The sequence below is a fragment of the Cupressus sempervirens genome, chromosome 11 (assembly GCF_028749045.1).
Source record: "Cupressus sempervirens isolate cs-2001-9-10 chromosome 11, ASM2874904v1, whole genome shotgun sequence".
NCBI classification, from domain to species: Eukaryota; Viridiplantae; Streptophyta; class Pinopsida; order Cupressales; family Cupressaceae; genus Cupressus; species Cupressus sempervirens.
The window spans coordinates 570,382,456-570,454,544 of NC_143128.1; the positions used below are offsets into that span (position 1 = coordinate 570,382,456).

The window sequence follows — 72,089 nt, forward strand, 5'->3', positions numbered from 1 at the left end:
GCTTCATCAAGTGACCTAAGAGAAGAGTCTACAATTGTATGTTAAGAAAGAATGTTTAAGGAGATGAATTCTTGAAGGGTGAACAATCTATTAGAACTACAAAGTATGAAAGCCAAGCATAATTGAGGACTAAATAGATATTTGTAATCTACAGTGAAGTTGGAAGTTGGATCAGATCAAAGCCTTATTGTTTTTCTCTAACAATTGTATCAATCTAGGGTAAATCCTTTGGATTAAGGTTGACCTAACAGTCATTTGTAGATCCTTTAACTAGGTGGCATTTCAAGTGAATGGCCTAAAGTCCTCTAACATGGATCACTCCTAACAAGGTGATTGAAATCCTTTAACAGGGTCACATTTAACATTGTGTATTGTAACCCTTAACAAAGTTGGCCTTTCATAGGGAATCACTTCAAAAGAGTACAAAGAGTAGCATGTTAGTGGTAGTTGTTCCCAAATTGGGTTTCCATGTAAATCATTGTGTCAAGTTTGTTGATGAATCTATAATGTTTCATGCTTTACATTTCTTCAAGTTGATTTGATAGTAACCTACAAGTTTGTAGTGATTGCCTAATCTTATGGATGCATGCATAAGTATGAATGTTTTATGGGTTCACTAAAGCTATGAAAAGTTTTATTTATACATCTAGACCTTGGATAACTGATTCACGCCACACAATCCCCCGCTTAGTTATTCTAAAGTATTCCAAAAATAACTACACTATTCCAACTTTTTAGCAAAGTGGATAAGATTAACAAATCTTGAACTTCGTCATCAAATGTAATTTTTATTGAAGCTACCTGAATAGTTATAGTATTAAAATTCTTTTAATATTTTACAGCAGATTTACCTTCAACCATTTTCATATTAGCCAACCACTTAATAAGAAAAACTTTATTCGATGTTGAAGGCTTTTCATCTAATTTATCGAATGTAGTTATCAATTCAATAGGTTTTTTCATTTTAGATATATTAAATTTCATAGATGGAGACAAGCGCAACTGAGTTTCTCCTAGTGCTTTTCTATCTAAAATGTCCCAATTTTCAATGGACATGGTTGTATGTTTCTTAGCCTTACCTTGTAATGGTCACCATAGATCCTTTTGGTATAAAGTATCCTCCATCTACATCTTCCACAATGCATAACTTTGCAAATTGAACCTTTCAACTTTTATTTCTTCAAGTACCATTGCTCCCACTCAGACTTGAATCTTGCCTGCTGAATAAGATCGAGCAAACCTGCTCTGATAACACTTGTTAAAATATGAAATGTGAAATTCAAAATAGAGATTAAAAAATAGCCACACAAATTCTATAATCCACTAGATTCAAATAGAGCAATAATAATTTTAATCCTTAATTGAGAGATATAACTTTCCATATGATTACAATGCAACAACAACATCCTTTTATAAGAAAAAAATAATCAAAATATGAACAACCAAGAGGTTTGGAGGGAAAAAATTGATTATCGATTTTATATCTTTACAATAATAATTGCATCAGATCTTGCATGTGCTAGATGAGATAGATGTGAAAGCATAGGCAACATAGTCCCTGGATATCTATTGTAGCTATCATTTTCACAATCATTGAGAAGATTCAAAGGTCATCATCATTGTCATTTCATAGAAACCTATATACACTTCTGTTTCAATATCAAAACAAGTTTACAAACATCTTCTCCCTCACAATATATTAACCCTAAACAATTTATTCTTCTAGAAATGAAGATATATCAAAAGAAAACTAAATAGTGATTTGGAAAATGGAAGAAATGAAAAGCCAAAATACATAAATGTAGAGTAGGAAAAACTTGCAAGGGTGCACATTTTCTTGTCTCTCATATTTTTATTCTAAACATTGACCTACATGCTCTATACAAAAACTATGAAGAGTAAAAGTTCAAACCCATGTAACCCTTTTGTAAAAGAAAAAAATAAAAAAAGTATAACTGTTCACCTTAAATGATATAAAACTAGTATTATTATTTTGAGGTTGAAAAAGAAGTAAAATAACTAAATGTGTAGAAATGGATGAAGTTTACTATTATAATTTTTAATAATTATTTGGAACAAGAATTGATATATTTTCTTAATTTTTATAGATAAATTTTTGGCTACTAAAAACTATTGAAAATTAGGGGTCTAGTTCCCCCCACAAAACTATATGGAAATAAATTTATTTCCCTTTGATCTGATTATATGTTATAGATAACATGTATATCTAGAACAATCAAAAATAAAAATTGGCTTTAGACCTATATTTTCTATTTTATAATGATTAAACTTTCAACTCACCTGAAATCGATAGTTTTCATCTTCCACCACATTTTTTGAAATAAATCTATTCTGACTAGAAGAAAAATTATACATTCTAGAAGAGGACCCTCTCCTCTAGAATGTCATATATTTTTATTTCTCAAAGTTGACATCTTTTTGAGTCTTAAAATATGTGCTTCTATAAAATTTTAATTACAATATGGTATATCTAATTAAAACACTATAAACTCTATATGAGAATATTCTTGAGTTTGAGCGCAATAAATTGATGTTTGTATTACTAGAAATATAAGAGGAGTAACTGAGAAGGTAGGGGTAAATTAGTTACTACTAAAATAAATCCTAGATCCCTTAGATGTCAAATAAAATTCAAACTGATAAAACTGATTACTATTGATACTCAGTAAGCATACAGAAATTGTTGTAACTTGGTAAATGTAGAGTCTATTTAACTTAGCAGATCTTAAGATACTATCAGTAATTTACTTGCAAGCATGAAAGAAATAGCATGAACACATATGACACCAGGATTTAATGTGGAAACCCAATTTGGGAAAAACTACCAATTATAACTAGTTACTATTTTTCACTCTTCTAAAGTGAGCCATGTTAGGAGCCAACCCTATTGAAGGTTACAAAACACACTGTTAGGTGTCACCCTTTTAAAGGATTTAATCACCCTATTAGGAGTGGCCTTGTAAGAGGTCTTGAAACAATTCAATGGAATCTCCACCTTATTAGAGAATCTACAAATGGATGTTAAACCAACTCTGTTAAGAGATTTTAGATCACTATTATAATAGTTAGAGAGTAATAATGAAATGACTTGATTGTAATATAATTGAATTACTAATTATAGATCTTTGTTCTGGCTTATACTTGATCCTCCCTAATCGAATAACACTTTTTTGCTCCACAATGATACCTGCTTATCCTTCAAGTTCACTTCCTCTCTTCTTATTTCTTTCAATACATTCAACTTGCATACTTTGAAATCATGAATTGACCTTTTACTTATACCTTCCAAATTGTCATGTTGGCACAAATATGAATTAGAATAACCAATATTCACTACCATAGTTGACTAGAATCAATAGGTAAAATAATTAAAATTTACATGCCAAAATAAGAAAATCCTTTGGTAGCCCACCCAGCTTGGTAGAAACTAATTCTGAAGCAATTTCCTATGTTAACAACAGGAGCTCATTTAACACTGTGAACTTACAAAATCCCTTTGGTAACCGAGTGAACTCGGTTAATACTAGCTCTATTCAATTTTCCTTTGGTAATTGAGTGAGCTTGATTAACACTATTTTTTGCATAAATTCCTTCAACACCTAAGTGTGCTCAGTAGATGTTGCCTTCTGTACAAAGTAGAATCAGGAACGCTTCGTAGATAAGGAAAACTATCACTAGTACATTTGGGTTCATTTTTCAAGCTTTATTGTTCGAATTTTTGACCCAGTTTTCAAACAAATTTTGACCAAATTTGACCAACCCATTGTTCAATATTTTTTTGGTCAAAATTTTGACCAACCTATTGGTCAAAAACCTTCGAAAGCCATTGCATAAGTTCAATTAGGAATTGGTCAAAATTTTGAGCAATGAAGGTCAAATTATTGACCAAGAAAGGTAGAAAAAAAATTGGTCATTGGTGGAAATTTCAACCAACAAAGGTAGAAAAAAATTTAGCCATTGGTGGAAATTTTGACCAATGAAGGTGGAAATTCTGACCAACAAAGTTAGAAAAAAAATTGGGCATTGGTGGAAATTTCAACCAACAAAGGTAGAAAAAATTTAGGCGTTGGTGGAAATTTCAACCAATGAAGGTGGAAATTTCAACCAACAAAGGTAGAAAAAAATTTAGGTGTTGGTGGAAATTTTTACCAATGAAGGTGGAAATTTCCACCAACAGCTAGGTGTAAAATTTTTTCAGGCATTCTATAAAACAGTTCACATGCCTTGCCTATGATATGACATTTTGCATGCATCCTACACTCTCTCATCCGGTTGATGATGGATTATGTAGAGTGATCTAAAACCATGATTCTAAAAAACACACACAATCAAATCCAAAATTAACTTGCATGACAAATGGATTGTGGAAATATGATATTGTTAATTTTTCATGCATGTCTACCAAGACAAATATATGTTTAAGTTGTGATTGTCTTGGTAGACATGCATGCAATTTTACCAATATCAGATTTCCACAATCCATTTGTAGTGTAAGTTCATTTTGGATTTGATTGTGTCTTTTTTAGCATCATGGCTTCATATCACTCTGTGTAATCCATCATTAGTGAGATGAGAGAGAGTGTAGGATGCATGCAAAATATCATATCATATACAAGGCATGTGAACTATTTTATAGAATGCCTAAAAAACATTGAGAGTAACTAATATGAAGAATATATAGTTAGTTATATGATTGGGACAAATCATGTACATTGTATGAAGGCAGCCCATGGCTGACAGGGCCCACCAAAAGATAAAACATATGATAAATAGAATTATTTTCATGTTTTGAACATATGGGGTACACATAACATGACTTGTTATTGCACAATTCAACTAAGTTCAATTAATGTCCATAGGGATTGTCCCCATTTAATGGTGAATATTTTGTCACATTTCAAGCCTTTTGATTATATAAAGAAATGGATAACATGAAAAGTTGAAGTAATGTCAAGCCATTTATTTACTTGATATATAATGTGAATAGAACTATTATGTTGCTCAACAACAACCACCAAATAAAATTATCATCATGTACCCAAAAAGGGATGGATGGAATGTTGGAACCGACCTCCAGCTAACTACTATCACCATCCCTCTATATTATAAGTTATAGTGGTGCTCTAGATTTTCTCTATTCCATCATACACTTACATATCATAAACTTTACCATAGTCCATATCAACAAGGTTAGAGAGATCAGTTTCACTTGACTGGTATGTGGAAGACCTTAATGTTGAGAAGTTGTGTGATTCATGTGGAGTGGAAGGTGTTTTGGCCCCTTGGAAGGAAGCTTCATCTCTTTTACCGACTTCTTTATTTTTACTTGGAGAAGCATATTGCTTTGAATTGTCCCCATGGCTCCTTGCAGATGATGCCAATAGTGTCCTTTCTATTTTTCATCTGCCATAACATAATGTTGACAAAGTGTTAGAATTATCTCTAGATGAAAAGAAACTGTAGAGGCTTAATTGACATGTGATCTTAGTTAATGTAGAAGATAGATTATGAAATATCATCTGAAATGTTGATACAATAGTCTTCCTAAAACAAAAATGTAAACCATATCAATCCTAAAAATGATTCATATCATTAATCAATGTAAAAGAGAGTAGAAAGAAATCATAACTGATACCAAAAATGTGAACATTGTAGGCATTTGATCCTTTGAAATGAACATGTTCTCCTGATGAAGGCTTAAACTAGTCTAGATCCTTGCAAAAACAAATCACATGTAATTGAATGGATAAAAATTTATGGTACAAGCACTCAAAACACTTATACTGGATATTACAACTCAAGTGCCAAGGTCTTGAAAAATGTTGAACACATTTACTTATTGGTGAAGTTTATATGAAACATCAAACAAAAGTTAGTTATATGGTGCAACACATTCACTCAAAGCTAGTAATTAGGACAACAATCATCTTATAGAAGGATACCAATAACATTAAAATTGCATAAGATTAATGTTAAAGTTGACCATCTTCCAGCTAAAATCATCTGTTTAGCAAGAAAAACTCTTTACTATTTTTCCCATTGTTATTTGCACCATCAAGTTTTATTTTAACTATTCTATGTGGAAAAAAGGTAATGTGGAGAATAGTTTCTGTTCTACCAATAGGTTCCATATAAATAAATGTCAAGGATTTTATATTATTCCAATCTAAACTGATCAGAAATTTTACCTCAAATTTTTGCAAATCTATCTCCGACCAGGTCTCTTCTTCACTAATAATGACATCTATCTCTGACCAAATCTATCTCTGACCAGATCTCTTCTTCACTAATAATGACATCTACTTTTATAAAAGCACACATAATTTTTTTCCACTTGAAACTTGTCAAAAGACACAGACCAAGTGAGTTCTAGTACCAAGAATTAATTGAAAATGGGAACAACAAACACTACAAGATGCTTTTTAGGTAGTGAGACAATATCTTTGGACTCGCATCAAACAAGCAAGAAAATCCAAATCCAGAAAAATATACAAGTTTTTCATGTTATCTAGAAAACATCAAAATGAAGTTTTCAATAATATGAGGCATATATATAGACTCTAGTAGAACACTACCTCACTATGTTACCCCATGTTTCTAGGAGGGGAGGACAGGAAATGGGGTTTGTGGGACATATTTTTTTCATGGCGCAGGGGATGGCAATGGGAATAGCTATATAAAAATAGGAAAAAATAAATATATACAGGGAAATTTATATAGTCATATGAAAACATGGATAAAGCATGCTTATAAACATTATAGAACCTTAACATATAACTATTGTGTTAAATAATTCAAATTGAGAGTTCACATGAGAGTGGAAGTCAAACCCTTATCAAAACTAAAATCATTTTCAAATGGGATAGCCAAGGGGTGAGTTTTTGAGATTTCGGAATGTCCCCATTTTTGAGGTAGGTCAAATAATGCCAAAAACATGTCTGTGGGTAACACTAAGTGCCTCATCATTTGGTATTGTTTACAAGATGAAAACTCATTAACTTGCTCCAGGTGATTCATCTTCCTAGACAACTGCTTGAATTTCCAAGGAGAAAAAACTCATTTTTGTGTCAAGTGTTGTCTTCCTTCACTCAAACCGTGGATAATTACATAGAATTCTTGGTCAATGATAGTATTTATGGCTAGTCTCATTCTATTTTGTCAGATTTCCACAAATGCAGGCTTCTCAAAAGAGTGATGCATACCTTTGCCACATTAAGGCATTCTTATATTTAGTGATTGTTATATAAGGAGATTGAATTTGATGAGCTAGAATTGCTACAAGTAATAGGAAAGAAGATTATTGCATTTGAGTTTGAGATAGAGCTTGTAGGAATTTGCAAATACTATTTTTGTTTGGAACACCATGATAATATCCATTCCAATTTCATGCATTACCATTAGACAACCAGTGATTGTGCTTATTAATGGTGGTGCTCACCATAACTTCATTAGTGAAGGCTTTTCAATTTATCATTTGCAAAATGGCTCTATCTAGGCCTTTATGTGATATAATCAGGTCTCAAATCAAGTAGTGAATCACTCTTCTTAAATTTAATTCGTGAATGGGTGTTAAGAGTTAAATTTGGATAAAATCCTATTGCAAAAGAACAACATAAAACAACCGACCGTATTCAAAACAAACAACAATAAAAAAATAAAATTGACTGCTCTGGTTGTTATAACCTAGATGTGTAGTAGTGCCAAATTGATTTGGATCAATCCATATTGTTTATCATGAAAAAAACTCCATAGAGCTATACTTCTATTGACTAAAACTATGGTTCCATCCAGGGATTTGAACTTGTGTGCATGTTCTAAGAGTAAATCAAAAGTTACTATTTTCTTCAAAATGTTAATGCAACATTGCATTCTCATAGCTATTACATATTTTTGAAGAGTGGTAGCTATTACAAGTTTAATTTAGCATAAGCTGAAAAGTCTGGTATTGGGTATGAATAGTTGAAATAGTAGAAATTCATTTTTATAGTGCTGAAAGGTATGTTTTTCTTATCAAATGCCACTAAACAGTAAACTAATTTGGGTGCATATATGTACACTACAGCTATGTTTGTCCATCTTATGCAAGATTTCTAAGGAATACAGAACAGGAAGAGGATGTATCTAAAATGTAAGGGAAAGTGGAGGTTCCTCTATCTCACAAATTTCTATCAGCTGCAACTGCTTGAAGAACATGAACAAACTGATGTGACAACTTCAGATATTTATCTGATGCCAAGTGCAAAAGATACATTGGCTTCATCACCTACCTTCAGCTCAAAGGCATATGTTCCATGGGATTATATTTTGTTGTAGTATCTTAAGAGTTCTTAAAAATAGAGTCAACTTTTTTGAAAATGATAAATATCTCCTAGCAACAATTGAGAAAGGTTAAAAGCACGTGCCTCCTCATACAACTTTAATAGCATTTATGGATGAGATGTTATCACACTAGAAAAACACTTAGCTGTTGCCCTTCGAACCTTCCAGCTGATATCCTCATCATGCTATATTCATTAGCATTCTCTCTACATCAACAGAATAGTATTCACATGTTGGTAATAAAATTCATAATTACATGAAAATAAAAGACACCATTGTGCAAAAATTAAATTTTCTCAAGAAAATAATTCTCTTAAGTAATTTTAACATACTCATCCTCCTCCATTACTCTCTTTTGTATCTTCTTCCATATTATCAATGTAGTTTGGATCATAGCTTATTTAGTCCAGAGCAAGTTCCAAAATCATATCACAATAAACAGCCACATCTTTGGCACAACATAGGACAAAACACTCCAATGCTTGCAAATTGCATCTTTAAGGTGATTATTCACATATTTTTGAATAATTAGGGTTTTCTATTTGAAGAATGAAATCTAAAGATGCATTTCACAAAACAGATATATACTTTCAATATAGATGATATGAACTTTTAAAATGGAACCACTAATGTTAACAAATAGTGTGAGATGAAAATACATAATTTCTCTACAACCAAACTCTTTTAACACCTGCAAGCTATATTCTCTTAGCTCCTAATCAGCTTCAGATGCACTTTTACAATAGTTAATAAGCAGGGGAACAATTTCATTTAGATGCGGTGCAAACCTGTACCCAACAACTCGACTACAAGGGGAAAGGAAATATATTAGAATAAGACTATAGCTTATATGGCTAAATGCCATTGATGATACATTGATGAACACGTAGACTACAAGATTAAAAAATGGAAACAAAATATAGAATTGCATTTTTAAGTAATATAAAATTTCACAAATATTATATTATTTTTATATTTTCTATATCAGTTACAATATTCAATTTTTTTCAAAAGGCCTTTACTTTTTTAGCTTCTAAAACCATTTTTCCTATAAGAACCAACCATCAACTACCCAACACAACAATATATTATTAGTAAGTAGGAGATATTTTCCATAGCAAGTCAAATTATGATATTGCTATTCGGATTCAACTTTGTAGATTTTAATTCAAACTCATTGACCCATGTTTCATGAGTAATAGTTCACAAGGACTCATTTCTCATGAGAATGAATGTATTGTGTGTAATCTTGCACTCAAAAAAAAAAGTCTTTAGCCACCTAACAAGATTATAAGAGATACAGAATTATGTTCTACTAAGCACTTAACATTAAATGTAACCTTGTTAAATAGCCATGATACCCACATTCCAAGATGATATGCTCTTAGTATCCCTATGGTTATTGAAAATTGTAGAGGATTCAAGAAACAATGAATCTCATATTTAATTTGCATAAAATAGGAAAGACAAGAAAAATTTCAATAATTTTCTTCAAATCTTAAATTACACCAAACAAATTTGCATAAAATGCCAAGCAACCCACTGCTTTAATATCAACATTTTCTTAGCAAAAACCTAGAAAAGCTTACCTTTGCATTCCTTATTCATGATTCTAATGATGCAAAGTAGTCTTGTTGTTGGTAGATATAAACTAAAGTCTAAAGGATACAATGTTAGAGCAGGTTCAAAAAGATCATCCGCAGGACATGATATGCTTAGGATGAAGGAGCTTTGAGGTTCATTACTATAGTCTGGAATGGGCTTATATTCAATCTTCTGAAGATTGAAGATGAGCCCATTCCTAAGTGTAGTAATGAATATATAACCTTGACACCCATCTCTTTGCAGACTTGCACATACACTTCAGAATAATGATGACACAATTCATTTGTCCATACTATTGGAGCAAAAATACTACTGTAGAATGCAAAAAAGTTAGGCCAAATAGGTAGATTATGGAATCATGAAATTGTGAACCATTACACACACACAAGAAGAATAGTACCTTGAAGCACTACTAATCAAATGTTCATTAATAGGTGGGCAACTAAAAAAATCAAGCATGTCAAATCTGAAAGGTCCTGATTTGTTTACCCCAAACTCAAATTAGATAATTGTCATCATAAAAATTGAAATATATGTATCTTTCAAATGAAATTGAAGAAATCCAAACACAGAATACTAATGAAAATTGTACCTAGAGATAGGTTGCAATTCTCTTAATGTTCTCAATGTATTCAGGAAGTGGTACATGAGGACCTAACCCTGAGGGGTGAGAATCCAAAGAATCATTTCCACCAAAATATACAATGATTAAAGAGGCCTACTAAACTGTATCCTAGGTGAGCCAAAGCAATAAATATATTAGATTGAGAATATCCAACATTTGCATATAGAGCAGATGCAACACCAATCTCATAAAACCTATAAAGCAAGCATGAATCTCATAATCATAGGTAGTGTTACTATTTACAGCTATTGAATAAATATGTTGACAACATACAATATTTATAAATATATCAAACTCCATGAAATACTATGCAGTAAAAAAAAAAAAAAAAATTGTGCTAGAGGTACATAGTTACATGATAGATCCATTTTTACTTATGAACAAAAAGAAACAAATAATAAACAACCCAACATATGTAGTTTTTCTACAGCATGGTGTTAGTCCTTTCCCATTATCTTTTTTCCAATAGTTCCAAAAAATGCGTGCAGTTGTGATTAATCCAGGAAAGACCTACCATAAATTGCCTAATGAAGATCACACAAATTTGATATATAATTTGATAGTTGTAACATATGATCCATGAGACAAATTTAGCTTAAAAGATGCACTTTCTAAGACTTCTATAAACTCAAGTTTGAGGATCCATGTAGTATCGATAGAAATATGTTTGTAAAACTACTGTATTGCAACTGGAACAAATTCATAGTAAAAAATTTAGAAAGGAACTTGAAGAACATACTAACTACTCATCTTCGTCATGTTGTCTAGATGAACAACTTTAGTAGCCATATGTTGAGATAAATGACTTCAATTGGCTAAATAACTGAAGATTTGCACCTCAACAAGTACCCCACATTTTCCCTACACTACAAGTTTGCTATGAAACACAGACCTACTTCCTGTGGGGTTTATATGTGAAGCACAATAGTCTTTCATGTATTATGTACAATTTATTATTGTTTCCCTCCAATTTAATAGCTAAAGTAAAAAGCTAGACTAAATATAATAACACTAACACATCAAAGATATGTAAATTGATTACAAAATCACCTTATTTGGATGCACATACACGCAACTTAAAAATTGGAAATGTGAACTTACTTCAAGTATTGTCGACCATAAAAGCTACCAAGAGCATACAAAGCTCCACCCAAAACTACTCCTGCTAAAGAAAATCACTACCAAAGTAGAGATCCAGACAAACAAAACACAAAACATTTATATTAGCAATAAGTACAAATAGATTTAGTAAACAAGATAAAACTATAGTCAACGAAAAAAAAAATTGAAGTAATGAAATAACTCCTTGAGAGATTAGTAGGCCAAGAAAGGAGAGGGATACACACTCAACTATGCCAAAGAGGGACTTTGAGTAGAGCCATGCAAGCTTGCCTGGGAGAATTAGATCGATCATTCATTCCAACATGGAGTTTGAGTAAGCTAGTTCACATTAACAATGAAACATTTGTTAATTGATCATGATTTGTTTACATTGGTAGTCCAACATGGAGTTTTTGTATGTTTTAATTCACACCAACAATGAAACATTTATTAATTGATCACGATTTCTTTATCTCATACAAAAGTTTAAATTATAGATTGGAGATTATATAATATTTTTGAACCATCTAACATTGATTTATTACATAAAGTATTTATTTTTGCTGAAAAATAAGTTTGTAAGATCTTTATTTGTCAAATCAGATGCAATGTCCTTATTGAAAACTATGTCTCTAAGAACTTTATTTGTAAAATCAAAAGCAATGTCCTTATTTCTTTATAATGCCTATACCACCTTGATTGAGAATTTGAAAAAATAAACAAGATGAATTTGTGGATTTAACCGAGTATACATTAATAGACTTGAATTAAAATTTGACTACTCTACAACTTTTAGAGCAGGTGGAAAGGTGAAAATGTTCATGAGGCTGACATTACACATATTGGAAGGTCCATTTAAGTGCTTATGTCATGTACTTTGTCATTAAAACAAGTACCTTCGACCATTTGTATAACATTTTTATCCACAATATAAAAATGGTCATTTTTTATCATACAATAAAGTTGTGGATTTAACAGACATGACCTTATATTTGGCTCCTATACTTCTTTTAGTGCATGATGAAAAGGTGAAAATGTTCATGGAGCTCACATTGAACATGTTGGAAGGTCCTTGTTAGACATGGGTGTAGTCCTCATAATAGGATTTCTTTCAAAGAAGTTTGTTGGCTTCAGTTCAAAAGTAGAAGAGACTATTGGCATGATTGGGTAGTCCTCTTGGCAAGGAAGATGATGGAAGCCCATTGTGTACCAGAGTACAATGTCCTTTTTCTCAATTGGGTGATCCCTAAAACACAAAATCATAAAGAGCTTCATATAAAGATTGGGTCCCTTTTATAAATTGAGTCTGATAAGTTTGGTTATTAAAACTTAATAGAAATTTGGGGAAAGTGATTCTGTCATTTGAGATTTGAGTAAGTTCAACTTATAGAAACTAATTCAATGCAACTCAATCTATAGCAATACATTAATCTATTTGTGTCCATGAAAAACTTGCTGTAAATGTATGAATTCCATGGTATTCAAAATTACCTATTAGACCACGCAGCCAGAGTATCATCACCTTGGCTTTGATAAGAATATAGCCCACCAGCCCAATCCTCACTACAGTTGTATGGAGTTATCCATATCTAATACATGAAAAAGTGTTTAGTGCCATCAAGCGAGGTAGATTCAAACTTAATGTTTAGTTTTGATTCTAAATAAAATTCAACAAAAAAAATGGACAAAAATAGGCATGGCCAACTACAGTGCACAATTTGGTTTTGGCCACATATACCAACATTAATTTTGAAAACAAATATAAGAGATGAAATTCAAAGTCTGATTGGGTTCATCCCATAGTGTTTTGGTTTTATGATGCTGATATTGTTGTGACCATAAAGGTTCAAACTCTTGTTGGCTCATTGTGATCATAGTTTTGTACCTTTAACAATCTAATGTGCTAGTAGGTTTGAGCATCAATATTGATAATTGGGAATGAGGTTCATTGTTTGTGACCTCACTGATTTATAGATCTAGGTCAAAAGCATTTCATGTTTCATGTATTGGAAGAGTGTTATGCCAACATCACTGGTCACCTTCAATGCTCTAATGTACTCATAGGTTTGAGCATCGGTATTGATAATTGGGGATGGGGTCCCTTATTTGTGACCTCATTGATTATAGCTTAGGTCAAAAATCTTTCATGCCAGGAAAGGGTGCCATGCTAGCATCACTAATTACTGAAAAAGTTCACCAACATTTAAAAGAAAAATGAAATTCAAATTCTAGTAGAGACCTGGTTGTTAGTGAAGGAACCTCAGAGTTGAGGAGGATCATTTTGATCAAGCAAGCTTGTGGCTATGCCCCCATAGACAATTTTCTATCCTATTGGATTTCCTATCTTTGTCTTCCTCAATGGATTAATCATATGAAACTTGGATGGATGATAGAGGTTCAGCTTAATTTGAGCATCCTTCTCTGTTTTGGCAATGTATATCTTTATTATCCAAAAACTTTTCCTTGGAATTGATCCATCCTTCACCCTATGCTTCACCATCTTCACCTGAAGAAAGGAGTTGTCTCTACCATCAATATCCATGTCCAAGTAGAATGTCAAGAAATTCTCATGGATAACACCAATTATGTAAAGAATCTACAAATACCAAGAGAAAGAGAAAACCATAGGAATTTCTTGCAAATAGTTTATAGACAACATATATATCTAGAATAGCAATCAACTCATTCATATGTGAAGGTAAAAATAATTAAACAACACAAAGAGAGTGAGGAGATGAGAACAAGGAAATTTCATTGATTCTGAGGCATTGAACTAGTTTCACTAGATCAAAAATAGAAACAAGAATCAAAGGAATTTCTCCTTTGTATTTAGCTTTCAAAATCAGAAGGAACCTCTTGAAAATGAGGAATATCGAGCTTTTATTCCCCTTGATACTAGTGAGGAGGCTTAAAATTGACAACATACTCTAGAAGAATGTGTGTATTCATGTGAGTGCTCCAAATAATGTAATGCTTTGGAATGGGGATATCGTTAATGCCAGAATCAATCTTTTCACAACTCAGATGAAATTGAAGAGAACCAAGAGGAACTTCCTCAACATTCCCCAAAATAACTCGGCACAACACAACATATTGTTCCTCATTAATGTCCAAGTCTGAAAATGGAACACTATAAAGAATAAGCAATAATAGTAAGTCAAACATTCCTTCTTAAATAAAGAATATGTGTATGAAAGGAAAGAATATTTTGGAATTCAAACATTTAAAAAAAACCCCACCAAGACATCATCTTTGAACATAATCTTTCATACCTCAGGTAGGAGCAATCTTCAGGAGCAAGATAAACACCAACACCATATGCCAGACCACCATTCTTTAATCTATTATTGCTAAAACCATGTATTATAATTGATGATATACTTGTGAACATACAACTTCAAGTATCAACAGATAAGTCTCAAACTGGAAAATTTAGAACCATGCACTTCTTAATTACCATAACAGAATAAGTAGACTCTAGAAAAAATACTAAGAGCATTTTACTCTTGGGATATGAGATGAAATAAGTACCTCAGTAACATCCAAAAAACTTCTCAAATATAAACATTAAAATGGATCACAAATCTCAAGACTCATAAACCCAAGGATGCAGACTGCTCTGCCAGTCAGACACACCCTCTGGAAACCATAGTGCAATTTATTTCTTTACACTTTCCACTACATCACTACCATGTATGAAATTCCTGCAAGCATTGCATATTATTAGAACAATAGGATACAATTTTTTTAAACAATCCAAAAAAGAGTTTCCCAAATTGTTATAAAAATTGAATTTGAATTATTTCCTACATTAGCTAGACATCTACGATTACACTTACAAGATCCATCAAAAAAACTAGTTTAATAGAGCCTTCCTCCCCATATTTACTCAAACATGCTTGATGTGTGTTCCCTTAACATTTTGTCATTTATGAATGTATATTCAACTTGCAAACTAAAATTTGGCAAAGAAAAAACTAAAAATAGAAACAAATTTTGAAAATGACAATCCTCATTATTAGGCTTCCATATTCCATATCAATAGCCTTCTATTTTCTAGGTTCAGTTGTATAGTAATCTTAGTATCATAGTTTGGGATCATCTTAATTAGTTGTTGTCCACCACAAATTTACAAAGCTGTGATGTTGATATTTAGTTGTGAAAATTGGGGTTATGGCTCATCTTCATAGTAAGTGCTTTATTGAAACTTTAGTGACAGAAAATCTAACCATTAACTCTTCTTAAATTGGCAGTAGAAGAAACATAAATAGGAGATAAAAGTTTACATTCAAATGTGTAAATTTGTGATTTCTTGACTTTATTAGCATTGATCTAGCTTCAAACTTAAGCTGTGGTTGCAAATGATGCAAGGTGTAAACTAAAAACTTAAAGACCTAGGTAAACTTCACATCATAGATGCATCCCTTCTGACAATCCCCTACCCAAGGGAAAACACACAATCACTTCCAAAAGAGTGGATTCAGATCTTCAAAGTGTGTGTAGATGACTGTAACAAATAAATCCTTGGGAAAATCTAACCACACATTCATACCCCTCATAGCACAATCATTTACCAAAATGAATGGCAAGCACTAACAAAAAAATGATGTAAAAAAAAACCCTCAATATGGGTGAAGATGATGGTAGGGTAAAAGTCCTCATAAATTCCACAAAATAGATATTCCTCTTTTAACATAACTACTTAGCCAAAGAGCAACATATACCTAAGTCAAGAGGATTAAGAGTTGGCCTTTTACAAAGGTTATAAAAATAGAAACAACAGCATTGTATGAAAACTTGATGCATTGTCAAAACTTTGAAGACATGGTTTGGGTGTTTTAATTTAATCAATGGCATACAAATGACACATCATAATCTGGATAAGACCATAAGAGCTATACACACAACAAGAAAAGTGCATTAAGAATTGATGAAGCTAAAAAAAAGAAAAAATTCTATGTTGCAATTTTAATTAAAGTAACATGAGCAATAAATTTATGTTCTCTTATATTCAGGGTTACATTTTTAACCTTCCTATCTCAATTGCATAATGGCCTCTAATTGTTCTAGGGGAAGAAGCCAGGGGATTTTTTTCTCCTATGATTGTTCGGCTAGTTGCAACCACATTTTTACCCTCCCAGACCATAGCATCCACTAGGCTAGATATAATGTACTCTACCAAACCACCAAAGAATGGTTTTGTAGATAGGTCCTTGTAGTGTTTCTCGGCAAATGATCTTTCCACAGAGACCATTTTCAGACCTAACAATAAGTTCAATTCATATTAGAATTGTTACATGATAACAATAACTTAGTTTTCCTAAGCGATCCATCAAAATAATTTATATTATGTTGTTGTTAAGTTCGATTACACAAAAGGGTTTGATTCTTACCTTTCAGATAATATCCCTTTTTCTCAAACCTTGAAATGATTTCACCCACGTATATACTTAAGGAAAGAATCATTATCCACCCAAAAATATTCCTTCAAACTCTTGCACAACACATAGTACAAAATTACAAATGAAGACATATAGAACTAAGGAAATAATCATTATCCACCCAAGAATATTCCTTCAAACTCTTGCACAATATATAGTACAACATTACAAATGAAAAAATATAGAGGAAGAAACCAATAGTTCATCTCATTTAGTAAAGTTCATGCAAACAAACCAAAAAAGTGATACTATCAAACACATTCTACAATGTGAGCCTACTAGCATAAGTAAAATTTCATGAACTTTTATGAATTAAAATCAAACACTTCCACTGGAAGTCAACATTAACAATAACAGAAAAATAGATCACAAATTGCACTATCAGTAACACATAGACATCAAAAAACATGTCGAACATCTCTCAATTTTAAATATATTACTAATTTAATCACAACTAATTTCACTCATTGCAAATAACACAAACTACATCATTAAAATTCATTACAGGTTTGAACACTTACAAACATCAGCAATTTAGAACAACCCATTGCTATAAGGTATAACATAAACAAAACAAAGGGGTCATTCTAGTGGTATGATAGTCTAGCCAAAAGGGTATGGGACAGTGATACTTTGATAGTCTAAATTATAACTTTAATTCATTGACTATGGATAGCAACATCAATTGGTATTCCCCATGAACAGTCATACAACAACTTGAAGATTTAGTGCTTCTACATATTGGTGGTGATGACCTTGACAAATAAAATAAAATCTAGGTAGGCCAACAAATTATGCAACATCTAATTACCTAATTGAACCCACAAATCCATCTAGTTATATAATCTGGGCAGGTTGTAGCTGTATATCTATAAGGGAGAGTTACATATATCTTGAGCCCTCCTCTTGTACCCTTATCCATCATCACCTCCCAAAAGAGGTTTATGATGTTAAGAAAAATGAATTTGTGAAAACAATCATTGGCCTACATTTCACAGAGGAGAGACACGAAAGGAGGAAGAGATTGTGGATGAAGCAAAATGCCAAAAGAACAAAAAATGGAAAGTTGATGTGCAAAAAAAATCCCAATGACAATGATAGAATAAAGAAGTCCATAAAGGAAAATTCAGAAGTCTTGTATGGTAAAAAAAAAATGGGCACAAAAAAGACAATTATATCAAAGAATTCAAACCCTCGAAGATCACAAATAGAAAGCATATATTAAGGAGAAAATACCAAATGGAGAGATAAAGTTCCCATAATGTAGCTTAGGACAAGTTCTCATCATTTGAGTGAAATAGGTAGGTACCTGGGGAAGAATGAAAAAAGACAATATTTTGCAACATAGGAGTGGTAGAGACAGAGTGGCATTTATCATGGAGTGCCCAACATACAATGACATCCACTCCATGTTTTGGGAGATTTTAGAAGGTACAATTCAGGTACTTTTGAAAAAATAGTGAGACATGATAGAAAACTTAGTGATCAAAATTAAATGTCCATGAACACACTTAAAGAAGCAATTACAAAGGGTCTAATGTTCCAGCTAACCTACTTTAGAGCATTTTCATTACTTAGGAGGTCCCATAGGCTACTTTGGCCATGTTGACAACCTTTGAGTCATTCATTCAATCATATTGTTAAAGGGCTAATTAATTGAATGCACCACCTTGTTCTACTATTCTAGACAATAGTTTCTTTAAACACCCTATACATAAACATGATATTATACTAAACATCACCAAACCATTTCTCATTAGACCAAAAAATGCATTCCAAATAAAAACTTCGAAGTAGAAAGTTTACAGACATCCCTTGTCCAAAAATAGCACTCATGACATACAACCATTGTAGAATGAAGCCCCTTCAAATGAAAACCAAAAGGCTAATTTTCATGTCATGTAGTCCCATATTGACGTGCATAGGGCACCCACAACATTTTCTTTACCACAATAATTTCTCTTTATCTCAGCCTATTTCTTGAAAATCTACAGTCGAGCCTGTCCCAACCTACCTGTATGTGAATTTTGATAAATACTAGTAACATTGGTTGCAAGTCCAATTTTATTTAGGCTAGTAAGGAAACAATTTTTCACAGCTACAAAATCTGTATTGCAATCCATTAATTTGATCAATCTGTCCCCCAGATGTTCAAATTCATGAGTCACAAAACTAGAACATTGCTGGGATTTAGAAAGAAAATTGTTATTAATCACACCATCCTTAACCTCATCATGCAATACCTGGCCATTCTCCAACTGAGTTTCTTCTGTGCCTATTTGAACATTAGTTGATGGTTTATCAAACAACTGCTTTGTTTGAAAAATCTTCATTGGTAACTCAGTGACAAGTTCTGGCTTTGGATCTCTATATAATTCATTTTCACTAGTGGGGATCTCAGTTGAATATTTCTTGATCAACTCATCTAATTTAGCAACATTCATTGAAGAAGCATTAGCTATAGTCTTCAAATTTGGCATTCTTGCTCATTTTCAAAAGGTATTTTTTGTGGTCAGCTGCTTTGGTTGAGGCTAGTTCCTTCATTAGGTGCTTCGTTGTCTTTTTTCATTCTTTGTCAAAAATTCCATTAGGAGGAGCACATTTCAATCTTATTATTAGACCCATCATTATCTAAAAGCATAAATATTGGACATAATTATTACATTGGTTGGCTTCATTCTTTTATCTGATGAAGAGTCTAGTAGTGTGACCCGAACCTTCAAATTATGAAGTCTTGTTTCATGATTGAATGGACTAATGATCAATATTTTTATAACGTCAACAAGACCAAAAAACTTATAGGACCATGATAGCCAACAAATAGATAAACTTGAAAAGCCCTAAATAGAAAGTCCTAATTTCAAAATTGTCTCCATCTTATTGTGATTTATGAATTATGTTTTAAAACAATAGCAAACTAGAACCCTTTATAGGACATGAAGGCCAAGAGTTCCTCAGACTGTTATAATAATAAGCGAAGTGAATTATCCTATAGGTAAAAGTAAACAAGCAATATTATTCAACACATAAAGGATATGCTTCTACAAATAGGAATACATTCTTCTAAAGTCGACACTTATCATTCATAGGAGATAAGAAAAGGAAAAAATGCTAGTAATTAAAGCAAACTAGAACATTGTGTGAAATATTCGGCACATATCCTAAGCTCAAAATTGAGTAAAAAATCTAGGTAAAAGATTAGCATGCACATCTCAATCCTATTAAGGATGTGTTTAATCCTTATAAGCCTTTATCATCAAGTTGACTAAGTACCCTCCACCTGCATGCATTGTGTGTTTCTTAACTTACAACAATTCATTGAGTGCAGTACACTTGCAAACTTCATATCATTAAAACCACCGGCTTATATAATTGGTGTGTGGCAGCGAAGATTCTTTTCAAAATTGTCTATGCACCACTTTAGGCACTTTTAAAGTTTAAAACTGGTGTTTCATGGATTTCAATGACATTGCAACTATTATACACGTTATTCTTCTGGGAATGTTGTTATCAAGCAACATGTAAATGTTATTGTCATAAAATTTGTTCAATGCAAGGCGAACATTTTAAGCATTTGTCCTCATGCTCACTTGAGCTCATGTAGCTTGTTAAATATGCATTGCATTATATCCTACAAAAGTCACAAGACAAAAAAAAAATACAACCACCACCTTGTTCTTATAATAGAAGAAAAATATATAATCATATTCACGAAAACCTTGCTATCAAAAGTGTTTACCTGTGGAAACCTCAAAATCCTCGTTACAAATAGGACAATTGTATAAAGTATAATGAGATGGATGTATCGTAAATAAAAAAGATAAACCAGGTAATGAAAAATTAGATGAAACAAACTGATCAAAAAGCCAAAAGAGATATTATTTGATGCTTTTATCTGTGCAAGCAAGAATGAATGGAGGCAATATTTCAACTAAAAATTAGGGCAATTGGAAAATCCAATTCAAAACTCACTTATGTCAGAGTGGTTGGGTTTTGTAGAGCACCATACAAGATGCCCAAGTGTTCTAGCAACAAGTTGATCCTATTGGACATCATACGTAAGTGATTGAGGTTCATAAGATGATAGTTAGAGATCACAAGTCATATTTCTCTTTCCTCATTGAGATAGGTATTTGTTCCTATGTCAATAAGAAGACTACAAAGACAATTAAAATTGATATGACACTATTGATCATGAATTTGATTGGGGCTATTACAATCAAGTTTAACCTCATCAAGAAAATTAGTTGGCATAGGGCATACAACAAACATAATCTAGCTTTAGAGATGACTCAAAAAAATTGCATATGTATTACTACAATTAATAAGGGGCTATGATTTTGGTAATATTTCCAAATAAATTAAGGAAATTTACTAGTGATTTCATATGATGACACTAAAATAAACAATTATAGTTACACCACTCATTATAGAAAATCATGACAAAACACCCAAACAAAAATTAGATAATCTCACTATACCCTATCCCAAAAATCAACTTTGCAAGTTTTTTAAAAAATTATATCCATTGCATGAAATGTACACCGAGTTTTTCATGATTCAGAAAAAAAAATTATACCCATTGTACTTTACTTGATCCAAATTGATTCTAAATCTAACCAATCCTATTTATAGCATAAATGATAGCATGGCATTCATCCAAACCTATAAAGCATACAACCCTATGCCAAAAACAATCACCATAAACCCTACCACAAAACCAACCTCCCAAAACCCCTAAACAACAACACTAAAACCCTAACTTGGACCAAAAGCACCAAAATTTATAAATAATTATTGGAAAAACAAAAAAATAAAAAGTCCACTCTTTAACTTATCCAATACAAAACCTTACACACAAAGTCAAATCCACACAAATCACAATACAAAACAACATAGTCAATCAAAAGCACAAAATTTCAAAGCTAAAAAGCTAGAAACCTACCTATGAATGAACTTCATCCGCCTCATCCTCCTCAGGCACAACCTCATCTCTAACTTGGAATCCTTTAGCAGCTTGGTAGGCTGCACTTTAGAAAGATTACACTCCTTCTCCTCATCAGGATACCTTATAACTACATTAGGACAGACGGAGTGGTGAACACAGTAGTCGCTGATGCTACCAAGCATGCCCTTTGAGTTCCTCCTGGAAGCCCCAAATCCTTGACTCCCCATTATAACTACACTGAGGCCAAACCTCTTGACCTTCAAACAGATATACTCCTTCATATCATGATCCTTGATGATGTGGATCTTAAAAGGAATATGGGCATCCACAAGGGATTGTCCTAGATTAGTGGCCTTAGTAGATGTGAAATTGTCAAAGTCATCTTTGAGCTTCCGCTGCGACTCCTCATCTGTTTGTTTTTCCTCAACAAAGAGATCAATGGAACCCCAATCAACATTGTAAAGGACACTTGCAGGGTACACATGAACTAGAATCACGTTGTCCCTAGGCCATAGATAATAGAAGGAGGGAGTCTATGTGCTGATATGGTGCCCGAGCTGACGCCAATGTCTACTACCTTCACACTGTAAAGACCTTTTACTTTTCCCATTCAACAAGTGCGCATTTATCTTCACATGAAATAGAACTTTTTTTATTTTAATTGACCAACATAGGCATGGATTTTTAAAAAAGATGTATTTCCTTGCATATTCTGATGAATTTGACCCCATTTTAATAGATGGTCAAAAATTTTGGTCTCAAAATGGGGTCAAATGTACTAGAGTGTCTTCACTGACCAAGTGAGCTCGACATGCACTAACTGTCAACTATTATGACATTTGTGTAACATCAAAGACAACAAAAAATTAATCAATTGTATTGAACACATATGTTATTAAAATGATATCATAAAAAATAGTAAGAGTTATTGATACACTAATTTTTTGAAATAATATTATTTCTTTAGTAATTGGATACAAACTAGTATAAAACCTAAATTTAATGGACATTTCCAATTGAAAAAGTGTGAGACCATATATAACTTAGCTAGAGTGAATTTTTTTAGATCATATATTTGAACAAAATTGATTTTTAGATTGAAATACTTAAATTCAATTGTGGTGATAATTTGGCCTAAAAGGTGACATAGCTTTGTACTTTTACCCTTGATAATTCTTTGGGTGTGGGGTTTGGAACTTGTATTGTCATTTTGACAAGGCTTTGTACCGGTAAAGATTGTTTTACGTAGGGTAAATTTAGGATATTATCGCTCCATATTGTTATCTACCTTGGCATATCGACCATGCTGACCACTTTGACAAGATGACCCCCTTTAATGGACTAGAACAAAGGGTTCATTTGAGGAATGAAAACTACTTTTAACTACTAAATCTCATTTCAATGATTTAGATACGAGTCTGACAACCACAAAACAAACTTTAATTTTTAGAAAGTCTTAAAAATAGTCTTTTTTATGTGATAGGAAAATTAAAAATGTAAGAAGTATCAAAACATTTATGTCAAAAAACCCATTTCCAAGGAGCAAAGTTGGCACAATAAGCCTATGCACTAATAAGATCAACATGGAAGCTTTGAAATAGGCTTACATGTCTAAGCATAAAAGAAGGTTGGTAATGATTGTGAATAAAATCTTGATATTGTGATTCAATAAGTAAACAACCAAATTAAGAAATTATGCTTAAAATGCACTACATTCTACAATAAAAATTTTCATAAAATTTATAATCTTTAATCTATTCAATCTAAATTTTTATCTTTAATCTATTTAATCTACATCCTTATTTATTTAATTTTATTTATATAATTGAAAATTATAAAACATATATATTTTATTTTCAAACAACTAATAAGAACAAGGTAGAAACATTATAATAGAACTTTAATATCCAAGCTTAAAGGAAGGTTCATTATGATGGTGAATAAAATTATTGAGGTTAGACTTAAATGTCACACTTCCAACATGTAAGCAACCAAATTAAGAAATTATGCTTAAATAGCATAGTGGTCAACAACCAACTATCAAAACTTACCTTCGAGTAATGATCTAAATGCAATGTAAAAATAGCAGTTGTCTACAAAGTAACCATGGATTACAAAATTGATCATTAGAAAGTCTTGCTGGCCAAAGAAAGTCTTCTTCCATAGTTATCAAGAAGAATCAAGTTTGTAAGTGAGAGAAAGACATAAATTTAAGCCTCCTGACATCAAGAGCAGCAACAAGACATTGTTGGCACAAGTGAACTCCCATGGTTTTGAAAAATAAGAATTTACAAATTCACATAGTTTCTTGTATTGTCTTCTTGTATATTCATGTAATCCTATTCTAACCATTAACTCACAAATGGCTTCAATTAAATCAACCCATTTCCCATAGCATGCTTTCCTATGATTCTGAGTTGAATGCTACAAGTCTAGTAGTTCACCATTGGTGTAGGAGCAATGATCTTTGCCAACTATGGAGTGGTAGACAAGTTTAATAACATGTTTCTTACAATTAATTTTGTAAGATATTTTATCTTTCCACATAAAATTTTCATGTCTTTAGTGCACTTGAAATTAGCATATTCATTATGTTTTCCACCTTTTTTTACATAGCTCCAGTGGAACCCATCTCAAATTCAAGATTATATAGATAGATTAAAAATAAAATAGAAAAAATAACCTATTTTTGTCTAATAAAAAATCTTTAAAATATTATATATTTTGTGTTGAGATCTGATTGAAAAGATCATTGTTGAAAAAGATTGAAAGAGGAAGATTGTTGAAGAAGAGTGTGTGTTTCAATCATTGTTTTGTCGTTGATGTCAAACTTGTTATTTTCTAGTAAGACAACTACTTATAAGATTCAAGTACTATCACTTAGTTGATTGATATAGAGGATTTGATCAAAAGATGTAACAATAGCACCTAGAGGACATGTTGAGTTATGGTTATGTAATGAAGCACAAGGATCACTTCAGATAGTGATGACACGATGTATTGATAATCTACTTAAGGTTACAAAGGCTAGTTATACATAGAAAGTTTAGAAGAACAAGTTACACAAAGTTTGTGTACCAAGCTTAACCAAGTGGATAGTAGGTGCCAAGAAAAGTCAATACAAGCCAAGCAAAAAATTAGTTGAAGCCAAGTAAAAGTTCATTCCAGTGCAAGCTGAGTAAAACAGTTGATGTCAAGTAAAGTGTAGTTGATAGTGAGCACCATTAAACTTTAGTAGGTGCCAAGTAATTTTATAGTGGATGTCAAGCAACATAGTATGTGCCAAACATCAAAAGGTTGATAATATCAAGCTGCTGCATTATTTAAAAGATCAAAGATTCAATGATTGTAAGCTAACAAGTTTGTTTTCTTGAAATTTGTGAACTAGGTGAAAGATAAGGTTCATGAGTTGGTGGCATAGAATTTGAGGTAAACCATTTTTAGGTGAATTCAAAGTGGACTCTAGGAGAAGTTTCTAGAAGAGATATGAGATATGGGGTAGATACGTTGTACCCTGTCTAATCCATCTGAACCCTAAAATTGGATGATAGAAAATGAGCAAAAAAAATCTTAATTTCCTATTTAGAGGAATGTCTTGTCATGAAGAAAAGTTTTTGTGTGCAAGAACCTAAGGGAGACAAGGAGTCTAGGGTTTTGCATCATCAAGTGAACTAAGAGAAGAGTCTATAAGAGCATGTTAAGTGAAAAAGCTAAGGAGATGAATGTTTGAAGGGTGAACAAGTTATCAGTGCTGCAAAATATGAAGGCCAAGAAAAATTTAGGACTGAACAAAGATCTGTAATTTGCAAGAGAAGTTGAAATTTGTATCTAATCAAACCCTTACTGTTACTCTCTAACAATTGTATTATTCTAGGGTAAATCCTTTGGATTAAGGTTGAACTAATAGTCATTTGTAAATCTTTTAACTAGGTGGCATTCCAAGTGAATGGCCTAAAGTCCCCTAACAAGGCTCACTTCTAATAGGGTCATTGAAATCCTTTAATAGGGTCACATTTAGTATTGTGTATTGTAACCTTTAACAAGGTTGGCATTTCAAAGGGCATCACTTTAGAAGAGTGAAAAAGAGTAGCATACTACTATTATTTTTTCCCAAATTGGATTTCCATGAAAATCATTGTGTCAAGTGTGTTGATGAATCCATTATATTTCACGCTTTACATTTTTGCAAGTTGATTTGATAGAAACCTACAGTTTTTAGTTATTGCATAATCTTACGGATGCATGCATAAGTATAAATGATATATGTGTTCACTAAGCTATGAAAAGTTTTATTTATACATCTAGACCTTGGATAACTGATTCAGCCCCCCCTCTCAATTATTCTAAAGTATTCCAACAATTGATATTAGAGCCATCTACTTGAGAGAACTAGTTTGAAAGTACTAGAAGCACAAAGATCGAGATGTCTAAAATAGAAGTACCCATGCTGAATAGAGATAACTTTCTGTCATGTAAAAGTTTGATGAAGCTACACCTTGGAGGACTCGGAGATCATGCACAATCTACCATTTTGGTGGAACATGTTGATTCTGCTAGTGCATCAACTGCTAAAGATATAAGGACAAGGAAGGAACACAACTAGGCAAGGTTGGAGATTGCCTTTTCCCTAATTTATGCCAAATTTGATGATATCAAAGGTCTTGACAGTGCAAAGGAAATGTGGGATTCCCTAGCTACCATCTATGGAGGAGACACCAATGTTCTTAGAGCCAAAGATGAAATCCTCAGAGGTAAGTTTGATGAAATGAGAATAGAACAAGGTGAGAATATTACTTGATATGTTGAAAGAATAAAAGAAGTGGTTAATGCAATAAGAGGAGAAAATGGTAAACTAGATGATGATATTGTTTTAAGAAAAGTTTTCAGAACACTGCTACCTATATATGCTATTAGAGTTTCTACAATTCAAGGACTACAATGTATTCCAAGAAATATGCTATCACTTGAAGGTCTACTAGGTAGACTCACTAATTTTGAGCTATCTAACTTTGATAATTACAAACCTAAAAAGATTGAATCTACTTTCAAAGTTAAAGTGTCATTAAATGAACCTGATGAGAAGAAGAAGAAAAAAAAGAAGAAGAAGTGTGTATTCAGTGATAGTGATACAGATGAGGAGAATATTGAACATCTTGAAGCACTACTAGAAAGAAGATTACACAAAGGAAAAGACAAGTTCAAAGGTAAGTTACCCATCATTTGTTTCAATATGAATGAGGTTGGTCATATTGTTGCTAGATGTCCAGAAAAGAAGAACTACAAAGGTGGTGAGAAATACAAGATTAGAAGAGATGAATACAACAAAGATTACAAAGACAAAGGAAAGAAATCTTGCTACATTGCTAAAGAAAATAATTCTAATGAACATGATGATGAGGTAGTATATGTTGCAATGAAGGAAGAATCTAATGAAGACAATGCAATTGCACTTGTGACTTGTGTGAACAAGAATGATAGATGGACCATTGACAGTGGATGTTCACATCACACCTGACTAGAGACAAAAGTAAGTTCATTACCCTAAATTGTTGTGATGCAAATAGTGTAATATTTGGTAATGGTGCACCATCTTTGATAAAAGGAAAAGGTTCTATCAAAATCACAAATAAGATTTTATGTGACAGTGCTTACTATGTTGAAGGACTTAATTATATTTTTTTGAGTGTGTCACAACAAAAAAATTTGGGATGTAAGGTTGAATTTGAAAACAAGATTGCCAAGATATATGACACAAATGGGAACCTAATTGGAAAGGGTGATCAAACTAGAAGTAATTTATTCTATATTGATATAGATGATGCTACTTGTCTTGTTGTAAAATTTGATTATGTATGGCTATGGCATAAGAGGTCATATCATGTTAATTTTGATAACTTGGTTAATATTAGTAACATGAAAAAAGTTAGAGGTTTGCCTAAGTTGAAAAAGCCTGATAATGTAATGTGCAAACAATGTCAGTTAGGCAAAATAACAAAGTCAAGTTTCAAGAGCAAAACTTATACTTTTAAAGGAATACTAGAGATTGTTCATACTAACTTGTGTGGAACAATTAATATACAAAGCTACAAGAGAAACAAGTACATAATTCTATTTGTTGATGACTATTCTATGATGATGATAGTTATGGTTCTAAAACAAAAAAATATGACACTTTTCAAATGTTTAAGTGGTACTTAACAAGAGTTGAAAAAGAAATAGGTAAAAGTCTAAAATATTTGAGATCTAACAGAGGAGGATAATTCACATCAAATGAATTTGAGATGTTTTATAATGACAGAGGAATAAAAAAATAGACACCTATCCCTAAAACCCCTCCACAAAATGGAATAGATGAAAGAAGGAATAGATCTATAATGGACCGTGCTAGAACACTCATGATAGAAAAGAATGTTGCTTTGAAATACTAGAGAGAAGTTGTAAGTACAATTGTATATACCTTGAACCATGTGCAAATAAAGAAATGTACTCATTCAACACCTTTTGAATTATGGTATGGATACTCACCCAATGTAAAATACTTTAAGGTATTTGGAAGTAAGTGTTACATTCTTAAGCATCTTAGGAACGACAAGCTTGAAGAAAAAAGTGAAGAAGGTATATTCCTAGGTTACTCCACAAGAAGTAAAGCTTATAAGTGTTTGAATACTAACACTAACAAAATTGTGGATAGTGCAAATGTGAACTTTGATGAATATACAAAAGTGTATAAGGCTGAACCTATGAAAGGACCAAAAGAACAAAAATCATTTGTATACTTTTATGAAGCAATTCCTACTAAAGAATATGTTGCAAATCAAGTTAAAAATCAATAGCAAGTTACAATGACTATCGAGTCACACCATATGAATGCCAAGTTGCATTCAGGAACTATGCTACATTCAGATATCGAGTTACATAATGAAGTGGGAGTAAATTCTAATTCTAAGATTAGTACACATGAAAGAGAAGCTGAGATACCTAAAAAGGGTGAATACAATGATTCTGAAGTTGAAAGAAAAATTGAAGAAACAAGAGCTGAACCAAAATTGTCTAAGTATGTCAAAAGACATCATCCTGCTGCTCAAATCATTGGAGATAAAGATGCTTGAACAATGACAAGAAACTGACTAAGAAGTGAAACATGTTTACTAAGCATGAGGGAACCCAACTTAGTAAGAGATGCATTAGAAGATGTTGATTGGTATAAAGCCATGGAAGAAGAGATTGAACAAATAGAGAAGAATAAAATGTGGAGTTTAGTTCCTAGAGCAAAAGACAAAAATGTGATTGGTACTATGTGGGTATTTAGAAACAAGCTAGATGAATATGGAGAAGTCACAAGGAACAAAGAAATATTAGTTTGCAAGGGATATGCACAAGAAGATAGAATTGACTATGTAGGGACATTTGCCCCTATTGCTAGATTGGAAGGAGTAAGAACTCTACTTGCTTATTCTATATACAAAGGTTTCAAAGTTTATCAGATGGATGTTAAATCTGCATTTCTAAATGGTATATTAGAGGAAGAAGTTTACATAGACTAGCTAGTAGGTTTTGTTGATGTTAACAATAAGAAGATTGTATGCAAACTACACAAAGCTCTATATGGTTTAAAGCAAGCACCAAGAGCATAGTATGAGAGACTTCATAATTATCTTGTGAAGATTGGATTTGAGAGGACTGATGATAACATCAATCTATTCATGAAGATAGAAAAGGGAAAAGGTGTTTTCTTATTTAAAATATTTGTTGATGATATCATATTTGGAGGTCAAGATTCTTTATGAAAGGATTTTGCAAATTAGTTAAAGCAAGAATTTGAAATGTCTATGTTTGGAGAGATCAATTTTTTTGTGGGTTTGAAAGTATATCAGATGAAATATGGTATATACATCACTTAGTCAAAGTATATCAAGGAAATATTGAAAACATTTTGATTAGAGGATTCCAAACCAGTAAGTACATCTATGGTGATAGGACACAAGTTATCAAATAATGATGATTCAACTGATTTGAATCAAATATTGTATAGGTCTATGATTGGAAAATTGCAATATGTAGTACATAGTAGACTTGATAGTGCATTATATGTAGGGATAGTTGTAAGATTCTTTGCTAATCCCAAAGAGAATCATTTAATGACTGTGAAGAGAATAATGAGGTATCTGAAAGGAACATAAGAGTTTGGTCTATACTACAAGAAGAATGAAAAATTTGAACTAAGAGCCTACACTAATGTTGATTGGGTTGGACACATTGATGACAGAATGAGCACCAGTGGAGGAGCATTTTTTTAGGCAAGATATTAGTTACATGGACTAGTAAGAAACAAAATTCTACTTCACAATCTACTACTAAAACTAAATACATTGTTGCTACTATAAATTGTACAAACATTGTATGGAACAAATAACTACTAAAAGGAATGAAGGAAGAAATCTAAGAACTAGTGATACATTATTGTGATAATACAAGTGCTATCAATATATCAAAGAATCTAGTGATGCACACGAAGACAAAGCACATTGCAATCAAGTGTCATAATGTGAGAGAGTTAGTTCAAGATAAAGAAATGAAGATGAAATATGTTAACACAAATGAGAAAATTATTGATATCTTCACAAAAGAATTATTTACGGATGCTTATGAGTATCTAAGAGGTAAACTAGGGGTGACACCCCTATAAAAGGCTATGTATGTAAATAGAGGAGTGCTCTGCATCAAACAAGCTAGTTATACAGAAAGTTATAAGAAAGAGTAAATTTTGTAACCTAATTAGAAGATGGAAGTTTTTGATAGAGGGAGAGATATAAATACAAGTTTTCTTTTTGGTATTATCTTACTATTTTAACCTAGTCAGTTTGGTTGAACAAAGTTGTTTACCATTTTGTTGATTTGGTTGATTAGTTTGGTTTGTCTTCAATGCCAAAGAGGGAGATTGTTAAGATCTGATTAAAAAGATCATTGTTGAAAAAGATTGAAAGAGTGAGATTGTCAAAGAGGACTATGTGTTTCAATCATTGTTTTGTCACTTATGTCAAACTTGCCATTTGCTAGTAAGACAACTAATTATGAGATTCAAGTACTATCACTTAGATGATTAATGAAGAGGATTTGATCAAAAAATGTAACAATAGCACCTAGAGGAAAGGTTGAGTTATAATTATGTAATGAAGCACAAGGATCAATTAAGACAATGATGACATGATGTGTTGATAATCTACTTAAGGTTACAAAGGTTGGTTACACTTACAAATTTTGGAAGAATAGGTTACACAAAGTTTTTCTGCCAAGCTTGACCGAGTGGATAGTAGGTGCTGAGAAAAGTTAGGACAAGCTGAGTAGAAAATTAGTCTCAGCCAAGTAAAAGTTCATTCTAGTGCAAGCTGAGAAAAATAGTTAATGTCGAGTAAAGTTTAGTTTATGCTGAGCATGAGTAAACTTTAGTAGGTGCCAAGTAATTTTACAGTGGATGCCAAGAAACATAGTATGTGCTAAACATCAAAAGGTTGATAATGTCAAGCTGCTGCATTATTTAAAAGATCAAAGATTCGATGAATCTAAGCTAATAAGTTTGTTTTCTTGAATTTTGTGAAGCAAGTGGAAGATAAGGTTGATGAGTTGGTGGCACAAAATTTGAGGTAAATCATTTTTATGCAAATTCAAAGCGGATTCTAGGAGAAGTTTCTAGAAGAGATATGAGATATGGGGTAGATACATTGTATCCTACCTAATCCATCCAAACCCTAAAATTGGACAATGGAAAATGAGTAGAAAAATATCTTAATTTCCTATTTATAGGAATGTCTGGTCATGAAGCAAATTTTTCATGTGTGAGAACCTAAGGGAGAAAAGGAGTCAAGGGTTTTACTTCATCAAGTGACCTAAGAGAAGAGTCTGCAATGGCATGTTAAGCAAGAAGGCTTAAGAAGATGTATGCTTGAAGGGTGAACATGTTGTTAGTGCTACAAAGTATGAAAGCCAAGAAGAATTGAGGAATGAATAGAGATCTGTAATTTGCAAGAGAAGTTGTAAGTTGTATCAGATCAAAGCCTTACTATTACTCTCTAACAATTGTATCAGTCTAGGGTAACTCCTTTGGATTAAGGTTGACCTAACAGTCATTTGTAAATCCTTTAACTTGGTGGTGTTCCAAGTGAATGCCTTAAAGTCCTCTAACAAGGCTCACTTCCAATAGGGAAATTGAAATCCTTTAACAGGGTCACATTTAATAGTGTGTATTGTAAGCTAAAATAACATGGTTGGCCTTTCACAAGGCATCACTTTAGAAGAGTGAAAAAGAGTAGCATGTTACTGGTGGTTTTTCTCAAATAGGATTTCCACATAAATCATTGTGTCAAGTGTGTTGATGAATCTATTATGTTTCATGCTTTACATTTCTTCAAGTTGATTTGATAATAACCTACAAGTTTTAGTGATTGGATAATCTTATGGATGCATGCATAAGTATAAATGTTTTATGGGTTCACTAAGCTGTGAAAAATTTTATTTATACATATGGACCTTGGATAAATAATTCACCCCCCCTCAATTATTCTAAAGTATTCCAACATTTTGTATTTACCTTGTGGGTTATGTGTTTTCATTTTGTTTAAAATAATTTCCTTATGTGGGCACTTTTGGGAACCTGTTTCCTATCGATGAGTTGCTATTGTTCATTAGTATAATTAAAATAATTTTGTATTTCATTATTTAAAGAAAATGTACGAAGGAAGAAACCCTATTGTATATAGAACCAACATTGTTTCAAAAATATCATCACTAAATGATCAATGGAGTGGTGTGGCTACTCCAAGAATTTCTATGTTTTATCTTACCAAAGTAATGAGACAATTTCATAGATTGTTACACTAGGCCACATAATGATATTGATCTTTTAATTAGAAAATATGTCTATCATATCTTTTAGGGAGATCGACTATACATGGGAATTTTAGAAAGGAGAGGTTTGTGCTAGAACACTTGGGAAAGAAAACACCTACCTACTCTAACCTAATTGGAAATCAAAACTTAAGGTAATGTTAACTAGGTCTAAAAAAATATCTTGCCCTCTCTCCTAACCTTTTGTGCTTGGTATTGCCTTAAATTACACTTTGGGATGGGCTTGTGACAAATAGGAGTCTATTTGATTTTTATTTTTATTTTTATTTTTATAGAAAAATATTAAAAAATGAACATGGTCGGATGTCTCCTAGAGTCTGAGAATAAAAAAATGTTCATTATGATACTAGAACCTTATGTCTTGATGTGGACATAATTGAGTTGATTTGATGATCCTTTTACTTTATTTTATTCCTTATTGGGTATCCTTGTGTCGGTAATATACATTGTCAAATATGACTCTATGTTGGGGCCTCATTTACTATATTGTTACATCTTGAGGTATCTTGTTCTAGTTCTTTCTGAGGGCGGGCTTGGAAAAAATAATGAGCATAAAATCATGAGCTCATCCTAAAACTAGACACTACTACCCCACCATTCATCTCCCAAAAGTCCCAAAGACACCCTACTAGCAATTTCCATGTTTCTCCAAACAACGGGTGATATTTTTAGTGCCTAATTGATGCAACAAATAACAAAAATGTGCTCTTTCTCAAAGTTCACTTTGTTTAAAAGGAGTGGAGTGCCTTCATAAGAAAAAAAAGTTATTTTGGTAAGGGGGTAGCATAAATCATGCAAAGCTAGGTCTATAGATTATTTCTTCGAAAGAAGGGGATGCACTATCCCAACACTAGCCAACTTGTCTCTATTGGTAGATACACAACTTGGATGTTGTCATAGCCTAGGCTGATCTCCATAGTTTCTTTTGGATATATCACAAGATCCCACACACATTGTCACCATGAGATCGGTAGTCTCTATAGGGAAGATAGGACTTCATGACCCATGGTGAAGCTTGACATCTCCAATTGAATTGTTTCATAATAGAATGATGCAAATCCTCTTGGTTTATGTGATTGAAAAGAGGACCACATTCTTATGCATAATATATCATTATGCCATAACATAGGGTACTTTATAGAGATTTATTTAAAAGATGATATGTGAAAGAGACCACTAACTATTATTTAATATTAAATTTGGGTTCCATTGGGCATGCTTGAAAAATTTATCAATCCCAAAGACAATTATTTCCAAATAGGAAAAATTATGAAGCTCTACATATGGAATACCTAGTGTTCTATAAAGAGTGACCTCTAAGATTGTAGAAGTTTACTTTTCATTATTAGACTTAGAAAAGGGTTAAAAAAATAAAAAATAAAAGAATCTATGCTACAAGGTAATGTACCAAGTATTTTTAATAATATTGCTCGCTCATAGAAAACTTAAGAAAATATTTAGTTCCTTCAGGTCCAAGATGCCTTCCCTGAAAGGTAGACATGGTATGAGTGAAAGGGTTTTAATGAGGGGAAGGGGATACCTACATGCATGTAGCTTGTTGCCAATGTGTTAAACTTGGTCTCAAAATTCTTCAAGACTTCGACGTAGTCTTGAACCTTGATCTTGAACTTTTCAAAGGTTCAATACTCAAAGTGCTTTATGAATTTAGTTACTTCGATCATTTTTACCTTGGGACAAAAGTCCTAGCATTTAGAAATTTTGTGAGAGCGCCAATATTTTAATAGAATGTTATAATTTAATGTTTGTTAAAGATATTTTTTTAACAACACAGAAAATTATTTAAATCATTAGATATATCAAATTTATGCATTTATATATTGGCATGTTAGAATTGAAATTAAATTATAGATAGATGAAAAATAAAATAGACTAATTTTTATTTTAATTCTATATAGTAATAAATATTTATTGAAACTAGATATCTTTTCTAATGATCCATCAAGTAGTTTCACTCTATATAATATTTTCTTTACATTTGATACAATTCATAGACAATATACTCAAATCTTTATGATCATAGCATATGTATTTTTAGATGTAAAGTTTGTTCAAAAATATTGTAAGTTTTTTAGAGATATTTCTTCTCATAATAGAAGACGAAAAAATAGTGACTATTATTTTTTTTGTTAGCTTTACAAGAAAATTGTAATTTGTTACCATTGTTAAGTAGCTAATCTACTTTGCAATAACATAATCATATAATACCAAGTTTAGTACTCAGTGCCCTCATTCAAGAAACAAACAAGTGATTATCTCTTGCTACTAAGACTAAAGGGAACCCATTGTTTATACATACGAAATTAATCGTTAAGTCTTTCAAGAAAATTCTTGTAATTTAATTTTAGCACCAAAATAATAATTTTTTTTGGTTAACTACATGTGCAAAAATTAAAGGAGGCTATGGTGACCACTAGTCCATAATGGGACATGTAATAGATTTGGGTTTTAATAAAATATAATACATGATAGTGACTAACAGATATCACAATATGCCACACTTTGAACATTTAAACAAAGAAATTAAACTTAGAAACCACACTGGTCAAAACAAACCATGTAGTGCCTACCCCTGGTTCACATTTTGTTATCGTTGTTGAACTGTTTTAGAACTAGTTTTATGTTATTGATTAGCAACATTCTTTTGAGATTATCAGATATTGTGCTATGGATTCAGTTTATTATGTGATGAGATTACTTAGACTCTACATTTCATGTATGTATGATGATTATTTTTAGTGTTCACAATTATTGATGGTGATTATTACATTGCTTTCAATTATTAATGATGATTAGTAAGATGATTTATTATCATATGTGCTTTCTTATGGATACTTACCCCATACTTCCATGTGTATGGTGTGCGTGTTTGCTTTTGTATGGTGTGTCTGATGTGGTTAAGGAAGGGAGTCGTAGTCACCTGCTAGTCAGGATCTACACGATGCACCACTTTCTACCATTGTCTGTTTAGTTTAGTATATATTGTGTTTTTACATGCATGGTTTTTATGCAGGTTACAGGTACCAGGTATTGACTTCCCTGAATTGCCAGGATGAGCATACCCTATCACACTATCTCAATGATAAGAGAGGGGAGATAAATTCTTGAGTCCAAATCCCAACCTTTTAAGCCATTTGTCCTAATTGGAAAATTAGGACAAGTATCTGAGTTGAGTACCCTCCGAGTGCGTCAGATGACGTAATTCATAATTTAAACCCTTGGTTTGATTTTGTATGTATTTTGGCTATGATGAGTTTTCATATTTTTACCTTGTGAGTCTTTGGTGTATCTTCTATTAATTAAGCCTAATTAAAAGATTTAATTAACAGTTTAATTAAATGAAAAAATTAATATGGTATTTTAATATTTATTTTATTTAATTAATTGAGAAATTAATTAAATAAAATAATTAAAGTTGGAAGATAAAAGCTAAAAGTTTAAATTTGGAATGTGACAACATTTATTTTAATAATAATATATTTGGAGTTCATTTTTAAATAAATGACTAAATAATATTATTATTAAAGCTAATAAATATTTTAGCAATTAAGTTTTGGAAAATGAAATTTAAAAGTGGAAAATATATTTTAAATTATTAAAAGATTCTAAATCTCATATGATTAAAATATAAATATATTAAGATTGAAAAGTGGAGATATTAAAGTTAGTGCATGAGACTTAATAAATAAATAAATTAAATTGGAAAGAGTAAAGTAAATTGGAGTTATAAACTTGCATGAGAATTAACATGTGTCAAGAACACGAGGGTTAGTGCATCAATTAAGCACAAGGTGTCTACAACTCTACTACTCATCAAAAAGAATTAGAAAAGACCCACGCTTAGTTGTTGACACCTTTCAGCGATTTCAAGAAGCATTCCAAAGGTTTCTTAAGAGCTCTTGATATTCAGGCATTCATAGAAGCTTAAATGAAAAGCTTAATAGAAGCTACAAGTGGAATGGAAACCACAAGCTACAAAAAAAAAAAAAAAGAAGAAGCTTCAAGCTTACATGCATGGGAGAATATTCATATGCTCATATATTTTCTACTTGCTTCTATGCCCCTTCTAGCACTTCTAATCACTTGGAGGATTCGATAAGCTTGGATTCTTGGAAGAATTGCGAATGATGGAGAAGGAAAAAATTTTCTATGGACTTTTGAGGCATGGAAAATTAGCATCAGTGTCCAGGTGCACTCATGATATTCTCATATTCCCTTTACACTCTTTCTCTTCCTGTCTTCATCATATCTGTTTTATGTGTTTGAATAATCTCTATATTTGAAATTGGAATCTAGATATTTTATTTGGATGAAAAAAAAACAATAGAAAAACCCTAGTTCCAAATGAGAAAGAAATTAGATTTTAATCGGGTTTGGATTCGAATTTATATGAAATTAGAAAGACAAGATTTGGAATTAAAATAGAAATTTTATGGTGAAAGTTCGAATGATTAGATGTAATCTTTCTATCAATTATATTTTTAGATGCATATGAACAAACCCTTTTATGGTTAAATTTAGAGAACAATTATTTTAACAGAAAATTCTTAATTCATCACAAATTTGTCCTGTCCCTGCCCCTTGGATAGACCTGAACTCATTCATTCATAACTTTTTATTGGGATCAAATTTATTCGATCGCTCCAATCAAAATTGGCGCAACTTGGCCCTCTCCAAAATATTTAAATTTCAGCCTAATCCAACAGTTCATTTAGGTGTTATGGTCGTTGTACTGGGACTGTTTTATTCAAGAACAGATATTTCTCCATTTTCCATAACCAAGAGTTCTTTATGCTTTAACTTCATAAAAATAATATATCAAAGCATGAAATGAATTAAAGATATTATTGTAATCTTTCCTTATTAGAATCTTATTAATATGCATTAGTTTTATATGGTTTATTATCTAATCTAATTAAATCAAATTTAATTAAGATTAGTTAATAGTAGAAGAAGTGTAATTAATTATTAGTCAATTTAAGTAAATAGATTTTTAAGTGAAGAAAAATTAAAAGAAAAGAGATAATAATGATTTAGTTGTTATTCATTGATTGGTTCGAATATCAATCATTATAATTGAATATTGAAATTATTAGTGAGTTATTATTTATTAATAATTGTTAAGTTTAACAAATTATTAATGAAAGATAGTATAGATAAGTTTATATAATTATTAATTGATTCAATTAAGTTCAATCTAATTGAGATTAATTAATAATTGAAGTATAGTATTAAGAATTTAGTTGAGATCAAATTAAGGGGGGAAAAATAAAATGGAAATGAATTCATGTTATCATGAATGAAATTGTGATTAATGAAGTTGGTGATAATTATACTTAGAATCATCAAAGATTATTTTGGACAAATGATTTATTATTGGTAAATATTATCCAGGGAACGATTCTTAAGGAAGTTATATTTAATTTACTAGTGACATCATTGTTAGCAAAAATAATAAAGAATCTGTTATCGTAGATTTATTTTAACTTATTATTAGTTATTAAACTATTACTAATCCTAATGTTAATGAAATGGAATATAGTTGATTGATAATTAGTTGAATCAAATGAGGTTTAACTAAATGATTATCAATAATATGGGTTTGTCAAAGAAAAGTTAGTTTTCATTGATAGAATGGCGAAGGAGGTCATTATAGATTTATTAATAAGATTTCCAACATAGCCTGTTATTAACAAGTTATTGAACTATTAATATGAATATTTGGATTGTAGATGACTTTTTACGTACAAACTATTGTTAGTTATTATTCAACTAGATTTTTAATTATTAATTGAATTAATTGGAGTTAATTAGATTTAATTAATAATTAAGTTATGTAACAAATTTTTGATCGATATGATATATCGATTCTTTTAGTAAAGTTGTGTAGTATCTACATTGAAGTTGATGAGTCTTATTTTAATGACTTGAATACTGAGTTAGATATTTTAACGGTTATTAGTGACAATTTAATAATGATTATAATTAAGAGGCTTAAGTTTTAGAGATACTTAATTGAGTTTTAACCATTAAAATGTTAATGGATCATGGAATTGTGCACCTAAGTTAATTGGTGGATTAAATTGATCATTTTAATTAAGTTATCTTCTTCTTATTCGAAGATTGATAATTGGTTCTTTTATAAATGAATAATGGTCCTTGATTCATGTTGAAAGTTAACATTAAAGGAGAGTTGATCAATTAGTACTATGGATCTTAGCAAATAAAGCAAATGATATAATAAGTAAATATTTATCCTTAGGTTATTCTTATAATGTAATTCTTAATAATGGAAGGATAATGCTATTGGGGAACAAATGGGTTGACTTGTAGGTCAAATAATGAAACTTAGACACTTGAGGTATACTTGCAAACAGAAAATTGGAAACCCCTACACATTATTCAACTATGTGAATTTAGTAAACTAAAACATGTGTTTGCATCATGTATTCTATATGCTTCTTGTTTTGGATTTTGTGTTGACTAGTGTTGACCAGTCCTAGGCTGTTACCAGTGGCTCGGGGGTTATGAGATGTGTTGGCATGTTGATCTTATTTGGTCTCGATCTTTATAAGCCCAACCATGGTAATGTGATCGTATGCTCTATGAAATATTTGTATTTACTGATTTTTATTGTTCATCAGTCTTCATGTGTGAAGCTGAGATGTATGTGTATGAGACACTTGAGCTAATCATTTTTGAGTCATTGATCAGTTATCCTTGGATTATTTTCTAATCGCCATGATGGGAGTGAAATATGGATTTATTTCTTGATGATATCTTGTTGTGACATGTTTGACTCAACCATTTTGGAGTCTTCGATCAGTATGATTTTGAGATATTCTTGGTTGCTTGTTGAGAACCATTTATCTTGAGATATATTTTGGTTATTGAGAACCAATGGATACTTATTATTATCAGTGATGCCTCCAGTTTCCAATAGAGAACTATTGTGGTCATGATTTTCTATGGATGCTTTTTGGATGCTCATGGAGATTTGATGATTCTTATCTTGGAGATTTGATGATTCTTATTGTGGTTATTTGATGCTTTTATCATGGATATTTGATGATTCTTTTTATGGATTATCTTTTGGATTTCCTTTACAGTCCCTTGTACAGGACTGTGGTGATTTATGATTCCATGAGCTTAGGGTAGGTAATCTACTAGTAGTGTCAGGAAGTGGCTTGCAATGGGGGCCGAGGCCCTAAGTGGCTGCAAGGGTAACTCATTGTAAGTTTTGTTAATAAGTGATAACATTTGCACACTAAATGGGGATTAAATGAACCTAAAAAGATAATTGTTTTGATTTTTTTACCCATGCCTTGAGTGCTTGTACAGGCTAGGATGGGAGTAGTGAGAATGCATGGTTGCGACCATGCATTCTATAGTATGCCTCGTCAGTATGAGACGATACTAGTGGCCGCATGAGATCAGTATGGACTCGTGGAGTTTAGCTAACTGCTAGGGTAACTTGTACATGATAATTGCGATGACACTTTCCTGCTTGCAGAGTAGGTTTCCTACATGTCATTGTGTGCCTCTGGGAATTAGATGTCAATTTTGTGTGTGATGAAACTTTTGAGTTAGTATACTTTTAGGATTCTTGGACTTATAGAGATTTGTGCTTTGTGAATTGATATTCTGTTTGGGACTTGAGATTATCTCCTCAGCATGGTGGGAGTGGACCACTTAGGTTCCACGCGGTCGGGTGGTAGTTTATTTTCACTCTTATCATTTGAGATCCGCCCGAGACACTGTGGCTAGAGTATCCTTGGTTGGTATTTATTCTTCATTATGTTCTTGAAGCATTATGATAGATAATATACCTTATGATGGATGTATTTATTGGTATGTTTCTTATATTGATGATTTGTTTTTACTTTGCATATATTAGTTGATGATTTATTATGCTTTACTTTGCATGTTAGTAGGATGTTTTAGGAGTGACATTCCTACTATGTTAATACCGATGATCTCTTTGGTGCTTTGGAATGTTACGCACGAAGGGATGGCTAGGATCCACGATGGTCCAATGATGCTATTTACGGTTGGGAGGAACCGTGCACTTAGTTATTTATGTTTGTGATGTATGGTTATCTCTTATAATGGATATTTATATCTTTATGATAATGATGTATCATGTATGATATGTGGTTTCATTTACTTTAATTGCATCATGGATTAATATTAGATAATGATGATGTACTTTATTTACTTGGATGTTTATTCTTTTAAGCTTTTCATACCCTGTGATATGTACAGTGGATGATTGAGCTAAACTAAAATATAATTACAAAAGGACACCTGTATATTGTTAAAGTACATTGGATGTATCATTGTTATTTCATAAGGATGTGATATTAGATGAATAAGTTATGATTAGATGTGATTCAATGTTAAGGGATCTTTAAAGAATGTAATCTGTTATGTTATGTTATGTGTACTTTTATTCGAATTGTTTCTATTGCTTTTGCAAGTGTTGTGAATGGTTTATCTTTCATGTTAGAAAAAAAACAAAAAAACAAAAATTGTTTGGCAAACTTAGTAAAATTCTTTGGATCCCTTGGCGGGGTATTACAAACCATCCAAACTTAGTCCATTGAACTAAATGCAACCTAAAAGCACTGGCCAATCCCAAAGTAAACAAGGATGATAAAATCAATCATTGGAAATTCTCTTTGTTTTGATCGATAGCACTCACTAGTTTATTGATGGGCTAGATTAAAGATCACACACTAAGCGTTTGACTGCTTAGGTGGATCTTATGGGGTCCATTGGATCTTCTATAGCTTTTTCCCTATTGTTTTCTTGTAAAGTTTATTCATTGGCTTCCATTCGGTCCAAAGTATAGTCACCGTTAACTTTTGATTTTGAATTTTCTCGCTTAGGATTTTGAAAAGCATTGGATGACATTAAATAAAATGGGGCATTTCAATTTATCTCATTGCTTTTATGAAATAGTTTTTGGTAGGTGCAATGATTTTCCTTACTACTAAATTGTGTTTGAAGAATTTTCAGGACCTTTCCTTATTTATGTTAGGAATGTTTATAGTTGGCTATGCATCTCATAAATTGGGCATATTGGAACAATATTTAGACATCCATCAAAGCATAAATGAAGGGGAGCATTGTGATCTTAGCTTCAGATGTAGAGATAGGAAAAATGAGTTGTTTGAGAAAATGCCTCAAAGGATTGTGGTCGCTTGGAATGCTATGACTATGGGATTGCACAAAATGCATTTTCCCACTTCCTCCCAGCTTGCACAAAAATGGGAGATTTAGAACTGGGTGTGGATATACTACAACTATAATAGTAAATGCTTTCTAAGGCATATATCTAGTAATAATATCTAATATCACATATTGGAAGAACTTTGCAAAATTTTTCTCTCTTAATTTGTATTTGTATTCAGATTAATCAAATTTGTTGAACATGCTTCTCTCTATCCTTTGTTATCTGTTATTTTATTCAGTCCTCCTATATTTCTTGTAGATCTTGTGATTAACAATAGCTTTGTAAATGTAAGGAAACCAATTAATAATTTCAGTTTTCCACAATCTATAATCATGACTATTGTGTTTAGTTTATACTTTATGCTATTGAAAATTTAATGGAAAAAACATTTTCACAAATGAAACAACCCATATTTTTCAATATAATACTAGATATAGGGTTTAGGGGTCAACAATTTTTAAAATACTAACATATATTGTCCATAATTCAAGTTTCTGGAAACATGTCTACAGTGCAAAGCCGGTCCAAAATCAAAGCATTTTCGCCATCTCATTCCCTTTGTTTATGAAGTGACCTAGATTGTGCAGCTTATTTTTAATTCTTTTAAAAATTATCTTCAATTTTATGGTTTCTGGCCAATTGTCTATTGGGTAATTTTTTCAATTATATGTGAACAAAGCTATTTGAATATGAGTGCAATATCTCTTAAAGATACAAAATTTTTTAATCATAGCCAGGTCTTAATCATAATCTTGAAATAGATATGATGGATTTGAAAGCTTGTTACTCGTCACATTATATCCTGTTTGTGTAAATGGTTAGATTTTATAATTAATCTTGAAATAGATATGATGGATTTGGAAGCTTTTTAATAGTCACATTATATCTTGTTAATCTTCACATTATATCTTGTTTGAGCACATGGTTAGATTTTCTAATTATAAAGTAACATATAATGTGTAGTGTTTTTTATTTTTTTATTTTAATTTTTTTTTAAATTATCTATTACCTCGAGTATCATGACTATTATCCAATTTGTACTAAATTTGTCTCAATTATGTTTGTAAAAAGAAATAGTGAATATAGATGTGCACATGAGTGTAACATCCCTCAATACTTGAACTATGAGTACAAATTTTCATGAACCAACAAAATACTAAGAATATTTTTTCTAATTCATTTACTTGATTTAAGTCATTTTTTCTATGCAGTAAAAAGGGAATCAAACTATTAAGAAAATTTCCTTTTAACTACATATTTATTTAAAAACTTTTTGAACAAATTCTTTAGATTTCCCATATGCATGCAGTATATGATAGAAGTTCTATATTTGGAAAATTCTTTTAGGGAGGATTCAAAGAGTAGAATGAGTCAATGAACTTTTGTTCACATAAAGAAAGTTTACAGTTAAACAACTTGTGTGTAAAAAACCAATAATGTTACTACAATAACCCCACACTTTGTTGAAGACCTTTGTGGCTCTCATAAATAATTTACTAGCAGTTATAACACAGTTAACCAAGCTAGTGATAATGATGTATACAAATATTTACATGGATAAATAAAGGGGATATGAAATGACATGGAGAAGAGACATGGAAATTGGGTACAATTTTCTACATAACCACCTAGTTGTAATCTTACTTTCTTTCATCTTTTAACACCTGTCTTGGATTATTGCCCTACCCAATTCACAAGATGTGAAAAAAACCACATTGTGAAATAGAAAATACAATGACTTTATTTCATTCCTTGTGAGTTGTTTCAAGGTAGATCTAGTGTTTGGGTTTAATGGAATCACATAGTGTGGTTTTCGGAGGCTCAGCGTGCAAGTGTTGAGGTTGTAGAGATTGGATTTTGCAAAGTGGGCAATCGAGGAAGTCATCTTCTCTCTGAACAAGCCCTTTTATTGGTACACATTGTTTGGCTTGTTCTTGTAGGGTTCAATATCTTCATTAGCCTAGTTATAGAGGTTTATAGAATTACTTTTACTGAACTTAAAGAACATAGTCTTAATAATTAGCTAACCCTTAGACTTGTCATGTACAAGTGCTAATATTTAACAGAATCATAGATTGGTGCAACCTTAGCTTTCTATTTTAGATCTATTATGTGTTGGTTGAACTATCCAAAGATTAAAGTTTGTTGCAAATATGTACCTCATAGATAAATTCTTTTATTTTAAATGTAAGGTGTAGAACGAATACAATAGATGAAGAAAGAAAAATCCAAGTGCACTTCTAGAAGCTCTCCTCTAGCTTTTTGCTATGGTAATGGCTGCCATATTTATGTTTGTCTCTCTTCTGATTTGTTTCTATATAATGAGTGGTTTTAGCATGTAATTATATTATACTGAATTCATAATTTGACATAGTCTATCTTGATCTGGTATTTCTCATTTTGTTTGTTTCAACCCTATGTGGCATCTCTCAATTATTACATTGACTCAAATTACTATTTTCAGACATATGATAACCAAGTTTTATACTCTGGCAATTCATTGATTAAGAAAAGAGCCCTAATTTAAGGAAAGAGCAGTCATCAAATCATAAGACACGAATTTTTTTAGATGTCATTTTTCAGGAGACAAAATGGTACAAGTCAAAAGAAAGCACTACACAGAAAGAAAATAATTGTGATCATAATGAGTGAATCATTCCTACACTCTATAGGGATGACGTAGAGGCTGAAATTAAAATAGTAATAAAATCAAATAGGTAGTTGCACATTTATTCATTGAGAAGAAAAAACATGAATGTCTAATAGCATAAAAGTAGATTGACTTTGGGACTCATGCTTTAATATAAACATAATGCAAACTGATTGAAAAGGTAAAGACATTTGTCAAGAATATAGATTGTGCATTTGGCCAAGCATTATGGTTGAAACATGGTTGTACATAAGCAGGCAAAATATGAGAGCATAGACAATGCATATGATATGTTAGACAAATAACTTCAAAGATATATGTCAATTCATGTAATGCATTGAATACACAAATATACAAGATTTGGATTAATATGCAGACATAGGGTTTTCTTTTATTATTTGAATTCATAAATTAAAAATATATATCGATAGCAATTTTTATTGGTACCAAACAGTCTCTATAAAGAAAATTTGAGATTGAAATTATATTAGCTGAAAATTTTCAATATTGACATAGTTTAATTGTTTTATCTAATGTTAAATAGTTTTGGGATCATTGATGTAGAACATTTAAAATCCCATCTGTGGGCGGAGCATTTCATATTTTCATCTAAATCTAATATCTCAACATAAGATTTATCATAGGATGATTATTTAGAACTACTAAAAATTACTTGAACTAATTTGAAATTCTATTTTTTTTTTAATATACTATTTTTCAAAATAATATTAGATTCAAATCTTCAAAGTAATAGTTATCTGACAAACTTTTTAATCAAGCTATATATTTTAGATTATTAATACAAATAATTAATATACATATTTTAATATTGATTTTATATTTTTGGTCTTCCTTTATACCTATTAAACTTCAATACATATGGATAATAAGGTTACATATTATATGGAAATTGAAAAAAGAAAGATCAATTGTTTTCTATTAAGATATCATTTGATTTTGTACATAAATTTATGAAGAATGATGTTAGATTTAATAGTTTGGTTGGATGGCTTAGTCCTATTATAATAAATTGAAATATATTTCTTAGTAAATTAATAGTTTTATAAATGTAAAGGTAAATTTATAGTTTTCTACTCTAAAAAGTATTATTTGATTGATTTATTAGATGTCATAATGGATGTCATAATAAAGATCTTAACATTTGTCTTATTGTATTTACCAAAGGCACATACTATTGCAATCACTTGTGCATAATGAGTGATTAATTTTTCCTACTTCAACAAATGAAATGTAAGTATTTTTATAAATAATTTAATCCTTTGATTTTTTCTAATGTTTATATGTCAAATCTTAATTTCTAAAATAATGAAAAATATTTTACTTTAGTTTGATTGGCTCATATTATTTGAGTCTCATAGGAGTAGATTTCTAGGAACCACTACCCTATATTTAAGGATGAAATATATATAAAATATGAAACACATAACACTTATATGAAACTCAAAAAACTTATCAAATAATTTTTTAGCTATAATGGTTACACATTATAAATTCAAAAATATTTTTATGTTAGAAATATATGTAGTTTGAATGATAATTATTTTTAATCTTAATAATTTAAAGAGAATATGTGAATTCTAACATTACAATTATATGATAATTTTTTTTTTAATTATATATTTTTTAGAAATTATTATTCTTCAAATATATAAATATGTATGAAGATAGTATTTAAAAAAAAAAAAACCTTAAACAAATATTGATTAACTTATATTAAATTAACATCATTACAACTAATTATTAAATTTTTATTCTTAAACTATTATAACATACCTCAACTCAAAATTTTCTACATATTAAATTTTTAATATTGAACTATTACAACTTCCGGCAAATACAAGCCAAGATTATCAATTTCCAATCTTAAACTAAGATTTTGATATACTAAAAATTTTAGATAGTCAAGATTGATTTAGTTTTCCAATATTAATTTCTTCCTCATGTGCAATGTTTGAGAATGGCCATTTGACTTGATTATATATTCTATATAAAGTTTTACCATATTAGTTACTTGCACAAACTATACATCAACTTGCGTATGTCCAATATATTTTAAAAATGACATACATCAAAAACAATATACAAAATTTAAGTCCAATAATGGCATATAGGTGTAAAATGTGCATCCCTATATATCTTTCTCCTTCTTGCTAGGGGAAGAAAACAAATCCCTAGTTGTCTTTGATCGTTGTGAAGAGGGAGATGTTAAAGATAAGGAGATCTTCCTAACATGTTGGCTAGTCCATTAGTCTAGAATCTTCTATAAGTTGACATGTTACAATCCAAATATATGTGAATCAATAACTATTATATCTCAAAAATAAAATATACATGTACACATAAAACATCATATTTTCTTACCACTACTTGATAATCCCTCTCTACATCCACCTTAGGGGCACATGGATGGTCGAGAGTAATAAGACCCTACAACAATGATCAAAATTATCAATCTATCATGCTTATGAATATCATATCTAATTTTAATACTAACTAAATTGTAAAAAAAAAATTCAAATTATGCAAACTCTTTCATACTCTATCAGTGGCTCAGAATTAGAAATGACAGAAATGACTCCGTAATCAATAGACTGAAGAAGATGTGGAGTCATCACTGATGTCAATAGTTGAAAATGATACAACACAATAATCAAATGTTCTTATGAAGAATACATATTTTATTATACCACATCATCAATAAAATGATTTGGGTACCTCTGTAAATGTAGCACTGTGTCCTTCATTGTGCGGTGTCAATGCCAAAAATGCAACATTTGCCTATTGCACATATATGAAAATTTATTAGACATCAAATTCTCAGGAAAAATAATCTACTATAGACATACAAATGAAAATACATCAGTACATGTATATACCTATGGGGAAATGAAATCATCTAACAGCTAGGTGACCCTAAATGAACATCACCATTACAACTCTGACTTTGCATATGATCATGTAATAAGCCAAACCAGTTAATTATTCATTCATTTCTTAAATAAATATAGTTTTTTGAATACAATTAGCATGCAAACAAATATACCTCTATATGAGTGGTATCACACCCATGCACAAAGTCCAATCTGAAAGTTGATGGTTCACCACAGAACTAACGCATGTGGATAAATTTTTTAGTCAATCTTTCATATGATTACATTATAAATAGATGTATTATTTTGATGAATACATTGACACATACATATGGAGCCATCGATGTGGCATAAACTAGGATTGGGGGATTAGTACTAGTGACAACAACACTCTGGCCCTAAATTTTGAACAACGTAAAGACATACTAATCTATTAGACATTCATATACATATGAGATGTGATCAAAATAGTTTAAAATATAATTATTAATATTTATCTTTGTACCAATGCCAAATATGGCATTGATGAAGTCATCTGTCGTCATCCCATTATCATAATCCTCTTTGTCAAAAGTGCCAAATGTGTACAAAGATCCACATGATGAATATATATGACCAGTAGATTGACAAGGCTCATCTACAATCAAAGGAGTGTCACACTAAATGAGGCTCTGAGTCAATGCTCTAATAATGCATATTGTGTTAGCCCCTACATGTTCCTTTACAATAGATGGAACAATAATATGCTCCACTTCCAACTTGCCAATAGTTTCCCTAACAACATTAGGGTCATGAAGTTCTCCTAACATATCAAATGATGATCCTCCACCTCTACCCTAAGAAAGAATAATGTCAAAATAATTGGGGATCTCCCCAAGGACAAACCCACAATATAATTTTATCAAAAGGACCAACTCACAATACAATTTCATCAACAAATACTTTGGAACATCTTGATTGTTATGAGGGGCATCAAACACCATCCACCATTTGTCCCAAAATTTATTTATAATATCTTCACATGAATGTACCAATGCATAGGGAACCTCTTAAAGTTTTAGTTCTCATTGTGTGTTGTTCTCCTAGCTTTCTAAATAAAGCACATATGTCATCTATTGTAATCTTCTTATTTTTTAAATCTTCATTGGAAAATTTATCATTATAATATCTTTTTTGTTATTCTCTTTTATTATTCCATAGATTCAACTAACCACTAATAGATGCTACTTGATTCACAATGGTCTCAAGGGATTGTGCTAATTGTGCCCAACCAGTATTATTTTAAAGTGAATTCTTAAACCTCCTAATAATAGTTTCTAACTCAATTCTTCTTCTTTCAATTTAATTCAAAATTTTCTTGGGTCTTTGGAGGAGATCTTTTGATTGGTACTAGAGGTTGTGGAAGTGGTTTTTCTTTATTTTGATGGTTTTTTCAAGTTGATTCTATAAGGGTTAGGTGGTGCATTTTGTACATTACTGGATAATTAAACAATACTCTTTGTAAAAACTAAATAAATTACCCAAATAAAAATAAAAATATAAAACATTAAAAAACACAAAATTCAGAAAAAAGAAGAGTTAAGATTCATACAAATTTGTGATTTCTGATGATGTGGAACCATTTTTTATGCAATTTGGTGTTGATTATCACTTGCAATGTAGTATGTTTGCAGTCTTTAGATAATAAGTAAGATCCCAAAATGACAACAAATAGAGAGAAATGAGGGGAAACCCTCTGGTTTTATTTATTTATAACTTTTTGAACACAATCATGCTACCTTTTCAATTTCACAAGCCTAAGGTTCATCCCACCCAAACAATAGTGTGATTGCACTATGTCTTAGATAAGAAAAAATGTGGCACCTTTTTGGTACCACAACTTTGTGCATACATCGAAGTGAGATAGAGGGAGGATTTAGTTAAATATGTAGATAAAGAGTAGAACCATTTCAAAATTTTGTCCTTAAATATGGAGAAAAATACTAGATTAGAATTGATTTTCAAATAATAATCAATACACACTAATCTCTAGAAGATTGAATGGGTACCTTGGGACCATTTAACCAACTATATATGTATACCAATGCTTCATATGATGAACTATAGTTCTTGCAAATGATTTATTATAGCTAGACATATTATGTTGTGGAGGCTTAAAGTTCAATCCCTTAGAGTATGATATGATAGGGTGAATGAATAATTAGCATTGTATTATTTATATTTCTTGAACTAAGTGGTAAATGAAAGGGTTAGGGGTATAGGTTGAGACATTGAGAGTAGGAAATGTAACTTTTTTATGCTTTGATGAGAGTGGAAAGGTTTGTGAATTTAATGGTAGGATAGGAGAAAAAAGAAAGTATAGTATTAAGAGAGTATCAAGCAAGATAAATGAAGGGTGGCTCATAGGGGCAAGAGGTAGAACATTTTCCAAGTGGGACATAATCAAGTCACTAGAGAGAGTGGGGATAGAAAGAGACGTAATGACCTAGGAATAACAATTATATGAGAAAAATAAGATTGGAAGCTTAGGCGAAGTAATAATGAGTTGTAGGAAAAAGAAAATAGGTTTCTAGAAGAGAAGGATGAAGTAGGAGAATTAGACTATAAATAGACATGAGTGTGGATAGTATATCTTATAACATCTAATGTCTTTGACCACCCGATATGTGTGATGATGATATTTGTTATTGAGTCAGTAAATGAAGAGATTTAGGATAACGTGATATCATCACATGTGCCACTTTGGAAGAGGGACAACTGATGGTCAATTTTGACGAGTGACAAACTTAGCATCATCAAATAGGGCTTTACTATTGGAGTGGTCATCAATGTGGGATATAATGAGACATCATATGGGATGGATGAAAATGAAAGAATGAAGATGAAGAAAAATGCATGAATATGTTCATATGAGGGTTCCTATAAAAGATAAGTATGAGGAAATACTAGTCAAATTGTATAAAAAAACAATAACATAAATGATTTATTCCTATATACCATAATAGTGTCAAAGGTAATAGTGTAGTAAATGGACATTAACTTAATTGTAATAAATTCTATATGTTGTGACTACAACAATGTTTATGTTTACTAAAAGATCATTTTAAGGATGAAGAAATGAATAAATAATGAATTTTAAGATTCATATCAAGCTCACTATAAATATAGGCAACCTACATAATTAAAAGTAGAAATTATTTTTCAAACATTTATTTTGAGATTCAATCGGTAAAGCATCATAAATGGGTTTAAATAAGATATCACAAACTGATTAGATTGTTTAATTTGTCTTAAGATTTTTTTTTAATCTAAATAAAATTTAATTAGAAAATGATATCAAAATAAAAAATAATTTATTAATAAACAATTAAATTTAGCAATGACAATATTATTTGAAGAGATTTAAAAGATAATAAGAATGAAAAATCAAACCTTGATAAACTATTAGATGGAAAATAATTGAAAGAATACATTGAATACATTGTAATAAGGTCTATTGGAGTAGTTGCAATTACAAGAAATGACCAAATTGCTTTCACAGTTGTTGAAAAGGTGTTCCAAAACCTCCATTTTGTTGGCAAACATTGCAAAGTTTGGTTGTATAAGGGGTGATTGTATTTTTCTTGAAATTTCCCAAGGCCTTTCTAAAAAATCAATTTTGTCAATAATTTGCAATCCAAGAATTCCATTAGCAAATGGTTAATCAAGAGAAAACTTTAAACTATTCACATGCCTTGTCCGTGCTTCCACTTTGTGCATATCATTGTGTTCCATGAGATAAAATCTATAAAATCTCTTTCAGGCATTCTGTGAAATAGTCAAAGACCTTTTCTTGTGCTTCCACATTTTGCAAGAAAAAATATGAGATCATTTTCAACTATAAAATTTGAAGGGAAAAAAACACCATTCTACAAAGCTTTGGTGGATGCCACATGCGTATCAAGATCTGTTGTGCTGATGGTGGAAGTGAAGGTGCTGGCAAAAATTGCAGTGTGTGACTTTACTTATTAAAAAGCTCCAAAAAATGATTGCACATGTACTAGAATAGTTGATCATTTCTTAGTTTTATTAGTTGTTGATTGGTCCATTTTTTCAAAAAGTACGGTGAGTGGCTATTGGAGAGTCTTTGTTGCATATTTCAAGAAAATGTTTTAAAATGACACTTTTAGACCACCTCACACTCTTTGAGTTCTATAGAGAGCTCCATACATGAAGGAAAGCCAAAATGTTAGTTTTATGCTCTTCACTCACCTACACAGGTTCATTGGAAAAATCTATAAATTTTGACATACGGATTAGTAACAGTAGGTGCACAAAGTTAACCTTAGTTTTTACTAGGTTGTTTCCCCTAGACAACACTTTATCCTTCTTATGTAATCTCTTAATATTATTAAAACTTGATATTCACATATGCATATCTTATACCTAAGATTATAGACCTAACACTACAATACTAAAAAAAATCCTTGCTCTCTTTTTTATTCACCTCTCTTATGGGTCACATATGGTATTATATGTACTCATAAAAAATACATTATTTCACCCCAAAAAAATGAAACATAGAATAAATGTATTGAAAAACAATATCTTTACTTATCCATAATATAAACACCAAGCAGCTAGACATTATTATTAGTTCATGCCAAAGCATGATAGTATTGGAATCATTGAGTTCTACTTTTAAAATAATTGAGCCAAACATATTAGAATATTAAAACTTTTAGATCAAATTTATATGTTTTTATTTTATTTTTATTTTTAATGATCATTCAAAATACAATTTATTTGTGTCGTGATTTGTTAATAGTAAAAATATCAATGAAAAAACTCATTTTTTCTATTTTTTAAAATAGAAAATATAGCTCACCATGTACTACACATAAATGCTAATTATTATTTCTGAAATACCATTTTGTAGGCACTGGCTATGCTGATACATAATATAGGACACCTTTTCATTGCAAACTATATTGTTGCATTTTGTACTACTGTCAACCATCCCTGATGCCTTCTTTTCATTTAATTTATTTTTTAAAATTTAGTTTTAGCATATATCTTTATTTTCAAAAAAAATACATATGTAATATAAGTGATCTTATTGTTTTCTAATAGATTAGTTATTTTAGATCATGAATTTTCAAAAAAAAAATCTATTATATGAATATACTCATTTTTATAATCATATATACATATATTGATTATCTTTTTTTACCTAGAAATTAAATAAATCATATTTTTGAACAACTACATTACATTTAATAATAACTACCAACAACAAATTACTTATGAATAATAAAGTTTATCAATATATCACTTATATCTTTCAATATTATAAAGATCTCTAAATTATATCTTTAGGTCCTACAATATTTTGATATATTTTTAAGAATTATTATTGTTATTTTTCATTTCCTATACACTTCATTACAATCCATGTTTTCATTATAATTGCACATATATAGCAGTTATAATAATGCAAGAAAGGTGACAACATGTTGAATCCAAAGTATGTATTGTAGAAATGATTACAAATTATTTTTGTAAGTTTATTTTCTTAATAATTGTCAATGCACCTTCCTAATTCATTTAAAACTCTCTATATCGACCTTAATCCTTCATTAAAACTAAATAAAAATGTTCCAAAATTGTCAACTCCCACATAAAATGTTTATTGTACACCTTCATAAAACATTCAATTACTTTAAAAAGAATTATAAAAAAAATTCAACATTTGATCTTAATGATCTACATAGTTTGTAGTCAAAAACAACAAAATAGAACTTTGACACATCCCTTGTTAAATCTCAATTTAATGTTGAGAACTATTTTTATTAAGTAACTAATTCAAAAATTGATTTCGAGGTCTATTAGCTGAAGAGCTAAATATGGGTCTAAAAAATATCTGACTTTGTTCCAATCTATTTGTTAGGAACTCACAGTATCATACACCAAAAAATTGTGATAATAGAGCAACACGTTAGGAAAAGTTTAATCTAAGATGAATCGCTTCTCCCATTCCTCAAAAGTGAGATTTTTTCAAATAGACAGGTGGGCTCATACATAAATTGATAACTACAAAATTTATTCAAATTTTATTTATTAGCTTTGAAGGATTCAACCCAAAATTCAATATAATAACAGATAACAGAGGATAAAGAGAAGCATGTTCAACAAATTTTATTAATCTGAATACAAATACAAATTAAGAGAGAAATTTTTTGCAAAGTTCTTCCAATATGTGATATCAGATATTATTACTGGATATATGCCTTAGAAAGCATCTACTATTATAGTTGCAGTATATCCACACCCTGTTCTAAATCTCCCATTTTTGTGTAGGCTGGAAGGAAGTCAGAAAATGCATTTTGTGCAATCCTGTAGTCATAGCGTTCCAAGCGACCATAATGCTTTGAGTCATTTTCTCAAATAGCTCATCTACCCTATCTCTGTGTCTAAAGCTAAGATCACAATGCTCCCCTTCATTTATGCTTTGATGGATGTCTAAATATTGTTCCAATATGCCCAATTTATGAGCTGCATAGCCAACTATAAACAATCCTAATGTAAATCAAGAAAGGCCCTGAAAATTATATAAACACAATTTAGCAGTAAGGAAAATCATTGCACTTACCAAAAACTCTTTCATAAAAGCAACGAGATAAATGGAAATGCCCCATTTTATTTAATGTCATCCAATGCCTTCCAAAATTCTAAGCAGGAACAATTCAAAATCAAAAGTTAATGGTGACTATACTTTGGACCGAATGGAAGCCAATGAATAAACTATTGGAATATTAATTGCAATGGCCGTTTGTACCTGGAGCCAAATGCCCACCTACCACCTGACGGACTCCAGAACAAATAGAAACAATAATTGTAGTGGGTGAGTTTTTGAAATCAGGAAAGTGGGGGGAAAATATGACAAAAGGAATGTTTTTCATTTCATTCATTCAGTGTGTGTTCAACAGAGCAGATCAGAGAGAAGTTGCAGACCAGAGCAAAGTAGAAAGAAAGTGATCAGCAGATCTAGTCATTGTAGAGATAGAAGGAAGTTTGTGTCGTGTTTCCAATTGCACATGCTTCCTCTGTTCATTCTGTAAGTTTGTAGTTTATTGGTTTCAACCTATGAAGCAATGATTGCTCCAGGCACCATTGTATGCAGCCATTAGAGCTGCAAGTTTGAAGTATTGAAGTTGTTTAAATTTTTAGGGTTATTTTAGGGTTTTCTAGTTGAAGCCGAATGCTCTCAGATTTTTTAATGTTTTTAATCTCAGTTGAATAGAAAGCAAGCATGCATACTTGAATCCATTGATTCTTCTTCTATTCATTGCATTTGATAAGTTTTTTTCAAAACTTCATACTTTGCCTCTTTGGTTAAAATGGCAAAAATATTAAGTATATGAAACATATCACTTGACATCCTCTTCTGTCATGTATCACTTTCTAGTGATTTTCAAGTATTGCCTTTGTGTGTCAAGCTTACTTGGCTTCTTCGTGTGCTGAGCTTACCTGTGCTCTTCTTGTGCCGAGCTAACTTGGCACCTACTACCTGTCACTCGACACCTTCAAGTGTCGAGTAGACTATCACTTGAAACTTTCATGTGCTGAGCACATTGCCACTCAGTACCATCAAGTGCTGAGAAAATGGTCACTCGGCACCTTCACGTGCCAAGGACATTGCCACTCAGCACCTTCACATGCCAACCAAAACTGGCACTTGGCTATATCTTGTGCCAAGTGAAATTTTTAAGTTGTGATTTATTTCTCGCATCGTATCAGAGCTTTGAGGCCCAACATCCACAGTGATTTAGGGAATTTTTTTTCTTTGAATATTTGACATGGTAGTAGATACAGGAAAGATATGGCAGTAGCCACCACCATTCAATGGACAAAATTATGATACATTGGCAAAGAAGATGAAGACCATAGTGGTTGCAAATGATTTATGTGAGTTTGTGATTAATGGGTTCAATGATGTGATAGACCCAACTCAGTATGTTGCTCTCACAAATGCATAAAAGAATTAGTTGAAAGAGTCAAGGAGGAAGGATGCTAAGGCATTAAGTTTGATTGAAGCAGCAATGATAGAGATAGTATTCCCAAATATTGTAGCATCAAATTATGCAAAAGAAGCTTGGGATATCCTTGAGACAAACTTCAAGGGGATTGATAAAGTCCATACTATAAAGTTACATAATATAAGGAGGGAGTTTGAGAACCTTTAGATGAAGGAAAATGAATCAATTGCAGACTTCAGTTAAAGGACCTACAAGGTGATTCACCAACTGAAGTCAAATGGAGAAGACTATCAAGAGTAGAGGATAGTGGAAAAGATATTGAGGAGTTTACCTCATAAATATGACAACTCGATCATGACCATAGAAGAGGCAAAGGACCTCACTATTTTGACAATGGATGAGTTGATGGGTACTCTTCAAACCCATGAGCATAGGATCAACAGATCTGCATCTTTTTCTTCCCAAGAACAAGAATTCAAGGCTTAATCAAATCCAAGAGGAAGAGGGAGAGGAAGAAATGGCTCACGTAGAAACTCTAGAAGCAGAGGCCGAGGTAATGGAAGATAAAGAAATGTTGTAGTAGAAAGCTTAGGAAGATCAGATGGAGCAAGTAGCTCACAAAATACTTCAAGAGGAGGTAAGAAAAACTACAAATCAAATAGGAGTAATGTGGAATGCTACTACTATCATAAATAAGGGCATTATGCAAGTGAATGTTGGAAGAAGCAAAATGATTAGTCAGGACAAGAAAATATGGCTAATGTGAACATGGGAAGCGGAAACAATGCCACTGCCTTCATCATGTGTAATGTTGGTGAAGAAGGAAGCCTTGAGGTTTGGTACCTCGACAGTGGATGTAACAACCACATGAGTGGTAATGAAACCTTGTTTTCATTCATTGATAAGAGTTTCTAATCTGAGACTAAAATGGGTAATAGTGGAACCCTACCAGTTGTGGGCAAAGGATCTATTATGGTCTGCACTAAGAAAGGTGAGAAGAAGGAAATACAAAATGTGTATTTTTCCCTTGGTATGAAGCACAATCCGATGAGCATTGGTCAGCTCATTCAAAATGGATACAAAGTGTTGATGGAGAATGACAAGTGTATCATTCAAGAAAAGGATGGGAGCAAGAACTTACTTGCAGTAGTTCAAACGACAAAGAATAAAATATTTCCCTTGAGGATTGAGACATGTTTCTCATCTCAAGTTAGTGTTGCACCTCCCACACAATCAGCTCTAAGGAGTTTGATTGAAGACCCCTCATGGCTATGGCACCTCAGGTATGGTCATCTTGGCTATGCTAGTTTAAATTTGTTGTCAAATAAAAGAATGGTAGAAGGTTTTCCACAAATAAGAAATTCATGTGACAACTGTGAGGCTTGTATTTTGGGTAAGCAACATAGGCTTCCCTTTGATTCTAGAAATTCTAAGAGGGCTAGATATCCATTAGAGTTAGTGCATGCTGACCTAGTTGGTCCTATGCAAGTTACTTCTATTGGGGGGAGTACTTATTTCATGACATTTATTGATGATTTTAGTCGTAGGACATGGGTTTATTTTTTGAAATCTAAATCTAAAGCATTTGATAAGTTTCTTGAGTTCAAAGCCCAGGCTGAAAGAAAATGTGGACACTATATCAAGGTCCTAAGATCAGATAAAGGAGGGGAGTATACCTCCAATTCTTTTGTAAATTTTTGCAGGAAACATGGCATAAAGAAAGAGCTCACAACTAGCTATACACCATAGCAGAATGGAGTGGTTGAAAGAAATAATAGGACCATTTTTGAAATGGCAAGGAGCATGATGAAAGAGAAAGGTCTCCCAACTAAATTTTGGAGAGAGGCTATGGCAACAACAATTTACCTAATTAATAGGTGTCCTACAAAGGCAGTCCGTGATTGAATTCCAATGGAAGCATGGTCACGAGGAAGATGGATAGTTGAACACCTAAGGGTGTTTAGATGTGTTGCATATGCACATGTGCCTAAAGAGGAAAGGTAGAAATTGGATGACAAAGCTGTGAAGTGCATCTTCATAGGGTACAACTTAGAATCAAAGGCATACAGATTGTATGACCCATTGAACAACAAGATGACTCTTTCAAGAGATGTGAAATTTCTTGGAAATCAGTCTTGGTATGGTCCAACTGATGAGTCATCGAGCACTTCAAGTAAAGTGTCAGTTATGAATGAAGAGGATGTTGATGAATAGCAAGAAGAAGGAGAAAATAGAAGAAAAGGGAAGCAACCTCAGTCATTTCTAAGCTCCTCTAGGCATGACCGAGTATCAGTGCCAAGTACCAGTGAAGAACAAACTAGTCAGCAAAGTAGGAGCAGTGAAGATTATGATCCCACACTCTCCTCCCTATTACCAAGAAAGATGAAGAGCCTTAAGGAGATATACCAAGATGAAAGGTATGAAGATTATTATGAGAGTGTTAATTTTGCATTATTTTCTCATAGTGATCTAATATATTTTAAAGAAGCTATTAAGGAGAAGAAATGGTGTAAGGCCATGGATGAGGAATTAAATGCTATAGAAAGAAATGAGACATGGGAGCTAACTGAATTGCCTCCCAAGAAGCAAGTGATTGGAGTGAAATGGGTCTACAAGACCAAATGCAATGCTAAATGCAAGATTGATAGGCATAAAGCAAGGCTGGTAGTCAAGGGCTACAAACAACAATATAGAAGAGATTGTGATGAGACATATGCCCCAGTTGCAAGAATGGAAACTGTGCATGCTTTCATAGTAATTGCAGCTCAACACAAATGGAAGGTATATCAAATGGATGTGAAGTTCACCTTCCTAAATGGTATATTGAAAGAAGAAGTATATGTGGAGCAGCCACTTGGTTATTAAGTTGTAGGTGAAGAGAATAAAATATATAGATTGAAGAGAGCTCTTTATGGGCTCAAGGAAGCTCCAAGGGCATGGTACAACAGGATTAACTCATATTTGATGAGCAATGGCTTTAGCAAAAGCAATGTGAGCCTACTCTCTACATCAAGGTAGCGAAGGGAAATGTGTTGATTATTGTCTTGTATGTAGATAATTTTATTTTTACTAGTAATGACAAGGCTCTAATTAGTGAGTTCAAAGAGGCCATGAAAAATGAATTTGAAATGATAGACCTAGGTCTCTTGAAATACTTTTTAGGCATAGAAGTAAAACAAATGCATGATGGCATCTTCATCTCTCAAGAAAAGTATGTAGTGCAGATCTTGGAGAGATTTAAAATGTAGAATAGTAAGGTAGCCCCAATGCCAACAACAGTAGGTCTGAAGTTGAGCAAGAAAGACTCTAGCAAAAGAGTGGTTCCAACACTATACAAGAGTATGGTTGGAAGTTTAATGTATTTAAATGCAACTTGGCCAAGCCTAATGCATGTAGTAAGTTTGATTTCTAAATTTATGGAAACACCAAAGGATTCCCATTGGCAAGCAGGAAAGAGGATCCTAAGGTATGTGAAAGGTACCAAGGGATTTAGAATTTTGTATACTGCATCAAATGAATTCAAGTTGGTTGGTTACACTGATAGTGATTGGGCTGAAAGTATAGATGATAGGAAGAGCACTTCTAGATATGTATTTCATATGGGATTAGGTGCAATTTCATGGGCATCTAAGAAACAACCTATTGTTCCTCAATCTACAACAGAGGTTGAATACATAGCAGCAAATGCAGCAGCATGTCAAGCAATTTGGCTAAGGAGGATCTTGACATATTTGAATGAAAGGCAAGAGGATGGTACCACAATTTATTGTGACAACATTTCATCAATTGCATTGTCCAAGAATCCAGTATTCCATGGTAGAAGCAAACACATAGAGATCAGATATCACTTCATCAGAAAGTTGGTGGAGAATGGGGATATCAAAATAGAATTTTGTAAGTTTGAACAGTAGCTAGCGGACATTTTCACAAAGCCATTAGGCATAGGAACTTTTGTACACCTAAGAGAGTGTCTTGGCATAGTTGATGTGGATTAGTAGTGATCCTTGTTTGTTTGGCTTGGGACAAAGGGGGAGTGTTGGAATATTAATTGCAATGATTTTTTGTCCCTGGAGCCAAACGCCCACCTACCACCTGATAGACTCTAGAATAGATAGAAACAATAACTATGGTGGATGAGTTTTTGAAATCAGGAAAGAGGGGGGAAAATATGACAAAAGGAATGTTTTTCATTTCATTCATTCAGTGTGTGTTTAGTAGAGTAGATCAAAGAGAAGTTGCAGACTATAGCAAAGTAGAAAGAAAGTGATCAGCAAATCTAGTCATTGTAGAGATAGAAGGAAGTTTGTGTCATGTTTCTAGTTGCACGTGTTTCCTCTATTCATTCTGTAAGTTTGTAGTTTATTGGTTTCAACCTGAGAAGCACTGATTTCTCAAGCCACCATTGTATGTAGCCATTAGAGCTGCAAGTTTGAAGTATTGAAGTTGTTTAAAGTTTTAGGGTTATTTTAGGGTTTTCTGGTTGAAGCCGAATGCTCTCAAATTTTGTAATGTTTTTAATCTCAGTTGAATAGAAAGCAAGAAGGCATACTTGAATCCATTGATTCTTCTTCTATTCATTGCATTTGATAAGTTTTTTTGAAAACTTCATACTTTGCCTCTCTAGTTAAAATTGCAAAAATATTAAGTATATGAAACAGATCACTCAGCATCCTCTTCTGTCGTGTATCATTTTCTAGTGATTTTCGAGTATTGCTTTTGTGTGCTGAGCTTACTCGGCTTCTTCATGTGTCGAGATTACTTGAGCTCTTCTTGTGCTGAGCTAACTTGACACCTATTGCCTATCACTCGGCACCTTCAAATGTCGAGCAAACTGTCACTCAGCACCTTCACATGCCAAGCACATTGCCACTCAGCACCTTCACATGCTGACCAAAACTGGCACTCGGCTATAGTTTGTGTCGAGTGAAATTTTTAAGTTGTGATTTATTTCTCACATAAACATTACAGGAAAACAATAGGGCAAAAGCCATATAAGATCAAATGGACCCTACAAGATCCGCCTAAGCAGTCAAATGCTTAGTGTGTGATCTTTAAGCTGGCCCTTTATTGATTAGTGAAAATTCTTTCTTGTGAAAGGAAGCCTTCTCCTACAAATGAAAGACAGAGTTCAAGAAGAAGAAATGGGGTTGCAAGTGACAAAAAGGCATAAATCTTGCACGGTAGCCATGACATTAGAGAGCTACCATGATTTTGAAAAACAAGCATTTACAAACTCACTCCATAGTTTCTTGTACTTTTTTCTTGTAAATTTATGTAATCCTATTCTGACTTCATCTATTGCTCTACAACCCTAGACATGGGAAATCCCTTTAGCCAAATTGAAAAGATTGGCCACTTCTTGGTTGCTTCCAAAGAAATTGTTAATTACCCCTGCCTTTCTGAGCACTGCAATATCCTCCTAGTTTTCTACCATACCCTCGAACACCCACCTCCATTGTGCCAATGGTAGCCATGATTTGAGATAAATCTAACATTATCCTTATTTGTGGAAAGTTCAACATTGATGTTTTCTCATCAAAACGCATCCATCGAATGGCTGAAGAATAATCGAACAATATCATATGTTTATACTAATATGTTTCAGGATTAAATTGTGTGAGGTTCTTTTAGGATTATATTGCTCGACTGTCCTTTCTATATCTTCACAGAACACTGGCTGAATCTTCACTCCTCCATGCACCAGTTCTGATGCTATTGGAAGCTTCAGATACAGTGTTGCATGGCATCTTATTTGTCGAGGAAGAGAAACACCCACAAATGACTTTAATTGAATTAACCCATTTTGCATAGCATGTCTGCCTATTTTTTTGAGATGAATGCTACAAGTCTAGCAATTTGCCATCGGTGTAGGAGTAATGATCATTGCCTGCCATGGAGCGGTAGATTACTTCGAGAATATGTTTCTTACAATACATTTTGTAAGAAACTCTAGCTGTCCACATAAATATTTCATGTCTATCAGCACTCCATAACAGCATATTCATTAAGTTTTTCACCTTTTGTTTCATAGCTCTAGCATAATGTGAGAAATACAAATTAAATTTAACTCACAACTCAACCCTAAACCAAAAAATTTTACTCAACACTCACAATTTCCGAGTGCCAGTTTTGCTCGGCATGTGAATGTGCCGAGTGGAAATTTGTTCGGCACCAACATATGTTGAGTGATAAGCAACAGGTGCCGAGTGAGCTCGGCAGAAAGAGAAGCTTGACACTTGAAGAAAAATGCTCGGCACCAATGGATGTCGAGTGAGCTTAGCTCCAATTGAGAAAGAGGATGCCGAGTCTCCTGTTTCAAACTTAAAAATCATAACTTAGGAAATATTTCAACGTGAATGCTTTCACCATTAAAACTAGAAAGCCAAAGCTTTAACCTTTCAACCAAACTTGTCAAATGCAATGAATAGAAGATGAAGAACAATATATTAAGTATGTTTCTTTCTTTTTATTCAATATTTCATTAAACTATTACGAAATTTGGGAGCATTCAGCTTCAACCAGAAAACCCTAAAATAACCCTGAACTGATAATACTTCAAACTTCAATAAACTTTTAAACCTGCAACTCTAATGGCTGCATATAATGGTGCCTGGATCAATCACTACTTCAATAGGACAAATCCAAACAAAAACAAACTTATTGAGTGAGGAGGGGAAACACATGCAACTGGAAGCACAAACTTCTTTCCTTCTTCCTTCTCTGCTCAGCTATGCAACTTCTCTTTGATCTGCTTAATCAAATTTATGTTTTCTATCTATTCTGTTGGTTGTCAGGTAGTAGGTGGGCATTTGGCTCCAAGGGCAAACGTCAATGCTGCATTAAATATTTCAACACTCCCCCTTTGTCCCGAGCCAAAAAAACAAGGATCAGTGTTGATCCAAATCAATTACACCAAGACACTCTCTTAGGTGTACAAAAGATCCAATGCCTAAAAGCTTGGTGAAAATATCTGCTAGCTGCTACTCTAACTTGTAGAATTCCATCTTGATATCCGCATTCTCCACCAGCTCTCTGATGAAGTGACATATGATCTCTATGTGTTTGCTTCTCCCATGGAAGACTGGATTCTTGGACAATGCAATTGATGAGATGTTGTCACAATAAATTGCGGTTCCAACCTCTTGCCTTTCATTCAAATCTATCAAGATCTTCCTTAGCCAAATTGCTTGACATCCTACTACATTTTCTGCTATGTATTCAACCTCTGCTGTAGATTGAGCAACAATAGGTTGCTTCTTGGATGCCCATGAAATTGCACCCGATCCCATATGAAACATGTATCTGCAAGTGCTCTTCCTATCATCTAAACTTCCAGCCCAATCACTATCAGTATAACCTACCAACTTGAATTCATTTGATGCAGTATACAAAATTCAAAATCCTTTAGTACCTTTCACATACCTTAGGATCCTCTTTCCCGCTTGCCAATGGGAATCTTTTGGTGTTTTCATAAATTTAGAAATCAGACTTACTGCATGCATTAGGTCTGACTGAGTTGTAGTCAAATACGTTAGACTTCCAACCATACTCTTGTATAGTGTTGGATCCACTCTCTTTCTGGAGTCTTCCTTCCTCAACTTCAGACCTATTTTTGTTGGTGTGGGGGTTGCCTTACTATTCTGCATTTTAAATCTCTCCAAGATCTGCCCTGCATATTTTTCTTGAGAGATGAAAATGCCATCATGCATTTGTTTTACTTCTATGCCTAGAAAGTACTTCAAGAGACCTAGGTCTATCATTTCAAATTCACTTTTCATGGCCTCTTTGAACTCACCAATTAGAGCCTTGTCATTTCCAATAAAAGTTAAGTCATCTACATACAAGACAATAATCAATACATTACCATTTGCTGCCTTGATGTAAAGAGTGGGCTCACCATTTCTTTTGCTAAAACCATTACTCATCAAATATGAGTCAATCCTACTGTATCATGCCCGTGGAGCTTGCTTGAGCCCATAAAGAGCTCTCTTCAATCTATATGCTTTATTCTCTTCATCTGCAACTTCATAACTAGGTGGCTGCTCCACATACACTTCTTCTTTCAATACACCATTAAGGAAGGTGGACTTCACATCCATTTGAAATACCTTCCACTTGTGCTGAGCTACAATTACTATGATAGCACACATGGTTTCCATTCTTGCAACTGGGGCATAGGTCTCATCATAGTCTCTTCCATACTGTTGCTTGTAGCCCTTGACTACCAACCTTTCCTTATGCCTATCAATCTTTCCTTCAGCATTGCATTTGGTCTTGTAGACCCATTTCACTCCAATCACTTGCTTCTTTGGAGGAAATTTAGTTAGCTCCCATGTTTCATTCCTTTCTATGGCATCTATTTCCTCATTCATGTCCTTACACCATTTCTTCTCCTTAATAGGTTCTTCAAAATAAATTGGATCACTATGAAAAAATAATGCAAGATTAACACTCTCATCATAATCTTCATACCTTTCATCTTGGTATAACTCCCTAAGACTCTTAGTCTTTCTGGGTAATAGGGAGGAGAGTGTGGGATTGGAATCTTCATTGCTGTTGCTTTGCCGACTAACTCAGTCTTCACTGGCACTCAACACTGACACTCGGTCATGCCTAGAGGAGCTCGGCAATGTCTGAATCTACTTTCCTTTTCTTCTACTTGCTCCTTCTTCTTGCTGTTCATCAGCATCTTCTTCACTCATAATTGGCACTTTACTTGAAGTGTTTGTTGAGTCATCAATTTGTCCATGCCAAGACTGATTTTCAAAAAAATCCACATCTCTTGAAAGCACCATCTTGTTGTTCAATGGGTCATACAATCTATATGCCTTTGATTCTAGGTTGTACCCTATGAAAATGCATTTCACACCTTTGTCATCAAATTTCTGTCTTTGCTCTTTAGGCACATGTGCATATGCAACACATCCAAACACCCTTATGTGTTCAACTGTCCATCTTCTTCGTGACCATGCTTCTATTAGAATTTTGTCACGAACCACCTTTGTAGGGCACCTATTAATTACGTAAGCTGCTGTTGCCACAACCTCTCCCCAAAATTCAGTTGGGAGACCTTTCTCTTTCATCAAGCTCCTTGCCATTTCAACAATAGTCATGTTCTTTCTTTCCACCACTCCATTCTGCTGTGGTGTATAGCTGGCTATGAGCTCTTTCTTAATGCCATGTTTCCTGCAAAAAATTTACAAAAGAATTGGAGGTATACTCCCCTCCTCTATCTGATCTTAGGACCTTGATATAGTGTCCACATTCTCTTTCAGCCTGGGCTTTAAATTTTACAAATTTATCAAATGCTTCAAATTTATTCTTTAAGAAATACACCCATGTCCTACGACTGAAATCATCAATGAATGTCATGAAATAAGTACTCCCCCCAATGGAAGTAACTTGCATAGAACCGACTAGGTTGGTATGCACTAACTCTAATGGATATCTAGCCCTCTTAGAATTTTCAGAATTAAAGGGAAGCCTATGTTGCTTACCCAAAATACAAGCCTCACACTTGTCACATGAATTTTCTATACGTGGCAAACCTTCTACCATTCTTTTATTTGACAATAAATTTAAACCAACATAGCCGAGATGACCATACTTGAGATGCCACAACTATGAAGGGTCTTCAATGACATTCCTTAGAGCTGACTGTGTGTGAGGTGCAGCACAAACTTGAGATGAGTAACATGTCTCTATCCTCAAAGGAAACATTCTGTTCTTTGTTATTTGAACTACTGCAAGTAAGTTCTTGCTCCCATCCTTTTCATGAATAACACACATGTTATTCTCCATCAGCACTTTGTATCCATTTTGAATGAGCTGACCAATGCTCATCAAATTGTGCTTCATACCAGGGGCGAAATACACATTTTGTAGTTCCCTTTTCTTACCTTTCTTGGTGCAAACCATAATAGATCCTTTCTCCACAACTAGTAGGGTTCCATTGTTACCCATTTTAATTTCAGATTTGAAACTCTTGTCAATGAATGAAAACAAGGTTTCATTGCTACTCATGTGATTGCTACATCCACTATCGAGGTATCAAACCTCATGGCTTCCTTCTTCACCAACATTACACATGATGAAGGCATCATCATTTGGTCCACTTCCCATGTTCACATCAGCCACATTTGCTTGTCCTGACTAATCATTCTGCTTCTTCCAGCATTCATTTGCATAATGCCCATATTTAAGATAGTAGTAGCATTCTACATTACTCTTATTTGAGTTGTAATTTTCCTTACCTCCTCTTGAAGTATTTTGTGTGCTACTTGCTCCATCTGTTGTTCCTGAGCTTTCTGTTGTAGCATTTCTTTGTCCTCGATTACCTCGGCCTCTACCTCTGGAGTTCCTACCTGAGCCATTTCTTCCTCTCCCCCTTCATCTTGGATTTGACTGAGCCTTGAATGCTTGCTCTTGGGAAGATGAGGATGCAAATCTATTGATCCTATGCTCATGGGTTTGAAGAGAACCCATCAGCTCATCCATTGTCAAAAGAGTGAGGTCTTTTGCCTCTTCTATGGTCATAACTAGATTGTCATATTTATGAGGTAAACTCCTCAATATCTTTTCCACTATCCTCTGCTCTTGATAGTCTTCTGCATTTGACTTCAGTTGGTTAATCACATTAGAGGTCCTTGGACTAAAGTCTGTAACTAATTCATTTTCTTTCATCTGAAGCTTCTCAAACTCTCTCCTTATATTATGTAGCTTTACAGTACAAACTTTATCAGTTCCTTTGAAGTTTGTCTCAAGGATATCCCAAGCTTCCTTTGCATAATTTGCTACTACAATCTTTGGGAAAATTGTCTCTGTCATTGTTGCTTCAATAAGATTTAATGCCTTTGCATCTTTCGTCCTTGACTCTTTCAAATGAGTTTTCTGTGCATTTGTGAGAGTAGCATATTGAGTTGGGTCTATTACATCATTGAATCCATTGACCAAAAACTACCACAAATCATTTACAACCATAATAGTTTTCATCTTCTTTGCCCATGTATCATAATTTTGCCCATTGAATGATGGTGGCTACTGTCATATCTTTCTTGCATCTCTTGCCATGTCAAATAACCCAAGAAAATAAATGGCCTAACTCGCTATGGATGTGGGGCCTTAAAGTTCTCATACCATGTGAGAAATACAAATTAAATTTAACTCACAACTCAACCCTAAACCTAAAAATTTTACTCGGCACTCACAATTGCCGAGTTCCAATTTTGCTCAGCACGTGAATGTGCCGAGTGGAAATTTACTTGACACCAACAGATGCCGAGTGACAGGCAGCAGGTGCCGAGTGAGCTTGGCACAAAGAGGAGCTCGACACTTGAAGAAAAATGCTCGGCACCAATGGATGCCGAGTGAGCTCGACTCCAACTGAGAAAGAAGATGTCGAGTGTTCTGTTTCAAACTTAAAAATTATAACTTAGGAAATATTTCAATGTGAATGCTTTCACCATTAAAACCACAAAGCCAAAGCTTTAACCTTTCAACTAAACTTATCAAATGCAATGAATAGAAGATGAAGAACAATAGATTAAGTATGTTGCTTACTTTCTATTCAATCTTTCATTAAACTATTACAAAATCTGGGAGCATTCGGCTTCAACCAGAAAACCCTCAAATAACCCTAAACTGATAATACTTCAAACTTCAATAAACTTTTAAACCTGCAACTCTAATGGCTGCATAGAATGGTGCCTGGAGCAATCACTGCTTCAACAGGACAAATCCAAACAACAACAAACTTACTGAGTGAGGAGGGGAAACACGTGCAACTGCAAGCACAAACTTCTTTCCTTCTTCCTTCTCTGCTCAGCTCTACCACTTCTCTCTGATCTGCTTAATCAAATTTATGTTTTCTGTCTGTTCTGTTGGTCGTCAGATAATAAGTGGGCGTTTGGCTCCAAGGGCAAACATCAACGCTGCATTAAATATTCCAACACATAACCCATCTGAAATTTAAGAATATCCTTCAACACCCAGAGAGGTATCTGATTGTCAAATAAATGTATATCACTCATCAGTCTCTCTCTCATGGGATTTTGAAGACCGGCATCAAAAACTGCATCGTACTTCCACTTAAATGAACTCACTTCCTCATCATAAAAACTCTGGACATACTCTAACTGAGATACTTGTGTAATTTCACATATATCTTGATTATTGCTGCTAACTTTTATATAATTAACAAGAAATTCATAAACAAAACAGGCATCTCTGGTGACCATCCATGCTAACTCTATGGGAGTGAAGGGAATATGTTCCCCGTAGAAATTCGATATCTTGTTGTCTTTAAGCAGAACGTGCTGTTCAACGATTGACTTGATAGAAACATTTGGATTTCTCCTCTGAATCCTTCGAACTGTTTAAGATTTGGAATTTTCCAAGCTTTGCAGCTCCTTCTTCCCATAATGGAGAGGGCCGATTGAAACAAGATGTGGACTGTACAATGTATGTTTGGAATATGACGGTAGCCTTGGCACTCCGAAGATCTGAACAGAGGATACATCGGGTATATCCTCTTTATTCATTGTCACCTCATAACCGACTTGAATTACACAGCTGCTATCAACCATTACCATCCCCGTCCATTCAAATTTATTGACTTGCGGTCCCTTAAAGAGAGCGTTAAATAAATTACATGTGTGTGGAGAACTGCTTAAAAGCTATCGTCCATCAAGTTTGTTGATATTGCCAATTTTTCTTTCTAGATCTCTCTTTCATTGACCAGATTTTTCTTAGTCAAACGTTTTATCACGCAATAAATTTATCTTTTTAAATTGAAACCGATACTCCTCTTAATTGACCAGATATTTATGGTTCGATGCTCTCAGTCAGAAAAAGGTATTTATTATTGGAACGAATGCAAAAGAAATACGAAACCTATAAAACTCTTTAGTTTTCTCACAGTATTATCTAATTCATTCTGACTGCCAGCAATAATAATAATCGAAGAAATGTGAGTTGAAGACCTCTATGTCTAAAGTTTTCTTTAGAAAAGCGTTGTAATGTGAAAAAGACATTCGATAATAGAAATGGTTTCATGTGTATCATTAGTTTTGGTTGGAGAAGTGTTTTAATTATGAAAAAGTGATTAAATTAATTCTAGTAATTATATTTCAATAAGGTGAAAAAGTTGTTTTGATAAGAAGATATATCAGACTAATATATAGAAGAGGGAAAATTTTGACTAATTTAAATCTGATGTAAGAAAAGAATTAACTTGAACCTTGTGAGACATCTAATATAATGATCGCGTGTAATACATTTGTTACTGTTATTCTATTGAAAGAAAACATAACTCATTCATTGCCCATAATCTCTTTCATAGGTTCTTCCTTAAGGAATGGATGTCTTTCTTAACACCAAGAGAAAATATGTTGTAATGCTTTTTGTAATTCAACGGTCATATGATTCCTCAGTAAATGCTGGTAAATTGTTCTTTCCGGTCCCCTTACCTCTGGATTCTTATTCAGTTGACCCTATTTTCCAAGAGTTTGCTTCTGACAATGTCTATTATAAAGCAGCAATTTCTCTCTCTTTGGAATGAAGATCCCAAACCTTTTTATAAGACCTTTTGTCTTAAAGTTAAAAATTGCCCTGTGTCACAATCACTTTCTTGATGGTGCATAGTGAACAAATTTTGGTTAGTGCCTAGTTGTGTAAGGTTTGAAGCCTTGTTTATAGAGCTCTTGTTACTAATTGTGTAGACTTTTGCATGGCCTCGGGTATTTGTGGCTTAACAACATGAACAAATATGACCTTTATGTTCTCTTTCTTATTCTAAGTTTCATCCTCAGTGTAATAGACCACTTCCATGTCTATTTTTAAACCATTGTTCCTTTGTAGACCATTAAAAGAGGCCTCTTGATTACCACTCTCACAATTAGTAACATACATTTCAAAATATGTTGTATATAAATTTGAAAAACAAACACTTATTTATGTATCTTGAGTTTTTACAATGTGTACCTACATAATGATAGCATGTCATCCTTTTGCATATTTTTAGGCTTTATGTGTGCTTTTATGATTAGAAATTTCTTGATCTTTTCTGAAAACAATACACATAATGAAGAAAGTATTTGTTGAGAAAATAAAGAAAGCCAAAGCAAAATTATAATACAAAAGATAATTGATTATTTTAAAATTGCTCACTAATTCTGTGCCTGCAGTGCTGCTAATTTTAATGTCTGTTTTCCACTTGTGACCCCTACTCCTCTTGATTCATATTAGATCAAGACTTTGAATACTTAAGACCAAGATTTTAAATAACTAAACTTGTGGAATTAGGGAGAAAATTAATATACCTATAAACTATTAAGCAAAAATTGCATGAAAGGTGGACTCGATTTAAGTGAAAATACTAGATTTGTCAAAGGGCCCTTGGTCTACTGGTGAAGTTAAAGGTTCCCAAAGAGCCCACCAGAAATCAAGTCTTACTGAGTGCAAGACCCCAACATCTAAAAAGGGATGAGGCCAGGATTGTGCTACCCACATGACAAGAACGTCAAAGCTATAACAATTTCAGCTCCTGCAGAAAAACCAGCGAGAACTTTTTTCACACAATCTAATACTGTTTACTTTGACTTTCAATTTTTAAAACAAATTTATGAAGTTCCAATATCAGTAGTCTCACCAATAGATAAATTACATCGAATGCCCGCCAGATCATCGTGATCGTTATCCTTCGCCTTTTCACCAAGATCGTTTTTTAGATGCAGGGAAGAAAAGTGAGTGGACGATAATCACGTTTTGGGATAACGATGGCTTTTGGCTGCGTTTCTGGAGTAGATCAATTTTCAACGATTCACGTCTCTTCATTGCTTACTTTTTGACGTGTGGCTATTTTTAAATTATATTCAGTTCAATGGTCAAAAAAAGTATGGTTGTTGGTTGTTGGTTGTTGACATTTGGTAGTTTAATTGTTGAAAGGTGTGGCATTTCAGTATAATGTCGAGTTCTTGATCAAGATTTTATTCATGATCAGTGTAGATTATAAAACATTTAAACATAATGTTATAATTTAATATTTTTAAAAAATATTTTAATATTTTTAATGACAACAGCAAATTATTTAAATCATTAGATATATCAAATTTAAGCATTTAACATAATGGCTTGTTAAAAATAAAATAAAATTATAGACAGATGGAAATTAAAATAGAATTTATTAATTTAATTTAATAAAAGGTAATAAATAGTTATTGAAATAAAGATAAGTTTTCTAATCTTTACATTTGGTAAATTCATAAATCACATATTCAGATCTTTATGATCATAGCATGCGTATTTTTAGGTGTAAAGTTTGTTCAACAATATCTTATGTTTTTAAAGAGATTTTTCTACCTAGAAATGAGAACACAAGGGCTGATATTTCTTTTGTTAGCTTTGTAAGGAAATTTCAATTTGTGACCATTGTTAAGTAGCTTATCTACTTTGCAATAGCATAAGCATATAATAGCAAGTTCAATATTCAATGCTCTCATTCAAGCAGCAAGCAAATGATTATCTCTTGCTACTAATCACTTGCTACTATGAAAAAAAAGAAATCTATTCTTTATACATATGAAATTAATCGCTTAAAAGTCTTTCAAGAAAATTCTTGTAATTCAATTTCAGCACCAAAATAATAAAATGTTTGGTTAACTACGTGTGTAAAAATTAAAAGAGGCTATGGTGACCACTGGTCCATAATGGGACATGTAATAAATTTGGGTTTTAATAAACAATAATACATAGTGGTGACTGACAGATAATAATATGTCACACTTTCGAAATTTAAACAAAGAAATTATACTTAGAAACCACATTGGTCAATAACCAACAATCTAAACTTACCTCCAAACTTATCTTTGTCCATTGATCTGAATGCAACCTAAAAGTAGTGGCCAATCCCAAAGTAAACAAGGATGATAAAATCGATCATTGGAAATTCTCTCTGATTTGATCGATAACATTAACTAGTTTATTGATTACTGAAAATTCTTCGTGGTGAAAGAAAATCTTCTCCTACAGAATGAAAGACGGAGTTCAAGAAGAAGAATCAGGGTTGCAAGTGAGGAAAAGGCATAAATCTTGCCCCACCGACAGCAAGACCAGCAGCACGGCAGCCATGGCACCAGCGAGCTGCCATGGTTTTGAAAAATAAGCATTTACAAACTCACTCCACAGTTTCTTGTACTTTCTTCTTGTATATTTATGTAATCCTATTCTGACCTCATCAATTGGTTTACAACCCTGGAAATGAGAAATCCCTTTAGCCAAGTTGAAAAGAGCAGCCACTTCCTGGTTGCTTCCGAAG

The 72,089-nt window shown here is 32.5% G+C and overlaps 1 protein-coding gene and 3 pseudogenes across 1 annotated transcript in view; all 4 read right to left on the reverse strand.

The window, feature by feature from the left end:
• Positions 1-12,718: 12,718 nt before the first annotated feature.
• On the reverse strand, positions 12,719-14,426 carry LOC149530913 (amine oxidase [copper-containing] gamma 1-like; annotated as a pseudogene).
• Positions 14,427-15,257: 831 nt separating this feature from the next.
• On the reverse strand, positions 15,258-17,137 carry LOC149530914 (nucleoside diphosphate kinase 1 pseudogene; annotated as a pseudogene).
• Positions 17,138-22,057: 4,920 nt separating this feature from the next.
• Positions 22,058-23,269, reverse strand: LOC149530915 (universal stress protein PHOS32 pseudogene; annotated as a pseudogene).
• A 48,549-nt stretch (positions 23,270-71,818) lies between these two features.
• LOC149530916 (UPF0481 protein At3g47200-like) overlaps positions 71,819-72,089 on the reverse strand; it is a 1,602-nt gene continuing 1,331 nt past the window's right edge. Inside the window, exon 1 of the mRNA XM_089808268.1 lies at positions 71,819-72,089. This exon is cut by the window's right edge and continues 1,331 nt beyond it. Coding sequence (XP_089664394.1) covers positions 71,819-72,089 — 271 coding nt within the window.